Raw genomic sequence first — 72,089 nt, 5'->3', positions numbered from 1 at the left:
GTCTCAAATAGAATCCCGCCATGGTAAATGAAATGGGGTATAGCTGCATTCGCGCGGGCGTCTCGCTCGAACTCATACTTGTGCGGACAAGTGTAGGCGAAATTATTAGAAATCACTTATAAGGAAATGTTTTCTGTAAATAGGTATAATACGAGTTAGTATTCACAAATCTGAGTAAGAATTCGTGGTAAATAATGACGCAAATAGGGTAGGTCCACTTCACATTTTCTGAGAAATGTTTTTGAAAGAAAACGTAATATGCTCAGGGAAGCATTATAAATGGATAATGTATACTTCAAACTGAAATCGACTCATAACGTCACTTTATCGTAAGTTCATACTGACCCAAATGTTCATTTAATCGAGTGTATGAAGGTTTCTTTCATTTCTACGTGTATTCAAAGTGAAATTAGCTCAAGTGGCGTAAACACTCGTGAAATGTCCCTGAAACATTCCTTACGAGCGAACAACTGACCCAAGAAAAGTCGATTAACATACGCTAAGCGATCTTCTATGCGGGGTACAATACGAACTAAAAGCAACATAGAATAAATCATAGATGGACTTTATGCCTTAGCAATAAGGCTTAAGTATTGTCAGTTAATAGTGAGGACAATTTTACGAGTACATTTACTAGCAGAGATTTCGGTGGCCGTTTTTTTGTGGGGTAGTGACTTGCAAATCTTGTGATCGAGTGCGAATAATCTATGTAACGAAATTGGTATTCGGGTGGGTAATTTTATTGTTGTTGTTGTTATTCTGTCCTGTCAGGGGCCATTTCTCGAACGGTATTAGACTAATAATATTAGTCCACGAACTGTCAAGTTGTATGGGTTACCATGGCAACACACTTATAATATTAGTTTAATACCCTTTGAGAAATGCGACAATAGTATTATAATTTGTCATAAGAATAAAACCAAGGGTTTTAAGAGTGACCAAGGCGACCGTAACTATGTCAACGACTATTAAGAAAAGTTGGGTGCGTAGCCAACATGTCATTCATTTACGCTCCGTAGCGATCAAAACGCAACTGTCACTATCGCACGAATATGGAAGAGTGATAGAGAGAGATGACTACGATACGTTACGCAGCGTTAACGATTGTCATGTTGGCTAAGCACCCTGATTCATCCATCTACATTGGCTTATTAAACATTACAAATATTCCGATCTTCAAGTGATCCATCTCCACCTTATAAGTCCCTCCCTAATCCTATAACTCGCATATTTCGCGAAAAGTTTTTTTTAAAAGAATTGTTCATCAATCATAATTGGCATGGTTCATTTATTAAACTTAGATTTGAAACTATCAATTGATTTTTACGCGTTGAAACTGACAAAAATCTGCGTTGTATAAGCAGGCCTTTTCAAATAACGAATTCCCTTTGGTCATATGTTAATTTCACTCAGGCCATGCCATAGGTTAACCCCGGAGTTTCACTTTATAGTAAATCCTAATCGGCAATAGAATGTTGACTAGTCGCTTACCGCGGCCATTTGGGTGGCCGTGCCCCTTGCCTATGTAAATGTTGCGGCCGGGAGCTAGGAGCTATGCCACACGAAATATAGACTTAACAGGGCGGAGATTCCGTTTCAAATATTAGAAATATAAAGAGAAGAAATTTATATATATATAGACTAGGGAGACTGCTTACCATCAGGCGGGCCGTATGCTTGTTTGCCACCAACGTAGTATATACTATGAGCTAGGACTAGTATATACTACGTCGGTGGCAAACAAGCATACGGCCCGCCTGATGGTAAGCAGTCTCCCTAGCCTATGTACGCCTGTAACTTCAGAGGAGTTACATACGCGATACACGTAACTCTGGCAACCTTACTCACCGGCAGGAACACAACACTATGAGTAGGGTCTAAGGTTATTTGGTTGCGGTTTTCTGTATGGCGGAGGTACTTCCCTAGAAAACTGGCGTGAATCCGCGCAGGACTGGGTAAAATGTCGTACTCTTGTGTTGGAGGTCATGACTAATTTTGGGTGAATACGCCAAACTAGGAAAGTAAAGAAAAAAGTGCCAAAACGACCTTACCTCAGCATATCGCTGGCGACTTCCAGCGCTGATCTTCCGATGAGATACTAGGTTACGGTACTTGTATAGATAAATAAAATAACTAGTCATTCTCAACTAGGTATTGTCCACTGAACATAACAGCCGTAACAGCATATGAAAAACCAGGTTTAATATTGAATTTACCACGTGAGCTTTCAATACACTATTAGAAACCGTCAATTTCTTCCCTTCGACGCATATATACCAACATTATTGTATATTATTTTGTACTCGTAACTATGTCATGTACATCAGGTTGTAAAAGTTCATGAAATTCATTGATAAAGTGGGTATGAATTTTTACAGCTGTGTGTACCTACTTATTACAGTTAACATAATTAATTATACGACTTGTCTGGCCTAGTAGGTAGGGACCCTGCCTATGAAGCCGATGGTCCCGGGTTCAAATCCTGGTAAGGGCATGTACCTATGTGTGATAAGCACGAATATTTGTTCCTGAGTCATGACTGTTTTCTATGTATTTAAGTTTTTTTTAATATTCATATAATATATATATCGTTGTCTAAGTACCTACAACACAAGCCTTATTGAGCTTACTGTGGGACTTTGTCAATTTGCGTGATAATGTCCGATAAAGTTTATTTATTTCTAACATTTAGGGTTACCAAAGCAGTTTAAAAACTTTTTATTTACTAGGTAAAGCAACCACTCTTTAAACATTGCCGAAAAACCGAATACACATCATTGTAATTAGGTAAGTATAAAGTTTTTATCACTTATTTATGACACCAAAGCCAGATTGTAAGATCTCTTGATTTATATTATAAAGCATGATTTTAATATATACATATCATCTATATTAAATGTTATGATGTAAGGGAAGACAATCGACGCCGAGCTGAAGACTCGCCTATTGTGTAATATTCACCCTCTTACCCGAGCAGATCAAAGAGCTAGAGTATGTCAGGCCTCCATCAGACTCTTGTATCGTTTGACGTTCCTACTCATACTTAGCCTTGTGACCTAGAAAACTCTAAGGATTTCAACCCTACGTTTTCCAATTATAAAAAAAAAAAAAACAATATTCCGATCAAATTTTATTTAATTGTTCAAGAAAGGATTTTTTTATAAAATGCTTTCTGATAAAGTGCTTAATTCTTTTTTGATATTCGTTTGGCTGTGGCTTTATTTCGTGATGTTGTTAAATGAATTTATCGTTGTTAAACGAATTAATAACTGAAACGAATTTATTGGAAGGTTTTATTTTATTTGTATTTTTTTAATACTACGTACAGTGAAGGTATTAAATACCAACACGGATAAAGTGCCACAAATATGTATACACGAACTTATTGCCTATGCATTCAAGTAATGTTTACATATTTTTGGCACTTTGTCCGTGTCGATATTTAATACCTTGACTAGCCTTAACTATACTTGTGTTGATAAAATACGGAAAGATAAATTTAGAACCATCCTGACGATTGATTAGGCTCAATTTTGGTACGTTTGTCTTGGCTACCATGCTACAGGTAAGGCAAAAAAAAAAAAAAAACGTCCCATTGTACGATTCATATAGATATAGGAGCCAAATGACCCGGGTATGTCCTTGAACTACGTCCAAAAGAGAGATATGGGCACTGTGAATTTCATCTCGCGTTGTGTGGTAGGGCACAGCACAGCGGATGTCATTCCAGATCTAGAGCAGAGCCCAACTGGGGAAGTACCTTACAGAAAACAGCAGCCAAATAACACTAGACCCTACTCATAGTGTTGTGTTCCTGCCAGTGAGCAAGGTTGCCAGAGCTCAACGAGAGTGCGGAGTGTTAGGGTCGGCAACGCGCCTAACACTCCGCACTCTCCGGCCTCTGGAGTTGCAGGCGTCCGGCTACGGAGATTGCTTACCATCAGGTGGGTCGTATGCTTGTTTGCCACCGACGTAGTATTTAAAAAAAATTGCATACGAATAGCCTGATGGTAAGCGATCACCGTCACCCATGGTCACCCGCAAAACCAGAGGGATTGTAAATGCATTGCTGAATTTCAAGATGGGAGTACGCACTTGAAGGTTTGTAGATCTTATTAGTCAGGAAATACTGCAGGCGGCAGTTCATTCCAGTTTAGTTGAGCGAGACAGTAGGTTTCTGGAGAAACGCACAGTTGAGAACTGCCAATCATCTAAATGGTGAAGATGGAAATGTTTCGCTTTAAACCAGTTTAAAAAGTCTTCTTTTCTTCTTTTTATCCTGTTACCTCCACCACTTCCACTGACTCCGGTCCTCTGGTATTTTCTATGTGAAGGCAGTTCTTCGCGCCTATTTTTTTTTAATTACCACATTTTTATACTGACGAGGTCGCTGCATCAGAGTATTTTAAGTATGTATTCAGAAATCATACTTGAAATCAAGTTCGCCATACATTTACTATGGCGTACTTGATCTTAGAAATACGGATAGACTATACACTGGTTGTCGTGAGGCCATATTCCGGTCAGCACCGTGAAATGCAAATATTGCCGTACGTCCAGACGTTCCCTTAAGGACAATTTACCTGGACCCGGAGCCGTAATGCGCGAGGAGCTATTTAAAATTAAGTATTATTTCAAATATTTATGTGCAGCTTTTATTTATGTCACCCGCTGTTTCAAACATTATACTTATATTACTGTGGGTAATATCCCACTTTAGTAATTCGCGTTATTTATCTTGAACCAATATATTTTTAAATGTTGCCTGTAGTAAAACTGAAAACATTCTGATTTCGTATCATCATTCATATCAGCCCTTTATCGCCCACTGTTGATCATAGGCCTCTCTTCCAGTACGCCACTTGTCCCGGTCCTGAGCTAATCTCATCCAGAAGTGACCCGCAATCTTTTATATCGTATAGCTACATAAATCCATTTTCTGTATTTTATATTTTAACTTAAGTTCTTCTTAAAATTTGTTAAGAGTTATTTCGTAGTAATTTGTGTATCGTTTAGCGCAAACTAGTTTTCGCCAAGGCACTTTGCTTCACGAAAAACGGGAGTCTTTACGGCAACATAAATATTGTAGCTATTAAATTTAATATAAGATACCCTTTTAAATATTTCATACATTTTCAGATACCTTTTATTTTCTTGACGCCTCAGCCGCACCTTGGCGTCAAGAAAACACACTGTGGCCACACACTATGTTACGCGACTAGAAGGGACGCGATAAGCGGCTTACTGGTTAGCCGATCAGTTTCGCCAGTAAATACTTGCCTAAGCCTGCATGATACTCGCACTTCTGCGTTTAATTCGCAACAGTACGCTACCCTTACGTAAACTGGTGAGAACTATTTTTTTGTTTTATTATATTACTTTAACAATGAAAGTGTAATAGTTTGTTTTATACTCTTTTCATGCGGCAAATGTAAAGTTTATGTTTTTTACGCGCTATCAAATTTATGAATCTCGTAAAACGTAATTGATACAAAAAAAAAGAAGGTAAAAAATGTGATTCGATTTTATTTAGTTCGTCTATTCCTAACTTCGGCTCGGGGATATTATAAGAGTAACGTATGTTTACATTGATACTTAAACTTAAGTATTTTCTTGTCGCCACATTTTATTTTATGGTCCATTTATAATTGTTTAACCGGGACTTGAAGGGATGCGATAAGCGGCTTACTGGTTTGCCGATCAGTTTGGCCAGTAAATACTTGCCTCTAAACCTTTTGTTTTCTCGTGGAAGCTAGAGGAGCTTATTTTCTATTGTGTATATATTTTGATTACAACTTTAGGTATATAAGATGTCCAAATTGCAAAAAGAGTTCGTAAATAACATTCGGACACGAATCAATTTACGCTTCAGTATTTCAAAATATTTCTTCTTCTTGTTGTTTTCATTTTGTTACCCCCTGCTGGGGTGTAGGGCTCGAACCATTTTCTTCCACTGACTCCGGTCCTGAGCAGCTTGGGTAACCTCCTCCCACCCCATCCACAATACACCCAACTCTTGCTCCACGGAACGGCGCCAAGTAGATTTAGGGCGACCATGTTTCCGTTTTCCCGGCATCTTCCAGGTCAGGGCCACTTTGAATAGGTGGGTGTTAGGCTTCCTGAGTATTCAAAATATTTAACTAAAAAAAATATTGTTCAATGTTTGGACAAATATCCATGCAATGTTGTCTGCCCATACCTGTATTTTTTTATTCCTATCAGCTACAGTACATAATCCAAAAACATTGGTATTTCGCAAAAAAAAACTTGAAATAATATATTTTTTACTTTATGTATCCTTTCAATATTTAACATTTTTCCTTCTATTGTACTCTCCATTTATAATTGTTAAACGCGACTAGAAGGGACGCATTAAGCAGCTTACTGGCTAGACGATCAGTTTCACCAGTAAATACTTGCCTAAGCCTGCATGATACTCGCACTTCTCTGTTTAATTCGCAACAGTACTCCCCATTCGCTACCCTCGTGGAAACTAACTAGTTTGAACTAGAGGAGTTTAATCCTTTTTTATAAAGAAGATCTGCATGAAGAGCACTAATGAATTTAATTCACGCTTAAGCAAACGTACAACATAATACTTGAATGTCTGGGCAAATATCCATGCAATTTTTTATCTGTCCATGCCCGTGATTTAATTTAAAACTTCGCACTTCTCCGTTTAATTTGCAACAGCACTTTCAATTCGCTACCCTAGTGTAAACTGGTGAGAGAAAGCACATACACATTTATAATGATGACCGGTTTGGCCTAGTGGGTAGTGACCCTGCCTACGAAGCTGATGGTCCCGGGTTCAAATCCTGGTAAGGGCATTTATTCGTGTGATGAGCATGGATATTTGTTCCTGAGTCATGGGCGTTTTCTATGTATTTAAGTATTTATAAATATTTATATACCTATTATATATATCGTTGTCTAAGTACCCTCAACACAAGCCTTATTGAGCTTACTGTGGGACTTAGTCAATTTGTGTAATAATGTCCTATAATATAAAAAAAAATGAAGCTTGATTGAGAACTAATGCCATTATTATTGTGGACTAGCTTTTGCCCGCGATTTTGTCTGCGTGGGATTGATAAATACTATCTTAAGAGGGAAGTACACCGCGTGATCGCACCACCATACAAAAAGAGAAAACGTTTTTCCACTTCATAATATTTTCCATTCTCCATAATATTTTAGTATGTTATGGACACAATGAAAAACTTCCTTTTTTACAATTTTGCAATACAACATTTTTATTTTTTAAAGCGAAACCTATTAACCTAGAACTAGAATATATTATGTTGAAGCGATCGACATAAAAATCAAAGTGATTTGTTAAGATTTAGTTGGTGGAACACATTTTCTCCTGAAATGGAATTTTATAGGAAAAGTATAGATTTCACTAGGATCATAAAGTTATTCTTCCCTCTTAAGTTTGTACTTCCTCGGGTTTAAACCCGTTCCGTTTTTTAATCAAACGAAACAAAACAGTAAACTTAAATTTGTTCTAATAACAATTTAAATTTTATTAGAGGTAATTTGTACGCTAGAGGCTATATCAGAAATCCGTCAAAGAAAATGCTCAGCTAAAACGGCTCTCTCAGCCTTCGTGAACTGTATGTAAGGCAAGTGAAACAAATCCGTTCAATACATTTTGTTTAACATAAGCCGCGCGAGGCGCGGACGATACAGGGTGGAGCAGCCGTCGAGTGCACAAATGTGAATATGGAAATGGGCCCGTAATCTGAGTCACCATAGAGAGAGGGAGAGATTATTTATTTGTGAAAACACAGGTACAATGATCGATGTTACATAGGTTTCGTAGTCTCACCATGCTCTGCCAAAAGTGGCGTACAAATACTAACTATACTTAAATATAAAACATGCATCATATTAAAATTTACAATTTGTAAATTAAATATTACATAATCATTTAAAACATAGTCACAAAAAATGGAACATAATTATACTTAAGAAATAAAATTTAAACATTTAATTTTCATCTAAACAATCACTTATTTTATAATAACGTTTTTCAATTAATAGTGCAGTCAGTGTTTTTTTTAAATTTAGATAGTGGTAATTTTTTTAACAAGTAAACATTGTTCATACGTAATATTTATTAACTTGTGTAACTCTACTTATCAAACTTGGCCGGAAATTGCAGGCACGTAGAAGTCGTTACAAACTGTCAATCCTATTTTAACCCCTTTAGGGTTTAAATTGTAAAATTTTATCTTGAAGAGCTTCTCAAAATTAAAAAGTTTTAAGTGTATGTCTCAAATTTCAATAAGGAAGAGTGCTTTCCTCAAGTGGTTAGGCTATGCGTTATCCATGTAACAACACTGTTACAATTATATTTACTACCAAAAACAGTCATAGAAATAAAATGAAAACTAAGAATACTAGTGGCTCTACAAGCTGTAGAACTCGCGTTAAGATTCTAAACTTGAAAAAGGTAAATACTAAAAACACTTACTTCTTTGAGTCATTAACACAGTGTACTCGCAACTCCTTAGACGTTAATGGCACTTAAGTTCTTTATGCCAATCTTCATTTAGATATTTTCCAAAAAGAAACGACTGAAAAATTAAATTTAACTACTGAAGCTGCTCACAAAATTTCACGAGAACCGGTTGAGAATTGCGACTTGTAGAGGAGAACATCCGGACGGGTGCACTACATTTTTTATAATTACTTTTCACATATTATAGTTTGATATATCGTTATTTTGAATAACGTAATAAATAGCATTCTACCGTAATACCTAATTAACGGCAAACATAATGTTATTACTGATATAATGGTCATAAGGTATATTCACACTTCGTCTAATATACTCGTACATTGCCATAATTATTACATACCCTAAAGCATATTATTTGTTCTAACAAGTGACATCACATAATTATGTGCATGACATAAATGGGTTAGGTTAGGTTGGAACTGCGACTCCGCACAAACGAATAACTGGGTTAAAATTCTTTTCGTTGTCTTGTTTGTCCTGAAAAAAAGTGACTGAATGCAGCTTTTTGTATGGGATGAAATTTAGTTTTTATAATTGTTATGTAAATTATAATCTATAGCTAGAAAGACATACAATAGGACTCAAAAATTTTATTTATTTGATAGAAGACATAGATATAAGCGTGACTGAGTGTTCAGAAACAAGACAACGAAATGAATTTGGACCCAACTACCTAGAAAATGGAGGGTTAGGTTGGATTAGAACTCGGACCCCCTCCCCCCTCCTAGAATAAAATACCTCGCAAAAATGTGGTTTAGGTTAGGTTTGAACTGCAGCCCCCGCAAAATAAAAAACCTTGAAAACATAGGTTAGGCTGGTACTTAGTTATACGGCTTGCGTACTACTTGTTATAAAAATTATGTAAAACTTTACGTTATCATTAAATTAAATGTGACAAAATATGTTATACAGCATATGTATTTATACTTGATAAAATTATCAATGATGTCTATATACTACTTAAAAATTATATTACCAAAGGCATTATATCAATGACAGTTTAGATGAAATCACAATATAAACGTATAATAAAAATTACATTATAACATATAATATTATCAAATCAAATGGCATTATAACAAATGTATGATAGTTTTTTTTTTTATAATTATATTAAGTATTACACACCCCATCCGGACATACCAAAGCAGATTGCCCTCGTCTTAACTTCGCTAATGCTTCGATCAATAACTTATGCACCTATTTCAAAAGTCACAAAAAAATGGTTAATATCAAAAATACGAAATAAAATCGTGCCGTACTCATGATCAAAAGGCACGGTCAATTAACAAAGGCCTCTCTCTAAGTCCTTCCTTATCCTCTTCCTTATCTTCTTATCTTATATCCCTTATTTCATTTATTCCAAATCCTGACACTGCATTTCTGATAAATGATCCAAAGCCGACAAAAACCTGACGATATCTGGCAGGCCCGGCAGCCCTGCTCGGTCCCTATCGATTGTCATTGGATCCCCCTTTAATCCGGAACTTCCCCTAATCCATAGGTTTTCGTAGTTATTATGAGGGGTTGGCCCCCTCTAAAATTCTAAATATGAAGTTTTTACGCGTTTTATTGAAAGGCAAATACGATGAAAAAAATCATATGGAAATTAGATTATATTTGAAAGGTCAGGCTTGAATCAAAACCTTATAAGGTTAAAATTGGCTAGATAGAAATAAGTTTTTGGCATAAATTTCATTTTTCGTACAAGCTTTTATCGCTGACTGTACTTTTTCCCACAGGCAACTTACTAATACTCATCAAGACAATTCTAAAAACCCAAAACACAATTAGTTTGCGTTGTTTTATCACAAAGTTCCTATGGCTACCTCCTGTCTCCTTTATCAGATCAGCTTTATGGTAACATAATATTGCATTATCACCCGACTTACATATGTATGCAAATTTTCAGCTTCATTGGAAATCGGGAAGTGGGTCAAATTTAACTTGCAAGATTTGTCCCATACATACTAACAGGGCAAGTTAAATAAAAGCCTATAAAAACAACAAAAACATGTGTAATTTTAATTTATTTTCGATTGTATATCAATACCCTGCGTACCATAGCAGTATTATTTTAGTATAAAATAGCTAGTGATATTGTCGAGGGATCTGTCGAGCAAAATTTTAAACAGAAGTATATTTCCAGTAATGGCCATTTCCTCCATCGCAAGTTTCGTGCGGCGCGCCATATCAATACCCCTAGTGTAAATAAATTCGATTTTGAAACGTGACGTACGCGTTTGCGTTTAGTCTCATTTTGTATTGGATTTAGAAAGAGCGCGCCAAGTGGGACGTTTTGGAAACTCAAAATCCTATACAAAATGAGACTTAACGCAAACGCGTTCGTCACGTTATGATGTCGATAAAATTTACACTAGGGGTACTGATGTCCCCTTCTAATTTCCTGGCGTTACGTCTATAAGTACTCCTAAAGGTTGACCGATGCTGAAGAAAGTAGTAAACCTTTTTTTATATCTACAGGTTACTCTAAAATGAGAGCTCGATAGTCCCAACCAATCTGGCATTTCAATACAACTTTGGTTGATTGCAACAAAAGCAGGATGATTAGATTACGCAATAGAGTTGTCATTTTAGAATCTGCAAAGAGCTTAAAAAAATATTAAGGAATATTTGTATTTAATTGATTCCTTATAAAGGCATGTACTGTATATCTAGGAGTATTATTTGAAAATATATATCTTATGTCACAACTTTTTCTTTTGAAAAAACTTTTACACAGTTACGATGACAAAACTAAGGGAATCTCTCTATATATTTGTAGGGTTCCGTACCTCAAAAGGAAGAAACGGAACCCTTATAAATTCCCTTTGTTGACCGTCTGTCTATCCTTGTCCTTTTATCGCGGAAACGCGTGGAGGTGTGAAGCTATTAAAAAAATCATACTTCTAAGTTGACGTAAAGAAAGATACGGCTGTTTATAACTTATTTCGACACTCTCAAGGGAATCAAAGTTTATAGGGTACATTTTGTTCACCTAGAATTATCGTCTTTTACTACAAGTACAGGGAAATCTGAAAACTATACATTTGTAATTATAATGGTATGAGTGAACAAGTCTCTTTGTAGATTTTCTTAAACTTTTTATAATATATACTACCTACCTACAAATTTATACAGAACCAGATTTCTTTCTGCTTCGATTTTATTAATTTTTAACCCCTCCGGCAACGACGCCATATTTTAAATTTTAACGCAGTGCAGGGTGCCGGCATGACATGGCGGCTGTCACATTGAGATATGAAAATTGTGGTGAATGTTTGACGTTTACTAAATTCATACCTACACTTATAGTATTTTTCAAACAGGAACGCTACGCTGACAGATCTCATGTACACAAAAAAATTAAACACGAATTTATAATTTCTAAAATAAATGATCCAAATCCGGGATGAGCCCTATCCAGCCATCGATTGCCGATGGCTCCCGTTCCAATCCCAAACTTTGCTGTAACCCGTATTCCCTGCATTTGAAACATAAACCCGGCCCCGGACGACCAATAAAATGTGTAACTTTCCCGTTACTTGCTTTAATTGCTATGAAAATTGCACATAATACGATTATTTGGACCAGTAAAGCGGCCGCTGATTAAATATTTTACTATATGGGGATTCCATTCGTGGAAACGTGGGAAAAGAAAGTTTTATTGAATGAATTCAGGTAATTAAAGGTTCCTATTGTTTGATAAATGGGTAGGTAAGCGATTTCCGTTATGTCAAGGTATTTATAAACGTATCATCTTTCTGTTTTTTTTTAATGGTAAGTCTTTTGGGCTTCTTAATTTATAAATAAATAATAGGTGTTATTATAATGATATATAAATCTTACTTAATGCACATCATAGCCTAAATTCGGTAGTCAAAAAATGGGTGTCAAAGCCCAGCAGGGCATGTACCGCACCCTACCGTAGTGGTGCGATTTGGGGGACATTCTAGGGGTCTCATAGCTAGGTTATGTATAGATAGATGTATATGTGCGGGATTTGAAGACAAGTTTCAAGTTATCTTTAAGATGAATGATCAAAAATAGTAGAGAAACGTTTGCGTTAAATTAGATTTTTCATCAAACAATATCTTACATCCCAATCAATATGGTTTTCGAAAAGATCTCAATACAGAGTTTGCATGTTTTAAACTTATGAAATATTTAAAAATGCCATCATTAAGAAATCGCCTGCAATTTCCATATTTCTTGATATCACCAAAGCTTTTAAAATAGTTGATCACTCGAAACTTCTTAAGAAATGGTCAACCAAACATTTGGCTCAGATCTTATTTATTCATAAAATTTTAAAAGCCTCAATTTTAGTTAATTTATCCTTTATCCCGTTCCTACAAATATGGGTAATACAGGCTTAAAGATTTTTATTGAAAATAGTTAAATACATTTTATAACGTTTTGATCGTAAATAGCTTGTAGCGTGTCCATGAATAAGGTCATCAGATAATAGAAGTCAATATAAAGAAATCACAAAATTTGTAAAATTAAATTCATCACTACAAAGCGCCTAGTTACCCATGAAATTTAATTAAAAATAATTCGCAATGTGAAGGCTTTATACCTTGTGTGCGTGAAAGTGCGCATTTGGAGTATTTGGACGCACCTTTTGACGTTTGTACCTATTCTAAGACACACCTTGTGGTGCGTGCCGCCAGCTGATCTTATCGCACGTTACCCTTCCGCCCTTATCTAGGTGCTATTAGCTTGAGAACCGGATCACAGACTAGGGCAATACATACCTATTTAGGTCCTAAATTTAATTGATGTACTACATACTTTCATCCGTAAAATTGCATGGTGATTTTCTTAATTTTGCAGCTGTACATGCATGCATGTATTGCAATTGTCACACATTGTTAAATCAGCGTGTGAATTGCCCATGTCGCAACTCGCGGTGCGTAAGGTAACGGCGGCTATTAACGCGGGTATCAAAATCGACGTCTAACACCGCGGTGTTTAGAAATACGCATTTTGCAAGCAAACAGATCTATTCCCTAAGAAATAAAGCATACACAAAACAAGCTCATTCATTGGTCTATCGTGCCCATTAGTGTGCATTTGTGTGAGTGTAACAAAAAACTCGCAATTCGTCAGTTTGTGCGACGGCGGCGCAGGAACCGGTTGTTCCATACAGACGCGTGACACCACAGGTAAGTGCACTCCAATCTTACTTAGTGTTTTACGTAATAGTTATGGCAAATAAACTAGTGCAATGCCTTTTAAGAGGTTGTGTATTGTTTTCTACACGATTTTAAATTACTTTTAACTTAGTTTTTGACCGGGAAATACGTTTAAAATTGAAAATAAAATACAGCGGTGATAGGCGCCAATTACTTCTGTAGTAAGTAATTCCGTGCCACGGTAATAGAAAAAGTGGTAGTTTTGTTATTTACTCTTTAGTTTTGGTACAAATTATCAATTTTATAATTTCTTTTATTTATTCCAATCTTGATCTATTCACGCTATTAAAGAGCTATTTCCGTGGTATGGAAAGTATTCAACTAACCCTTAATTTTTAACAAAAACTTCAGCACCGATTTCCTTGTTTCTATGGGAACCCTTAATCTGTCAACTTTTTTTTATTTTGAGTTAAAACCTAAAATTTACTTGCCAGTTATGTGATTTTGTCTTTACAAGAAGCTTGTAATATACTTGTTTGATTTGATTTGAAAAACCATCTGTGTTTTATTCTTTTTATGGGTCGGAATTAGGTTTAATTAAACTCCAAATTACCCTCGGTAATAGAATGTATAGAAATCTATTACCGACCCAGAGAAATATCGAATGGGTCGGTAATAGGCTCTTAAAGAGTTATCTATTACCGAGTGACTATTTGGTATTGTATTGAAATATCGCATTTAGGGTACCGCAAGTACAGATTTCCTTGATAAAATTTAGACTTCAGTTATCATTATCAGATTTAAATTCTTCTGTTTTCTGATTCAGTTATTACTCTGACAAGGAAGGTAGATTACAAGTATCATAATCGCCTTTAAAAAATTGAAAACCCGGCGTTCGAGAAATAAACATTTCAAATTTTGGTATAAATCCATAAAACTCCATCACAAGTAGTGGTTATCTATTTATGAGCTACATATTCAATATTTCAGTTCCACGTCATTTTACCGCTTGCTCGGCCCCGGCAAGCCGCTTCTACGTATACTCGTATACGAGCTCCAAATTTAAGCTCGGAGCTAGAACGTAGGGCGTTTTCCATTACCGACCCGCACAAACTCGGTACAGCAAAACCAAAGTATTAATAATTTAGTAACCCGTTCATAGAAACACGAAGATTGCCGAGCACTGTTATCCGAAGGTCTCAAAACACAAGCCGACCGCCATACATTGTTTAAAGGCGTCCGTTAGCTGGCGCGGGTGCACGGAGCGGGCGCACGGATGCTATTGTAGGTATAAAATTCATCGCACGCATCCGTGCCAGTTAGTGTTGCTCATACTATTTTTCGTTAAGAAGAAAGTGGAGAACCAGTGCGAATTCACCTTTTCATACAATCGTAGTCCTCATTTCCCTCTCTGGATAATAACATTCTTAATTTTTTTTAACGCAATTTGACGATTTTTTAATTATTATAAGAGAGAGAATCGGTCTTTTTTTTATATAATTTTATTTATACAGTAGTCCAAAATCTCAGACATGATTTTTTTAGCTATAAGAATCAGCAATAAGAAAAGTACTGTGATTTGTTAATTATAAACGGGTAAATTATAACACATAATATGTGAGAGACTTTATTTAACTTAATTACCTTATCAAAAATATTAGAATTAAAAAAATTCATGTTTTTATATATAGGCGAAATTGTATAAGGTAGTCGTTTACCATTTCACTGTGGTAAACTTTCACTCAGCTTATAAAATTTCGACTATAATTTACGCTGTGCCTTATGAGAAAATGTTACTTACTTGTTTTTTTTTTTGTGCAGCTAATTATGTCAGTAAGACAAATTCTTATCAATCTTTATAGCATTTAAAAATTACTTTATTTAATAACAGGCAGGCCTATTTGTCATATACGTCCTTAGTAAAACTTTACTAACAATAATTTTTGTTGTTTTACATGTAAAACATCCAACTTATAACTTGTTATACAGGTACTCGTGGGTACTTGGTAAGCTAACTATTTAATAGTATTTGATTGTGCCAAAGTGTAATTATAATCTCTTCGAATATATCTCTTATTTTTAAACATACTCCTATAGTTTTATTTTTTATTTTTGTGTCATTATTAAACTTAATGACACAAAAATAATATACAGAACCCACGTCGTTATCATTGTTTTAACCCTCGGTATTGGGTTTCGAATTTTGAGTTTGGTTTCTATTAACGAGTGCAGAAAAATCATGCCAATTGTACCCTCGGTAATGAAAGCTCAATTCGCGATAATAGAATCACAGCCTGTCCCTTGCCACGGTAATAGAAGATTTGGTCATTTTGGCTTCAAAAAATATTTTAATACATATAATAACCCAAAATGAATCCAAAAACGTGTGAAACGCAAAGTTCATTAAATGCTCGGATGAAAAAAAAATATTCCTGGCTGTTAGACAGCATTGATACCCTTAATTTTTGGATCTCTTTTGAAAAGTTCCTTAACTACCACGGTAATAGGTGCCTTTACCTTACACCCAGCACCTTTACTATATGTAAATTTTGGGCGATCCTATTCGCTAATCAACAGCATACGTTCTCAAAAAATGCATCTTGCTCATACAAACGAGATGTGACGAGTAAGCTTTCGCCAGTTTCGACCCGGTCACGGTAAACTCGTAGTAAAAATAAAAATACAGGTGACTGAGGTGTTATCGCACATTGCCCTCCACTTCCGCCCTTATCAAGTTTGCTTTTAGCCTGGGAACCGCCGGCTTGCGGACTGAGGCAATATGTATCCGGTACGGTATTTGAACAGCTTCATTTCTATGTGGAACATGAGAAAATAAAATAGCGAACTAGCTTATTAACTTAACGGCCACATAGTATAATATCACACACCGTGGGCTGGAGTAACCCGACAGATTTTAACCTTTCTGCCGTCACTGACTTGATATAAAGTCAGTACATTTCGTGCCCCACACGCCACGACTGCATATCAAGTCGTGGTTTGGTTGTGCAATTTTTGACGTGGCGTTGATGACACTTTATTACTTCATTGACATGGCGTCGAAATGGTTAAAGGTGTAGTCTTGATATTGACCGCATTTATAGACTAAAATGTCACGCAAAGTTTCTTGGAATCGGTTTTTTTTAGAGATGATGACAATTCCTGTGAAAACTTGTTTCTGTAATTATAACTCCATGAAAAATGCCTTTTTGGCTGCAACTCTGCCACTGCTTACTGACAAAACATTTTCAAGAAAAAACTTTAAATGGCGAAATGTTTTTTTTGCCAAGATGTAAAAATAAATAGCGTGTCGTGTGCAGAAAACACATACGATCACGTCTAAAAATATGTATACACGACTTTATTGCCCATATATTAAGGTAGTGTATACATATTTTTGGCACATTTTTCGTATCGATATTTTCAGATGTGACTGTACCTAAACTCCAAAAAAATTTGTTTTCTTTCGAATTAGACCAAAAGTTTTGTCATTTTTTTTATCCTTATGACCTCAGGAAGTTTCAGTGAAAATCTGGCGGGTTACTCGAGCGCACGGTGTAAAAATATATCAGCCGTAAAAATGCATGGCGATTTTATCAATGAAAGTTCACTGTACAGTCAACCAATTAGAATCCTAGGCCACTATAGAACCTTGTCGCTTTAACTACTAGATACTTGACACCCATCACTCAATAAGCACTGTCGTAGAAGTCATTATGGCATGGTTCTATAGTGGCCTAGGAATCAAATTGGTTGACTCTGCATATGTGGTATAGGTAGGGTTTATCTGCTGAATCTTTTATTTCGCATATGTCCTATTAATAAATACCAAGGCAAGAGGCGTTAACAACACAAGACGCCACAATAGATTTAACTTTGAAAATTATTTCTAGGTTTGGGGATGGGGCCTTCCGACTCGCAAAGAAGAATGGCCTCATAATTTAGCGCGGTACTCCATTAACGAACCAGAAGAGGCATTCAGTTTTATAAAATCTGTTATTAATTCGATACCGTTATGCCGTTACTGGTTAGATATGCGTTAAGCAAAGTATAAATCTTACTAGCTTGACCAATAATATATGATCTTGCGCCATATTGCGGGATTGCATTGGAACAAAAATTTTCATAGGTACTAAACTGAACTGTAATCCTATACATGAGAAAAAAAGCGCCCTCTTGACAATGATCATAATAAATCTGGTCGGGCTTTAATATATTATTGAATGTATAAATTTCAAATCAATGACATATTTCAGAAATGTAAACGCCGGCGCAGCTCAAATGCTTGTCTTCGGGCAATTTGCACTATTTGCAGTGACAGCACTTAGATAACGTCACACTAGATTTTGCAAGCAATAAATAAATAAATAAAATAAATAAATATTATTGGATATTATCACACAAATTGACTAAGTCCCACAGTAAGCTCAATAAGGCTTGTGTTGAGGGTACTTAGACAACGATATATATAATATATAAATATTTATAAATTCTTAAATACATAGAACACACCCATGACTCAGGAACAAATATCCATGCTCATCACACGAATAAATGCCCTTACCAGGATTTGAACCCGGGACCATCAGCTTCGTAGGCAGGGTCACTACCAACTAGGCCAAACCGGTCGTCTAATCGCAATGGCCTAATCAACTTCATCTTGTTTTTATATTGGTTTTTAGACATTTTATATATATATATATATATTTTTATATTTCGGTAGATTTTATTAAAATATCGTAAGTTTCAAGAGGTATTCAATGGCCTTATTCTGGACAGAATGAATAGGTATAAAATCCTGGAATTAAAAAAAAATGTATATAAATTTCCGATATGTTATGGAAATACCATTTATTTCGGAACTCGGAGGAAGGTTTTGTAAATCATACGGTGAAAGTGCACTTATTATGTACAAAATACAATAACTATCCACCAAATTTGATCAAAATCTGATGAAAAAGGAAATTTGAGAATAAGTAAAAAACTGGTCCTTTAGTCGTATTCGATGCTAGGCTAGCGTACGGCCCGTCTCTTGGAAAGACATCGCTGTACAGTCTGTGGTTATAGTCTATAGGTTATTGTATGGAGTGTGGAATTAAGAGGAGTGACATCTCTTATGGTAGAACTGTTGCAAAAGTGTCCAGCTGTCAGCTATAAATAATAGTTCCAAATCTCTCCAGAGTAGCGCTAGAGTAGCTACGAACCTAGGCGTTATTGACGGAGAGAAGTGCGCTGTCTATGATTTGATTTTTTGTTCAAGTATTCTAGGTATTGTAGCGCCACCTATTTATGGTTTTTTGATGACACTTTTGGGTACATGAAGATTTATTTCCTTACCTCCACCTTCCGTAGGTTATTGGTTACTACGTTTATAATATGAGCAGCGCTTGTTGCCATAGTAACGTCAAATTACATCACTCCGTAAACGTATCAAATATCAAATCATTTATTTGATAGAATACAGTCAAGTGGATGTTGTCAAATACATTTCAAATGACAGTGTATTCAGCCAGCTAATGAGCATGCAAACCTTATTCATAAATAAATGTAATCTTATGTATACTACTCGTACATTATACTAAATTTGATAAATATGCGGCGTATGGCGTATTAAAGAGTAAAAATTCCAATAAATGTTTCCTAAATACAGGCATTTCAGATTTTCTTATTGAATTGGGTAATTCATTATACAATTTGGGTGCCATGCCATAAACACTTTTTGCACGCAGGGCTGTTTTTAATTGCCGATATGAGATTTAGTGTCGCTGCCGTGCACTACTAAACACGAAATTGATTAATATTAAACGTTTGATTGAATCGAAATTTTGGAAGAAATCAATTCAATTGAAAATTATATTTTATGACAAATCAGAAGCTTATTAATTGAGAAGTTTATACCCTAGAATCGCAATAGCTATATATTCTTATAATATACATTTTGGAAATAATGTCTGCGTTCGGGGTCCTTCCGACTCGCAGAGAAGAATGGCCTCATATTTTAGCGCGCTACTCCATTAGCGAACCAGCCCCACGCGGCGGGGATCTGCAGTGACAGGAGCATGCAGATTACCACACACTAGATCCATTGTTGTCAGGGCAACGCGAGATCCACCTCGTTAAACTCTTTAAATAAACCGTAATTTACAACCTACTTATATATATTTATGATCGTTATAACAGTAACAAATAATCGGGACCTGAAGTTAAACGATGTATTTTACCAGATTATCTATTACGGCGACGAATTAGACTGAAATATTTTGTTTGAATGAAAATATATCTGTAATCTTTGACTTAAATCTACGACGTATTTATAAATCACCAATTTAAAAGTAAGTCCATCTAAAAAATAAGTAATATACAAATCTTCAATAGTGAAATTAGTAAATAGTTTTTTATACTACGTCGGTGGCGAACAAGCATACGGCCCGCGTGATGGTAAGCAGTCTCCGTAGCCTATGTACGCCTCCAACTCCAGAGTGAAAGTGAGTGGTTTTTAAGTAATTTACCTTTTCTTCTTTAATAATATTTAAGAACAATTGATTCAGTTCCGTAAAACCACCCATCTATATCTATAATCCAAAAGCTCTAAAATTAACTCGAATGTCTTCGTTTAGGTGGGACTGTTTTCCAAATGTAGTAGTTCTATGGCTAAAAATTCATATAAATGGAAGATTTGTATAACGTATTTGTTTAAATAGGTAAATAAGAGGATATGTAGGTAAATTAATTATTTAAGCAATGAGCGCAAGTGCACTATCTAGCCACGAGCAGTGATCTGTGCAGGGGCATTAACCCCTGCAACCCTCGTTTTTGTTATAAAATCGATATATTTGGAGCAGGGTTTCCTAGTTGCAACAAAACTCGTGTAGAATCGTATCCATATTTGTTGCGATTCAGTGCACAAGCCCGGAAGCCAATTCGTACGTACATTTTTAATATCAAAATATATCATTTAGTTACAATCGCGCGTGCATTTCACTCGTACTTATCCGTAACTGCATTGGCGCGGGCGAGATGCACGAGTGAATGATAAAAAAATTACTTTATTTTGATGTAAAATTGTAAGTTTGAATTGACCTCCCGGCTTCCTTCAAATTTCCGTACAGTCATGCGCGAAGTATCCTGTTAGTCGAAACTTAGGTTGTATTTTGCTACTATTATATAAATTATCAAGAAAAATCAAACGGGACTTCATCTGCCCAATATTCTCAATAAAGAATACCTACTCACTTCATTTTATGTGTTCCCTGCCCAGAAATTCCGAAATCGGTAAAAGAATGTCCTTAATTGAGATCACTGGGCAGAATCCTGAAGTTCTTTAAGAGTCCCCGGCAAGCTCGCGTCACCTTTCCATACAAACGAAGTTCGTTGTAATTTTAAAACTACGTGTTGGATTGTAATGAAACTTTGCACATGCAATGACATGAGGTACTTGTATATCCAATCCTGTAATTAGTTTATTTAGCTCCAGTTTATAAAACAAACTAAATAGAGCTTAAACAAGGTTTGTATGAAAAACTTAAATTCGCTGCATTTTTTTAACTATGGTATATGAAACTACATAAACTAATTACAGGACTAGATATACCTAATCCTATTGTAAGTACAAAGTTTCAGAGCAATCTAGCTATAATAGTAATATTAGTAATAATAGTCGTTTTAAAATGACCTTTAATTGATTCGGCAGAACATTTTTTTTTATACTACGTCGGTGGCAAACAAGCATACGGCCCGCCTGAGCTGGGTAAGCAGTCTCCGTAGCCTATGTACACCTGCAACTCCAGAGGAGTTACATGCGCGTTACCGACCCAAACCCCCCTCCCCCTCGTTGAGCTCTGGCAACCTTACTCACCGACAGGAACACAACACTATGAGTAGGGTAGGGTAACACATACATTTGTATAATTGTCATTTGTTGATTGAAGGTTATATATTTTCGGCCGGTACTGTATAATCTGTATATTTTCTATAGTCCGCGTTCAAAAAAGTTTTTTCCACACTATTGTTTCAAAATATAGATATATTTTTTGTGAAATCAAGAGAGATATTTAAGTCCGCTATTTGTATAATTTAAGTAATAAATATTATAGGGACATTCTTAGGGCCTCCGCTAACTGACGTGGACGCCCGCCGCGTGCGCACGCACGCGGGTGCTATTTGTAGGTTAAATCCGCCGCACGCGTCCGCTTGTTAGCGTTGCTCATACTATTTTTCGTTAACCCGCTCGTCCGCTCCGTGCACCCGCGCCAGCTAGCGGAGGCCCTTACAGAAATTGACTAAGTCCCACGGTAAGCTCAGGAAGGGTTATGTCCTGGGTACTCAGACAACGATATATATAATATACAAATAATTAAATACATAGAAAACATCCATGACTCAGAAACAAATAATTGTGCTCATCACACAAATATATGCTCTTACCGGGATTTGAACCCATGACCATCAGCTTCATAGGCCACTACCCACTAGGCCAAACCTGTCGTCGTTTTTTATTTTTATTTAATTTATTTAGAAACCATACAGTCGTATAAACATATTAACAATGCAATACAAACGATGTACCACAACAAAAGGAAAATACAACAAAAAGACCTGGAGGTTCATAAATTATAAATTATGTTAACTGAAATATAATATAATTAAATAATATAATATAATATAATTTAATATCGTGCAGTAAAGTTTTAAATAAATAAATATCTATGACGCATAGCCCCATCGTGGTTGTCCTACTTCGCATATGTACATAAGTGAAGCCCATAGCGCCCTCACATCTGTGGAAGCAAGAAGTAGTTGTGACTAATTTATATTAAGGCCGAGGCTCTCCAGGATAAGAAGGATTCGCACTATTAGCCAAGCTTCACGTTTAATCTCTACTTAGAAGGCCTGTCTGGATACGAGGACGTAAAATAATCTATTTAAGTACGTACTCGTGTATAAAAATCCTCGTAGATGAGACGTCTGTGCAAAAGGGGCATTCAGACTTCAAATATGTGCTACTGATTTGATGATACCATATACAGGATGATTTTTAAGTCGTGATCAGAAATATGTGTTTCTTACTCTGTACGTAAACGTTCACTTGTACGTAAGAATTTTGAAAAATCTGTAAAGAGCGTACTCCCATCTTAAAGGCCGGCAACGCACTTACAACCCCTCTGGTATTGCAGGTGTCCATGGGCGGCGGTAATTGCTTACCATCAGGTGATCCGTCTGCTCGTTTGCCTCCTTTATCATAAAAAAAAAAAAAAAACGTATTTTGTTATAATTAATAATTTTTTAACTTACATTTACCGAGTCTCATGGCTACCCTCCTTGGTACATAGAACTCTCTGTGTTTGCTGCCTGGACACGTGAAAAAAAATTATATAGACAATTACAAATTTCATAAGTCAACAAAATTAATTGTTATTTGAATTAGCGCTCCGCGTTAGTTTAACGTAGCTTTATCGGGAAATGTGGTCACTGTTGACGACTAAGGCCTATCTAAAATCGGCCTGTATATAGTGTATATATAAGTGCTTCTAGCTTTACGCTATTTAACAACAAATAACATAAACCAACAAAAACCAACATCGGTAATATTCCAACATCGGTGAGTTGTGGCATTTAGGTAGCATTTGATGTTTCTGACAGGGTAGTGACGTGACAATGTTTTTTTGTACAAGTCGAGCAATGGAAACCAATTAGAAAAAATATTTTCAATCATTTAAAACACGAGATTCGTGATAGACAATTAAAATTAGTTCTAAATTTATATTATGTTATAATATCTTGCATACTACATATTGTTGAGAATGCCAAATCCGTTAAGTGCTCGATTTTTGATTAACAAATAGTTACCTAGCAACAAAATACATAAGGTATTATTTAATTTCATTAAAATCCCGCACATTTCGGATTTGGTTTCTCAACGACGATATGCAACGGGTGCATTTTACCTTTTCACCTTGTAGCAGGAGTGTCTGAATGTTTCCTATTGACTTCCACCACTATTTGTAAAAAAAAATCGTGACAATTACGACACGCCTCGTAATAATGATTGAATTTATGTCAATATTATTACATTACATTGATCTTTTTTAGCGAATAAACCTAATTCGTCACAGGTACTATGTTAACACTATGTTCATAACAGGTATTAATTTACAAAGTAGTCTCACCCAAGACAGTAATTTTTCCACTTTAAAATTTATTCTAACCTTAATAGTATCGTTCGCAGACGTTATGGGTAGCATATCGTTACTGGTGAATTTCCAATATGACTTGGAACTCCGGTAGCCGTCTAAGAAGTGTAAAGTTCTTACGGTAGATGTCGCTGGGGTCCCCTAGACCCATATGGTCGAAAATTTGCTGCCTATGGATGAGGTCTTGGTGGCTCAGGTGGCAGAGCGCTGGAGTATCGATCCAGAGGCCGTGAGTTCAAGTCTCACCTAAGACAGTAATTTTTCCACTTTTTAAATTTATTCTAAGCTTAATAGCATCGTTCGCAGAAGTTTTTGCTTGATAAAAATTAATTTATGTATTAATTTGTTATTTTATCTTATCTGTACCCCTAGTGTAAATTTATTCGTTAGCGAAACGTGACGTACGCGTTTGCGTTAAGTCTCATTTTGTATGGCATTTTGAGTTTCCAAAACGTCCCGCTTGGCGCGCTGTTTCTAAATCCCATACAAAATGAGATTTAACGCAAACGCGTACGTCACGTCACGCTATCGAATAAATTTATACTAAGGGTTCTGAAAAGACACTTGCAAAACGTGTCTCATCACTAGTCCTACTTAATTGACGCGAGTCACCGAAGTTTGAAATTGAATTCATATTAGTCCAACATAGAGACACACAGTCTGGGTATAGATCGTGTCATTCACGACGACGCGTGCCTTGACTCGTAATGTCATGTTATTAAAGGTTAGATTTGACAAATCTGCGCGCTATCGTGGATGACACGAACAAAGGATGACTCACGCTAGACGCCGTGCCCGGGTCGAGGCATCTGACGCGTCATTTTCTATGACGGCTGATCGGTAATCACGTGGTGCTTTCCATAGAAAACAAAGCGCTGGAAGCTCCAGCCCGGCTCCGGCCCGGTCTAGCGTGAGTCATTCTTAAGTAGGTATTGGACTACTTCTAAAATAAATCCCGCTCCAGGAAAATCTCCGATCGTGACTTTTACTGTTTTCTCAGTTATCTTGGCGTTTGTGTAAACACAATCAAAAGAACGCAGTAATACGTTTGCTTTTAAATGAAAAGAAGCAATTTATAATCGAAAATACTTGACAAATTACATATAAGTACGTACAGCGTGTATTTTTGATATGACCGTATTACCAAGGGGCAGTTTAGGCTTTAATGAACACACTTTCATAGGTTTTATAAAAAATAGACGACTTTTATTTTTACTTTGTTTTAACTCAAAAGTGACGAGACGTCACAACTGTCACAAGTTCCTATGATGTACGACTAGGGTATTGTATTGTATTGTATTGTAGTTCGGGCGATTTTCCGCAACTCGACGACTGGCGCCTATTTTGCGTGACAAGGGGGGGTGGAGGGTTGGCTACTCTTGCCAGCCCAACTCCTCGAGGAATCCTATCAAACCTTTGATGTTGAGTAGGACCTCAGGGAGGTCTCTCCGGGATCCGAGATGTTTTGCCCTGTATGGGGCCACTCCGCTGCATTCCAGCACCACGTGAGAGGCTGTTTCCTCTGTCTCCATGCATCCTCGGCATAAGGGACTGTCTGTGACACCTGTTATGAAAAGATGTTTGTTAAATAGTCCATGACCTGTTATGACACTGGTTACCATACTCAGTCGGACCTTAGTTACGACTATGGTTTACACAACGGATCTCAAATGTACGGGAAGATCCGTGGATCCGGATCCAGATCCGAATAATTTCATATATTTCGGATCCAGCTTGCAAACCCATTGTACGACATGAAAAATTTTCAAAAATTAATTATTCTCTGGTAGTCGAGACTAAATTTAAAAAAAAACTTACAGAATCGTTTAATAGCACTAAAACCTACGTCTAGTTTACGTTTATATCAAAAATACATACTGTGACATAAGTTTACAGAATAATTACTTAACTAGATAATGTGCCACGTTAGCCACGTACCTATATACTCGTACAATACAATACAAATTATCTTTATTGTACACCTCAATAAAAGAAAACAATAGAGAATAAGTACCTACGCAATTTAAGTGGAGGCAAACAAAATGCCGTTACAGAGGGCCTACCGCGAACCACGTTCGACGTGTTGCCTCTCTATTGCACTTGTAAATTCGTAGCTAAGTGTGACAGGGAGGCAACACGTCGAACGTGGTTCGCGGTAGGCCCTCTGATTGCTTAGTCTTAAGACGATGTTTTTACCTAATGTTAAGTAGAAATTATCTTGATATAGACTGATTTTTATTTTTTTTATTTCACGTGTCAGTTTAAAGGTGACGTTCGGACGTCAACTGCAGCTGCATTGCTGTTGCGCTTTATCTGTAAATTCCTTGTTAAAATGATTGACTGAATTAGCGTCATAATCGCGACAGAAGTGCGGTGGCGAACGTCACTTCTTTGGCAACAACAATAACGCAGCTACAGTTAACATCCGAACGTCACCTTAACAATACGTATTATAGGTTGCAACAGAAAATCGCAGTAGCCACGCCGCAGTGTGACATTGTCTAAATTTGATCACAGAAAATGCACATTTCCCGAACACCACGAAATGATGCAGTAAAAATAGTGTCAGCTGTCATGTCTGCATGACAGCTGGTGCGAGCTTGGTTGCATACAAATAGCAAATATGCGTAGGTATGTATATTTTTTACTGTTACAGCGTGCCTTTCCGTATCAAATAGGGTAAGGTGACGTGGTTTGTTACAGTGGCTGTTATTCCTCAACCCACCAATAGCCGCTCCGTTCTCCGTCAACTGATGTTCACGAGCCTTCATTATATATCTTCCTAGACCACTTTGGTTATTGGACCCGGTAAATTTATGTGATTGATGCTCCCGTCTCGCTTTTGCGTTACGATCTTTAGGGTGTCAGCTGACGGTATTTCCGCGATACAGCCGGCTGGCGGTATTATTTAATCACTTATAGCATCTATACTTTACTATCATCCGACAAAGTTCCAATTGCGATTACTAATATTTTTAAGTGTTTGCCTGTCTAGGTGGCGGTCGTCCCTCAATCCACCAACGGAGCGACAGCTGACGTCCACGAGGGTTCGTTCTTAACCACTTTACGAGTTTTCGTCTGGGATGCTATTGGTCATGGAAATCTGTTCCTGGTCAGCAGTCTATTAGCACCGTCGCCATGGTATTCCCAAGCCTTTTTCAAAAATCTTACTATTATGTAAACAAAATAGTTTATACTGTATGGATGTTTGTAAGTGAATAAAGTCGACCAAGCTAACTCTGCAATGACAAAGTGCGGCAGTGCCATTATTAATGTCAAATGTCTATGAAAATATGACATTTGTAATGATACGTCTTTCTCACTTTGTTCTATTCAAATCAGTACTTTAGCCTACACTGACTAGCCCCAGTTTTTATATAGTTTCCAATGTTGTATGACATTTGTTTATTTTTATAAATATCCCACCCTTTAAAAGTCACGGCTTTTGTATGAATCACTGCTTAAGGCTCAGTGTTGAATGCTCATTTTAATGAGTAACGTATTTAGATCAGAATATACGGAGCTCCGACATAAGCGCCTATTCTCCCGTAACATATTTACTAGGAATAGTTCACATTAAATTACGTTTTCTTTATGAAAAATAATAGGACATTATTACAATGACCGAGACTTTGGGGATTTCCTTGTAATATAACCAGTGTAGGTAACAAGGCTCGGAAATCGGTTAAATTTCCAAACCGTCTATCATGTACTTGGCGCAAAAACTTTTAATTTCGGCTCAGTTTTTAGAAGAACATTTCAGTAAAGTTCTTGTCAGGTTAACCGGTTTAGAACAATGAAAACCGGTTAATTCCTTTCTCAGTGTCTATGTAAACGTGGCACACCGCCAGGCCGGCTGGGCTATGGTCGCTTGTCGAATAAACCGGTTTATTTAGGTTAGAATAAGGTTTTTAAAACGTTCGTGTTCTTATAAAAGTTCGTAGGGAAATCGAAATACACAGGTAAATACTGGTATTTTATACACCAGTTCCGAGCCCTGGTAGGTAATATAAAGGCGAGCAAACGAGGCCCTTTTACGAAAACGAGGCTGGCAGTTCCAATCCAGGATGACGTATGCCGTATGTATACGTATAGTGTTTTTTTTTTTCAAAAAAAAATGCATAGAAATATATCCCACGAACCAATAACAACATAAAAGTATATACGGCGCGTCACGTGACGCGCGTTGCAAGATTATTTTACCGGCCTAGTCTGGTAATTTTGTATGAACTTCCGTTGCCAGCGCGTCTCTCTCAAACGCTCACAATATTATGTTTCGCAGCCTATTATTACTATTGTCATAAATATTTGAGAAAATGTATTTCACCAAAGAATTTGGCTAAGTTTTATTTGTGACTTTGTTTAGTTTAGTTTTAATTTGATTTAGTTTAAAGATAACTTTTTAAGTTTAAGGATAACCTTTGGTCCGCGACTTCGTCTATGTGGAATTAGTAATTTAAGTAGCTTTTATTCTAGATATAATACATGTATAAAGTATATAGAGAAAAATGGAATTTAACTGGTACTTATAGCACAGGTTTATACCTATTTTAAGTATCAGCGAAAGACTCTTGGACAATGAATCCTACGTAATACTCATATATTATAAGAAATTATGTAGGTATACTTAAGGTGTAAACTTTTAAGCTTAATAAACTTATCTTATCTTATCTTAATTATCATATCTGCTTTAGATTTTTCCCCATACAAACTTCCACCCCTTTTTCATCCCCTAGAGGAAGCTTTTTTGTCAAAAAGTTTAATGATAAAAATAAAAATATGAATGAAGTTATCCTTTATTGGATAATTTTGAGGATAAAAGCTAGTTTGCACCCTTTCCCATAACTAAAACAATCTCCATACCAAATTTCATCTAAGTTGGTTCAGCGGTTATTAATTCCCTATACAAACTTCGATCCCCTTTTCAGTCCCCTTAAGTGATAATTATTGGCATAAAAACTATAATTATGTCCTTCCCCGGGACTCAAACCAAACCATATTACGTACCAAACCAAATCAGTTCAGTAGTTATTCATTCCCCATACAAACTTCCGCACCTCTTTTCGCCCCTTTAAGGGATGATTTCCAGGATAAAAAGTATCCTATATCGTTCCCCGGGAATCAAAATACATCTATACCAAATTTGAACTAAATCGGTTCTGCGGTTTAAGCCTGAAGAGGCAACAGACTCTTTTTTTATAGTATATGGATTTTAAGATATTTTGTATGATGACTTGAATAGAGATATTTGAATTTAGTATAAGTATATATATTTGGCACGTTGTTTTAACATTAACAAAAAAAAACCGGACAAGTGCGAGTCGGACTCGCCCACCGAGGGTGCCGTACTTATTAGTATTTGTTGTTATAGCGGCAACAGAAATACATCATCTGTGAAAATTTCAACTGTCTAGCTATCACGGTTCATGAGATACAGCCTAGTGACAGACGGACGGACAGCAGTCTTAGTAATAGGGTCTCGTTTTACTCTTTGGGTACGAAACCCTAAAAACGGACTAAATAACAATTGAAAAAATGATTTCCACGATCCCAGGCACGCACAGCCGTCTCGCTCACGCTTGCGCTCAGTGAGAGTGAGAGAAAAACCTGAACCCACGATGCATTAGACTCAGTCCAAGCTAAGTCGGCAGCGAGTTTGATAGTAATGTCGCTATTGGCATCATTCCTGGAATGGGAATATAGGCAACTCGCTACGCGCGACAATAAAGAGGGAATGGATTGATTGATTGATTCGATGTGCTGCCATCCATTACTCGGCACATACGTCATTACCGTACAGATTACAGACAAATGAATGATAAAGTCTGTCAATACATAACAAGATGCGTAATGTAATCCTCGCTTTGTAATATAACCCTTACCTAATGTTATGGTTTAACTCTCGTATTTTAGTCACTCGCGCGATGTTTCGGAGAGTATAGGTCTTCATTTTCAATCACTAACAGTGCATGAGCAGCGGTCACGATAGTACCTACTATAATTCCGTTTTTCGGTAAAAGTTACGGGTAAAAGGTACAGAGAGCTGCAAAAGTGTAGACACCATGCACCCACTGCCCACTGGGTGTACATTAATATGAATGAATGGATGAAATGAATGAAAATATTTATTTTCAGGCAACTATTGGCCCATAGATAAATACCTTGAAACTAGCATACATAGGTATTATTATAAAACATATCTTAACACCAAAATCATCTCATCATGTGATATTTACCAGTCGCTTTTCCGTGAAGGAAAACATCGTCAGGAAACCGGATTAATCCCAACAAGGCCTAGTTTACCCTCTGGGTTGGAAGGTCAAATGGCAGTCGCTTTCGTAAAAACTAGTGCTTACGCCAAATCTTGGGATTAATTGTAAAGCGGACCCCAGGCTCCCATAAGCCGTGGCAAATGCCGGGACAACTTGAGGAAGAAGAAGAAGGAGATCTTAACACCAGAAACACACAATTATGGCTGCAATGCAGTTCGCAACCCCGAAATATCCGGGAGCCCCCCCCCCCCCCCCGTTAGAGAGGGGAAACGAGCGGCGAGTCCCACACGCCGCGCGTAAATGCATTCCTACTCCGTCAAAAAAAGTGTCCGAGAGCCGGCCGCGGAACCGCCGGAACTTGACACCCTTCGGCCAAAACTCCTCCTTGGTGAAGGTCGCTAAATGTTCAGTCGGAACGATCACCACAAAATAATTAAAATTCACATATCCAATTAAAATCCAAGAGATAGCGCGAATTTTGTATCTAACTGGTAAATTCTCATTTAAAACTCACACTGGCTTATGTAAATGCTATTTATAAATATATACTTTACCTTATTACATATATCAAAAGTTTGAGAGAGTTGAGGTTACCCGCACACATAAAATTTGAGAGTTACCGGTATGAGCCTGAATTCTTCATAAACATTCGTCATATTTATACATATTTATTATTTACTTTTCCATACCATATTATATTTGTAGAGACAATATAGAATACGTTCCTAGCAAACAAAATAAAAAGTGAATCTCCACACAGAGACGCGTTACTCATCATTATTGCAAACCAAAAGTTCCCAGCCGGAGGGGCGCACCCTCTCCCCTCTAAAATCTTGAAATAAAGAAAACCCGTATTTTCTCCACCAAAGGTTGTGAACCCCTGTTGTAACCGCCGTCGTTTGTCTCATATCGTAGGTCCTCCGCTGTAACACCTTTTATTCATAAATACCTGTCTAAGGGCATAAATAGATGACATCATATCAGAGTAGCCAATGGGAAAAAATGTTCCAGGAAACGGACGTATTTCTATGAACATTGTAAAAATTAACAATTTGGGTACCTATAGGTGTATATTTTTTTTTTATTAATTTTGAAGTTGTTGTGGAAACTTTTCTGTAGCATTATGTATGACGTTTATGCCCAAATTCATAAAAACCGATATGCTTTTACACATGTAAAAGAGATGTTTGTTTTAATGTAATAGCACATGTGTGCTAGTGATTTTTTTTATACTACGTCGGTGGCAAAAAAGCATACTGTTCGCTTGGTGGTAAGCAGTCTCCGTAGCCTAAGACGCCTGCAATTCCAAAGGTGTTGGATAAGATAAGGTAAGATAAGATAATGATTTCTCTGGTAACCTTACTCACCGGCAGGAAAAAAACACTATGCTATGACGAGTAGGGTCTAGTGTTATTTGGGTGCGATTTTCTGTAAGGTGGAGGTAACTTCCTCAGTTGGGCTCTGCTCTAGATCTGGAACAACCATACAAAGCGTCATGACATTCACAGTGCTCTCTTTTGGCCGCAGTTAAAGGACATACTCGGGTCAATCATTTCATCATTCCTGATTCTTTTTCGGGTCATTCATTTGGTTAGATTTTATGGTTAATTTGAAAAATGCATCCGTATTTGGTGCTATAAAATTTTAAAAGGGTGCAATTTAAAAATGGTTGATAAAACACAAAGGTGTAGGGAGTATTTTATCACTTAATTTCATCGTACTTTACATGATTGACATAACTGCTCCAGCAAAGCTGTAAATTCTCTGTATAAACTATCGAAAAACATGAAACACATTTTACGTTTAACTCATAATTAGGGTCCGTCTGTTAAAATATTGAGTAAACCAAATTTAATATTCACGTCAGCCGCAATTACTTTCTTAAATACGTAATTTATGGTTATTATTTCTACTGGTTAAATATCACTTTCAACGTGCTTTCAGTCAATAAATGGGAAATATTTCGAAAATAATTCAGGACGGTCTAATTACGATTTATGTAGAAACACGATGGCTCATCATTTTCTCGATAGATTATTGCTTTGAAAATATGCTTAAAATTGTGTTTCTTTTGATATTTTAGAAGTACTATGACGAATATCAATATGAAATTTACTTCAGTCGATAGCTTTTAAGTAACTTTAAGAATTTGCTTGTCATTTTATCGATGCGTTAAATTTTTCATTCATAATTATGAATTCATCATTTTGTCTACTACACGTTACCCTGCGCGGCAATACCGTCAGTACGCCAGTACGCCCGTGACCACTGTCAGCGTCGGATCTGTGCTAGTTTAGCGGACGTTACATAAAATGGTTAATCACACTATAAATACACAAATATGTTATACACACAATGTTTCCATCACACTTACGAAGAAAAAACTAAATTTTGAGTTGCTTGGTTCTTAAATACGGTGACATTTCAGACATCCGTCCGTCATATTATCTTTTTTGACAAGTTTTACACACGCACCCGCCCGGCATTCAGCCACGATTAACCAAAGTAAGGAGTAATTTTTGGGATAAAAACTATCCTATCTTCTTTCCTTAAAAACTATCCTATTTTAACCAAATTGGTTCAGTGGTTGTGTTGATGAGGATTATTTTTCCATAGGTACTTATTATAAGGTTTTTTGCTTAAGAAATCTTGTCGGTGTGATACCATAAATTAATTCGGCATCCCTGATGAATACGGAAACGATTCCAAATTGCCTAGTAGCTTAAATAATAGACTTCCCCACCTAAAAATGTACATCTAAAATCTTGGTGGCTCTCCACTTCTTAAATCCATGAATTCTAAGGACCAATCTTGTCAAAGCAAATCTTTTTGGCTTGACGGTGCACAACCAGCATCAAAAGTAGCTGATCTAACAACGCTTCAAAAGTATCTACCATTCTGTAACAACTAACGTGGATTTTAGAGATTAATCTATATTTGAAAAAGTTATCCGGAATATCAGGTACCTACTTTTGGCGCGTTATTTCATCCGCTACTATTGATGCTGACTGTACTTTCAAGGCACGTATAGAGTCACAAAAAAATCAGCTAACATAAGTAAGATTTTATTTGTTAGGTGCTATGGACATCAGACATATCTGATACAAATACATTGAATTGAATCAAGCTAAAAAAACATACATCTTTAACGTGAACCACAATCTTTTTCAACAAAAATAAAGTCCGTTTATTTTGTCACATTTAGCTGCATTTTATCACCGAATTCATAAATCCAGTTTCGTAATGAAAACCATTTCCAATAGTCGGGCTTAATCGAGGCGGACTTTTGTACGCCGCAGCGGACTGCACGAATATAAAGTGACATTACAGTATTATGTTAGAATATTCATGGCGGTAAAAAGAGGAAACCATTTCCTGGCCTTTTTTTGTGTTGAAATGCTTTTTTATTACATATGGTGCTACTTTATTGCACTAGAGCGATAATTAGCTCATTACGTAACTATGTCGAAAATTTAAAGGACATATATACTGTAAAATGTTGTACGATACATGTGCGAATAGGTAATTCGCAACTCGTGTCCATTTAAAACACTCCTTTCGATCGTGTTTTAATTTATTGCCCCTCTTTTGTTAATATCCCACTTGTATTGTAATGTACTTTTACAGTACATATGGTGCTACTTTACCGCACTAGTGCGAAAATTAGCATATTACGTTACTGTGTCGCGTTGTACGATACATGTGCGAATAGGTAATTCGCAACTCGTGTCGATTTAAAACACTCCTTTCGGTCGTGTTTTAATTTATAGCCCCTCGTTTGTAATATCCTATTTTTCGCACTTGTATTGTAATGTACTTTTACAGCTACCATAAAAATTGATCATATTGCATATACTTACTAGGTAGGGACTCTAAAACGAGCAAATAATTAAAACAAAGATTGTACTCCTCAAACGACGATACCCTTATGTTCAACAACTTTCAAAAATTATGAAGTTTTTTAGACTTCCTACTGTTATACAAATTAATACAATGTAATTGACGTTGCTTGTAGGTAAGCCTACTTTACCTAAAGTGTACTAAAAATCAAAACTCAAGTTATTTTTAAAAGTCGCTGAACAAATGTCGGTTAGTTTGAAGTTGAATTTTTTGTTTCTATTACAGGCCCCAACCGGTATAACTTCTTATAAAGTTATCGGATGTTAATGTCCGTGAGTGTATTATGGGTTTTACGAGATCTGTGTGGCTACCACCAGTTCGGCACTGACATAAACGCTATCGAGAACGTAACTTACTTTCTATGCATCTCGCTCGTACTCGCATATAAGTGCGAGCGAGATGTATAGAAAGTAAATTACGTTCTCGGTAGCGTATATGTCAGTTTTGATAATGTCAGTGACTCATGGTACGGGTACTTAAGTGTTGCAAATAAGCAACACCTGTAAGTATTTCGTCTAAACCGGAAGAAGTTCTATTATTGTTCATGAGTAGGAGCAAGTATTCCAGTGGGTTTAAAACGACCCAATGAGCCTATGGGTTAAGGAGCTCCCTAGCGCCAATGACCTTCGATCTGAATCCCTCAGTTTTCCAATGTTTTTGTAGCTTATCATATTAACAGCAACGGCTTTAAGCAATATAGTATTCCATATTTACTTCAAAGTCAGATTTTTAAAGGGTCGGCAACGCGCATGTAACACCTCTGGAGTTGCAGGCGTCCATAGGCTACGGTGACTGCTTACCAAAGACAAATGTCTTCGAGATATTTGGCATTGAAGTCAAAAAAATGTAGGCCAAAAAACTGGTTTATAATAATTTTTATATTAATTAGTTTAAAATTAAAATCTCTGACCAGCCTTTAGAGAAGTCAAAGACGATCCCAAATGTGTAGATTTTATTTTTATACCACGACGGTGGCAAGCAAGCATACGGCCCGCCTGATGGTAAGCAGTCACCGTAGCGTATGGACGCCTGCAACTCCAGAGGTGTTACATGCGCGTTGCCGACCCTTTAAAAATCTGTACACTCGTACAGATTTCGTACATGTAAAATCCTTCACAACAATCGAGTTACAAAAAGTGTTTTTTAGACAATTTAAAAAAATATATAAGTGTTCATTATATTCGAAATCCGGAAAACCAGAATAAAGATAAAACATTGAAGCACTGATAGCCGTTTGTCTTATAATTCTGTCTATAGTGCAAATATAAGGGTAACGACTCAAACCTTGTCAAAAATCAATGTAAACCGCGGGGAGCCCCTTAATAAAAAATAATTAACTTTGTTCCTAAGTTGCAATTAATAATATGAATTCCCGGGTCGTCAACCAACTGGATAATGTATACCCAATATTGGTCAACTAGTCTGGTTGGCCAAGGGAGCAGTTACCGTTAACCAATGTTTGACCACGCGTCCCCTGGGTCACAATTATAGCTGGAATCACAGTATAATCGATTGTTAATCGGTACAGAGATATATTGCACCTAATTGGCATTAAATTATTAGTTTCGCACGTGTGCCACATCTGGGTATTATTAATGCTGTGTTATTGTTTAAGGCGAGGTTTTCCCGGGACGATTTATGTTTTTTTAAACGCTTTTATTAGGTTGATCTGTATGTAACTATGTAATGGAATCTAAGGTAACTAATTTAACCATCTTCCAAGGATCGTAGCGTCATGAAAATAGGCAGCTATATGTAGTTCTGATGACAATACAATAATATGGTACTGCCTAACTGATCTGATGATGGAGCTGGAAGATATGAACTGGAACTTCATGATGGAACATCGTATCATAGCTGTGAATGGATTTGTTAGAATAGTCTTGTAATGAACTTTGACCACGATTAGGTTTCAAGGCCTGATGATGAAGCCGGAAGATAGGCACTGGCATTCCATGATGGAATATCATATAATCGTGTTTGCACTTGTGAGAAAGGTCACGTAATGGATTTTGAACACGATCGAGTTTCAAGGTCAAAAAGCGTGTTTTTTAGTGTTTTTTAAACTATTCATTTATTTTATCAAAAGCTATTTATACAAGTGTCTAAATATTTGTGTGTTAACGATGCTAATTGAAGTCTTGAACTCTATTAAAGCGGCATAACTACATATATTATAAATTATTACACTTTTATATTATTATAACATATATCGCAAAAATGTTCGGTGGTGTTGATTTTGTGTTTGATCAAGTCTTAAACTAATTTAACTGTCTTCATTACATTAGATGCCTATAACCAGAGCTCCGAGGTGGAAGGCGTGCAAAGCTCTACTATTAAATATACAACGAAAACGTTGGCATTCACTGCCAACGTTTTCGTAGCACTACGCTCGTAGCCGAACACAGCGTTTTCCCGCTTTGTAGAGGAACGCGATTACGAACCCGAGCGGGTTCCCGGCACTCAATATGTTAAAGTTGTAAGGTTTTCAGTTTTATATCACCCCAAAATTTTATAGTAAGCGATACTATCGACAACTTTTTGATGAATCTTGATACAAAAAAAGCTGGGAAAAGCTCTGAATAATGTGGCGACTTTTAGAATTTCGACTGAGTGATTATAAGAACTTCATTTTTTTAAGTATTTTTTTTACGCAAAACGTTTAACATACAATAGGAATAGGAACACACTGTATATTTTTTTTTACTGTTACATATTTATTTTGTTACTGTTACATATTTATTTTGTTATATTTGAACAAAGTGATGCAATGTTTGCTGCTGAAAACGTCGCAAATAATATTCAAATTCACCCTATTACATAAACTGTCGTCCACACCGTTCTCAACGATTTATTTCTGGTACTTATTCGTCATGATAAATTCATCCGCACAGACAAAACCGTCTTCACCAAAGAGGTCGCCGAAGCGTGACCAGTTCAGCGACGCGAGCCGGACGGTAAAGCCCATCTTACTAGTATGACTGACTTTTAGTAGACCTTAACTAGTTGTAATAAGGTTTAGGATGGTGAGACGACTTTGACGATTATGGAAGCAGACGTCAAAGATATGTTAACAGCTCCGGACCTTATATAATTGGAATAAGGGCGAGAAATGTATCTTTGCTACATCGATCCTTATAACAAATTCATCTTCACGGTTCGAAGCATTGTGACGCGGGATTTTAAACCACAAACGGCAATATTAGCCTCTGCCCACGGCTCCGTCCGGCAAAGTATGAATTAGATGAGTCGATGAGTATTATAATTGTAGCTCCAGTTTAAATGCTGTAATATTAGACCATTGTATGTAACATGTATTCTATGTAAATCTTGGACCCGGAGTCGCCTTTAAGAGCTTATCCCTCTGTCAAAAAATTCGCCCAATGGTCATATTTATTGTATAGACTGGTATTTATCTGACATGGCTATTTAACGTGCCCCGCCCCCGCAACAATCAACAGACTGTTTTATGCAGAATATTACAGACAAGACGTCTCCAGTTCTTAAATCCACCAAGATGTAAATGGTCAAGTCCGGCTAACTCCTCCTGGTGTCTCCACAGGCATCCCGAAGTAACCTAAATTCGTCGAGGATTTGAGTTTGTCCTGTCCTCCATTTTATTTCAGTTTGACGTGGGGAGTTGTTTCATCGGCTGATAGATAGTTTAATTGCGAATAATATAGTCATACCTGCCTACCTATATTGTTCGCAATCAAACCAAGCTGACGATCATCAGTAAAATCTAGCCAAAAATACCCACACGCCAAAGTTATTACTACAAGATAACAAACGTATGTACCGTACGTTACGCCATAACAAATATTTATAATCGTTCTTAAGTGCTTTGGGTATAGTCAGCATCAATACTAGCAACTGAAACAACTCACCAAATACTTTTCCAATTAGAAATAAGTTTACATTCAAAAGAATTCGCTACCGTCTAATAAATAAAGAGACATGTCACTTTTTGTTCAGTTATTAGATAATGGATTATTGCAAGAATGGAAAATAGTCGCTGGACAAGACGAGTCTTTGAATGGAGGCCCAGAGCGGACACCAAAGGGAGCAGTAGACCACCGCAGCGCTGGGTGGACGACATCCGGCGTCACGGAAGTCAGGACTGTATGAATCGGGCACAAGTTCGACAGAAGAGGCTTACATCCAAAATTGGATCACCAAAAGGCCACCATAATCATGATTATGATTAGATAATGGTAAACACTTTTGACGCGTCTGATCCCCTACTTTTGATGCTGTATGTACGAGAACTCACGACATTTTTAAGGCTTGGAAACGATCAAAAAGGTTACTTGCCGTTGAACTCCTATCTCCGGTCTCCGGGCATCCCGAAGTAACCTAAATTCGTCGAGGATTTGAGTTTGTCCTGTCCTCCATTTTATTTCTGTTTGACGTGGGGAGTTATTTCATCGGCTGATAGATAGTTTAATTGCGAATAATATAGTCATACCTGCCTACCTATATTGTTCGCAATCAAACCAAGCTGACGATCATCAGTAAAATCTAGCCAAAAATACCCACACGCCAAAGTTATTACTACAAGATAACAAACGTATGTACCGTACGTTACGCCATAACAAATATTTATAATCGTTCTTAAGTGCTTTGGGTATAGTCAGCATCAATACTAGCAACTGAAACAACTCACCAAATACTTTTCCAATTAGAAATAAGTCTACATTCAAAAGAATTCGCTACCGTCTAATAAATAAAGAGACATGTCACTTTTTGTTCAGTTATTAGATAATAGATTATTGCAAGAATGGAAAATAGTCGCTGGACAAGACGAGTCTTTGAATGGAGGCCCAGAGCGGACACCCCAGGGAGCAGTAGACCACCGCAGCGCTGGGTGGACGACATCCGACGTCACGGAGGCCAGGACTGTATGAATCGGGCACAAGATCGACAGAAGAGGCTTACATCCAAAATTGGATCACCAAAAGGCCACCATAATCATGATGATGATTAGATAATGGTAAACTACTTTTGATGCTGTCTGTACGAGAACTCACGACATTTTTAAGGCTTGGAAACGATCAAAAAGGTTACTTGCCGTTGAACTCCTATCTCCGGTCTCCGGGCCTTACTAAACTAAGTTCGGACACGGAAGATTTTCCACTTGAATTCTGTCCGTTCAAGAGTAATAAAGGGTTCGAAAAACATAGTTGTTTTGTTGAACCATAAATTAAAGTATTCGCTTATCCAGCGGGCTTCCAGAATGGTTTATATTTTATCAAATTATCAAAACAAAAAACAACCAGCAGCGGTTAAATTACGATGGAGAGAGCCTTATACGCAGATATCTCTACGGCTATTAATTCCATGGCGTCTAGCGTAAGCGAAAGTTTGTCTCAAACAAAGCAAAAGTTAGATCTCCAATTACGCATATTTGCGATGAATCTAGGGATGAAGTAAGTTGGTTTACCTAAGAAACCTCGGTTAGTAATAGGAATACAGAGCTTATTGACTACCCACCACAAACTCCGCATAACGCGCGTTAAACGAAATTAACCAAATTGTAGGTTCTCTTTTACATGAAAATCTAGTAAACATCACATTTCATTACCCCTAAAATTCAATTTATGCTAATTATTTTTCGATTAGTTTACGTCTGTACGAGTGTTAATGTGAAGGCAACTGAGTTGGACAGACGCGCGGAATTGAAATAATTTGTTTTCAGACAGCTGTTTGCTAAGACTCACAGACAATACTACCGTACAATAACAATTAACACGCATACTAAACTACATATTCTTAGATATGTACTTATTGCTTTCCGAGGCGTAGTTTAATCAAGCGAAGGGGTCAGCAGGATGTCCCGGAACCGTCGAAACTGGATAGGTACCTTTCAGCCCGAAATCTTACAGGCATTTTGCTCTTACATGTATTGGCGGGAGCGAGACGCAGGATAACTAAATGACATAATTAAAATATCATTCTGACGTCGGTGTACGTTAGAATTAGCCTGTTTTTGTACTATTCGAATGGGTAAGTGGTCTGTAACAAAGCCAGAATGGCTTTACGCTTTCTTGTCGTAACGTTCGCTCTGTAACGGACTTTCGCTGACGAAGTAATGTTTCCCCTAACAATGGGCCCTCGAGTAGCGATCTTGATAGTTAAAATAAATATTTGAATTGTATTTAGCTCTTCCATAAGCTCGCGATAAGTTTGTTCTGAAGAGCATCTTTATCTTCGCTGGCATTTATTCAATGGCTTCAGTAAGAGCCTCACACAATCTTCAAGAGTTTTCTTGCTTATTGGAAAGATGTCGCTTATATTGACTGTAATTTTAATTCAATGCGATATCTAGAACAATTTCAAACATAGTAGGCGCTCGGTAATCCGGCACATGATTTTTTCCCTCTATGCCGGATTGTTGGAGCTTCCGGATGGTTTTATATGGAAAATAAAAGCTTTGTATAGAAAATATTCTACATATCAAATGCAACCGCTCTGTAATCCGGCATTCGGCTGTAAACTTCCGGATTACAGAAAGGGTCATCTCAGTTGCCAATTGCCGGATTACCGGGCGTACCGGATTGGCGAGCGTTGAAATACCGAACGCCTACTGTACAAATTGTTACTGTTAAAAAATACTCAGGAAAATAATTGTATCGCCCACAAAACGAAATGTTAATATTATAAATTAGTTCTGTGAGGCACAAAAGTAGTTGGTAAGTAAGTTAGAGTATACAGTACCTCTATTGTAAATTTATTCGATAGCGAAACGTGACGTTCGCGTTAAGTCTCATTTCATTTTTCAGCACGCCAAGCGGGACGTTTTGGAAACTCAAAATCCCATACAAAATGATAGTTAACGCAAACGCGTACGTCAAGTTTCTCTGTCGAATAAATTTACACTAGGGGTACTGTTAGCCAAACCAGTTTGAAGTTAAAGTTAATGAAAAGTGCCCAGTTTTGAATATTTCGCGTTTAGTTAACTAGCGACGAAACTTGCAGATATTGTAAGATCTGAGACTTTGTTTGTTCTTTCTGTGCTCAGTTCACTACGAGTAATTTAATAGTGTATTCCCATTTTTCCCCCGCCGGGCACAGATGGGAGTAGGTGTTTTCATTGATATAAATACATATCATTCATTACCATTTGTCCCTGCCTCATGGTAGTCATGAATGGCGCGGTCAGGTGGGAATACAACAAATAGATGGCCACAGATTCAGGGTAGCTACAGTAGGCGCTCGGTAACCCGGCACATAAAAATTTTCCCCCTATGCCGGATTCTTGAGACTGACGGATTGTGGAATTTGTACGAGTATTGTAATGGTGACGGTAGCGCTGAGCGAGAGCGAAATTACACAAACAATTCCTACCGCTCTTTAATCCGGCGTTCGGTTGTGCAAACTGCCGGAAGATAGAGAGGATCACTTGAGCCGCTAATTCTCCTAGCTAACTTCTACTACAGACAGCGTAGCACCTTTGTACAAACTCATTGAATTAAAGTGTAATCTCGATAAACCGGTAATTCGACACTAAAATAGAGGTACAAGTGATCATTGTATGTCCAAGTTTACTAACTTTTTAATTTAAGATTAGTAGTTAAACTTGTAGAAATTCAAGTTTTTTTTTTAACATTAAATATTGTTTTTACTATCTACCCTTACAATATCACACTGCCTTCTTTTTAAAAGTGGCTTAACACCGGATAACGGTCAAATTTTCTTTTAACTTATTATTTTAGTATGGCTTATTATTTATACGACAGTATCTACTACTTAAAAACATGAAAATATCTGCAGATTTGCTCTAATTTCCAGTAATCCGAATTTTTCACTAAAACGGCTTTCTTGGGTTAGCGTACATCGTTGATTGTACTGTATTAGAAGTGCCAAACTAGCTCCTGCTTGCCTAATCTAATAGCACTGTAGAAGATTAAATTCATCGTGATTGAAAAAAAAAAACAGATTCATCGAGTGTCGTTTTACATAATGGGCTTTAATTGTTACTTTTTTACGGTCAGTTAGTACTCTTTTAGTCGAAAATATAATTACGCCAAGATTAAGGAGCCATAAAAAGTACACAGGCTTAAACTATGGTTAGAGAGAATACTTAAAAACTATTTAAAAAAAAAACATTAGTTTTCATTAAATTCTAAACTGAAATCCGACCTTCCGACTCGAATGAATCCGGCCTTCACCACTGGAGGGCTTTGTCGCTTTTTGTGTAAAATATGACATCTATTTCAGTTAGTATAATTTATATATATGTCTCATCGGAAGATCAGCGCTGGAAGCCACCAGCAACATGCTGAGAAGAGGCCACTTCGTGGCACTTTATACTTTCTATGTTTTTGTTATATTATGTAATTTGTCTTAGTTGTGTTTACGAATAAAATAATTATATTCTATTCTATATAGTAGTGTGACCACTTATCAATTATCATAAAAAAAAAAAAAAACAAAATTCAAAATATTTGTTAAAAATAATTTTGATTTGTTCCAAAGTTGCGTTAATAAATTCTATTAATTTAAAGCGTTAAGTAATAAAGATTTAAGTGGGCTACAATTGTTTTTTCCTACTCCTCTACTGTTATCTGTCATTTATGCATTCATTAACACGAATATAAGAACATACATAAAAGGTTTCAAGAAAAGTCTATATTGTCTATTCCTCATAAAAGCTCTTGTGCTTTTAATCGCTATAACGTTACTGCGATTAATGGCTACCAACCTAACAAAACCAAAACGAATAGTTTTAAACTAAGTGCATTGCTGCCAACTTACAAAATATTCATTTGGTTGCATAGTAAAAATAATTACTTCATAAGTCAGAAACACGCATGTGACACCCGTAATATAGCAACACCCATAGACTACGAAGACCGCTTAGCGTTGCTTGTTAGTCTCCGTAGGCTACGGTGGCCAAAATTGAGAACTGTCCAAAAATTCAATTTAGCAAGTAGCAAGTACCAGGGCCTCATTAGTTACGAGGTGTCGCTGACCGGCCGGCCGCGGCCCGGGGCGGGCTGGGCGCGTAACAAGGTATGCTCGCACGTCTTGGCTATATACTTTTGCTTTGTTTACCTAAATTAAGATGTATTTTTGTTGACTCGTAGGAAAAATATTGTATGCAACGTTGTATAAGTAGGTCAAAAAATGCTCGTGGCGTATTCCTTTTATACAACTGTTGCATAAAATACTATAATCGCTAAGCGATTGTAGGAATTGATTGGTTTCTCATGTTTCTGTTTTTATGTACAATAAACCATATCCATAAATAGATACATAAAATCCGTTCGAATAACTAGTTCATAAATAATTGATCAATCGCATCAAACAACATTCTCCCACGATTATTATCGCAGCGGAAGGAAAAGTTGCTATCAACTTTTTATCAAATAAGACTGTCTGTCGATATAAAGTTAAGGAGTAAACCGAGGACGATACGTCATGAGTACTATTAGATTTTCTCACTAGTTTTATATACGAATAGGTTATTCGTGTAACAGAACTATGTCATCAGATTTAAATTACACTGATAAAAAAAAACATTTAAAACAATGTAAATTGCATTAACGTTAAATGCTTTAAACAGTTTCATACGAGCTTATCGAATGAAACAGTAAAATTTACTGTTCCGAAAAGACAGAAAATTTTACTGTTTTGAGTAGTTACTTAGAAATGTTCAAGCAGTTAACGTTAATGTTGTGATTTTACTGTTTTTCAAACATGTGTTGATATTGTAAAAAGCAGTTAATCTTAATGAAAATTACTTTAATGTGTTCTCGATAGATCATATGTTTTTCATTGTAGTAATACCTGTAATTTGAAACTACTGGATCCGAACCCGGCTTCGTAGGCAGGGTCACAACGACTAGGCTATGAAGGCATTGTGCATATTGCAATTAACATAAAATTCACCACATATAAAATCAGTGTTTAAATCAAATAAGGCCGCCTGTTGTTTACGTCTATCTTCATGTATTATATGTGTTTCCATGTACATTTGTTCTGAGGTTGTGCAATAAAGAGGATTTGTATTGTATTGTATTGTTTCTAAATTAACCACAGCCGTTTTTACAATATCGACCCGATTCGAACTTTAAGATACGTCAAACATTTGATAAAGATACGATATAGATTAAATGTGTCAGTGTCAAAAAAGGGGCTTCCCTCAAACAAAAACGTCACTTTTGATGAATCTATATCCTATCTTTAGGAAAATTTTTACGTATCTTAAAGTTTGAATCGGGTCATATAATATAATAAAGTATAACTACACGAAACGAGCCTACATCGCCTTGCGCGTACAGTACAACAATGCCTTTAGAGTGCTGATGGGGCTGCCTAGCAGGTGCTCTGCATCGGGTATGTTTGTGGCAGCTCGCACGGATAGTTTTCAGAGTATATTACGGAAAAATATAGTCTCATTACTAAGTCGTGTGAAATGTAGTCCCAACAGCATTCTAAAGGAAATTGCTAATAGGTTCGATTGTCCGATATTAAAGCACTGGACCGAGCAAATTAAAAGTATTGTGTAGGTATATATATTATAAATTAGCTCATCGTGTTTAAATTCTATTTATAAGTAAATACTAACACTAGGTTAAGATATTTTCTTGTTGTACTAACACTCTATGGATACATTGTTTGTCCGAAATAAAGAATTTTTTTTAAATTTATTTTATAAATGCGAAACAATGCTGAGCAACTCCACAAGTTCCTGTGAATTCTACGAAACACTAGACCATCTCTGCGAACTAAATAAGTCCGGCTTATTGCCCCTCCAATCTGACTTTGTATTGATTGAGACCGCTTAAGCTCTGCTCCATTCAATACGGGCCAGGTTCTCATAAAAAAATGAATTGAACGGAAATGAAATAAAGCTAACCGGTTTTCTTCCAAGAGCTCGGTGTGTTCGCGCCGCCCGCCGCTGCGAGCTTGAATATTTTATTTTTGTCTCTTAGTCGCCGGGTGGGTTCCTATTTATTACTGAATTATTTATCACATTAAAAATAAACTAGCTAGTAAACTATTTAAATGTAGTTTTTATACACTATAGTGTATGTACTAGCTTTTGCCCTCGAAATCGTCTGTGTGGAATTCTGTCCTGTTTATCGCAGTACTTGCATGAAAAACATCGTTTAAATAAAGACCTTATTAAACGAGAACAAGATAAAGAATTCCATGAGTTTTCCAACGTGATTACGGTAGTAGATTTTTAACCAATCTACTTTTTATTGATTCTCATTACAAACCTCCACCCCCCTTTCACCCCGAAAGGGATGAAATCTCATCTTAACTAACCTCATCTCGCTCGACTCGGCTCAGCTTTCTGTATAGGAAAATGATTTTTCTTTCATTTTTATTTTCGTAATTTTTTCAATATTACCCGACCTTGTTTTATATATACGTAAGTAATAAAATTTAGATTTCACTGTTTACGATCATATCACAGGTTGCTTTTATAACTGCGAAAAAATGCGAATAGGAATGTAGTCATTCGAAACTTAAATATTGAGGTCAACCAAGCCAAAATTACGCAAAAAAGGTAATTTAAGTACTTAGTACTTTTCATAAATTATAGCTGAATTGCTGTCGATGACTACATGGTAGCCCATTCTACACATAAAATTAGGCCAAACGTTGAATATACGTCCTGTATTTACTTCGCCTGCATGTAAAAAAGTCGTTATTTACGTAATTTAATCTTGCAAGTCGATTCTCATCCACTTCGGTGCCCGGAATGATGTAAAATATGGTATAAGGAAAAATAAACGCCTGCCTTTTGTGAACAACCGTTATGGAATTTGGGCCAAAATCCAAATATGAAACTTGAACTCATGTTCGTATACAAATTCTTTACTTCATGTAAATATTATTCCTGTGAATATGTTAATTACTACAAAAGTTACTTTAGGGGTGGTATTCTGTAACATTAATAACTGAAGATTAGAATATTTAGCAAATATCAAAATGTTATGTTATGTGGCAAACCATTTGATAGGTATTTAATTGATTTATTTCATAACTGTTTTTTTTTTTAAAATAGATAACATGGAATATTTGATAAATGTAGTCTCCACTCTAACATTAAAAAAGCGTGTGCCTTGAAATAACGCCTAACTGAATACTTTACAAGCTTCGATCAGGTAGTGATTTATTATTTAGGTGTATTTCCGGTTCACTACGTATGTAATCACAAAAGATATGAGCATATAAAATATACAACCACTAACTCTCAAAGGGAAGCACAAGAACTTGGTTTCAAAGCTTGCAGTAAACAAGAGGAAGGTAAAGATGCCATAACTGCTGTTAGTTACCCCCCCCCCCCCTCCCCCTCCCTCCTCTAAGTGTTACCCCTGCCCCCTAAGGAGACCGCCATGTTTACACAAACATGTCTACTTGCACTAAATAAATAGAAAATAGCCACGTTTCTCGCTAGCTTCAATTATGCTAACAAATCTAGATCAAAGACAATGGAAGTAGGCTTTCTATGAGGGGAAAATGTGTTTCGCCGTCTTGCCAATATCACACATTCGCACTCGTTCCATAGATCTTCAAAGAGAGAGCTTGGGAATATTATTTAATAATAATATAAACTATAAATAGCTCTATAAAAGTTTAGATACTTACTTTTGTTGGTACCTTCCTTTCCTCTCCTCCTCCCTCCTTTGCAAATATAACAAAACAACCCTTATAACTTGGTCATGTCCGTCTGTCCATCCGTCGGAAAATTAACATTATGTCTCGAAAACTATTATGCCGGAGTAGATATTTTTTGTGTCAATTACATTCAAATTCATTGGCTTATAGAGCTAAAATACCAATTTATTTATTTAAGTTTAATGGTGCCATTTACTGGGATAGTAGTCAGCGCTTGAATGTTGTCCTTCTTTCAATTTCATCTTCTTATAGTTAAGTTAATTCAGGTCCATTGCAACAAAATTAATAACTATAATCTATAACGTTTTCGGCACTGTATTGTCAATATTATATGTAATATTTTCTAATGTCACTCTTCTGTATGACTGTTTGTACCAAAATAAAGAGATAAAAAGTTAAATGTATCTTTTACAGCTGTTGGAATTCCTTGTATAAATAAATAAATCTTTATTTTTGCCTATACTTAGCCCCTTATTAGTAGACACATGACAAGATAGTTTTGTGGTTGTTTTTATTACTGAATCATATTCATCTTCTTCTCCGTTAAACCAACCTGGCAAATATGGTTGCCTTTTTGTTTTAAATTTTATTTATGTAATGTTTTTGTTTGTTTGTTGTTAATACTATTCAAATTATGAACGTTACTTATGAACGTTATGATACCTACTTGAAATAAGTAAATGAATTCTATTTAAAATTTAAATGTAATCATTCCTCTTGAATGGTGGCCGCTTCTCCTTTTGCTGCCCCTAGGGAACCTCTCAGTTATTTGATTGCTTCTCATCTCCACTAGCCAGGTGACCAGATTATTTCAATTTTGAACTTTTTATTATTATATCTTGTATTTTGGTTTTGGTTCTTATTTCTTATCCTGTCAGCTTTCCGCAAAATACAAATACAGAAGTTATAAGAATCACATTTTTTTTATTATTAACTCGTACCTAAGTAATGTTTGTTAGAAAGGAATATTTGAGTAAATGGTGTCATTAAAAATTATGTATAATAATACATGGAGCTCTACTGGGCGTAATTTATGAGCAGATCTGTAATTTACCGTAAAAGCCCAATTTGATAATAACACAAGTTAACTATTGTAGTCAATTCGAATCGAACAACTCTTTGTGTACTCAACGGCATTTGTACAAACATAAAACACCCCCTAAAAGTAAGTTTAAATAATATATGTTTTTTTTTTCTAACAGAAGCCTTACACGTCATGCTCGTCTTTCAATTGTATTTGACCAGGCACTAGAAATTACTTAAAATCAATTCACATAATTTTATTATTATACTACAGATTTTTATGTGGAAATAACCTACAAAATAAATGTGCCAATATAATTCCTTTTTTTAATTATTTACAGACCCGAATACGTAAAAGCAAAATACGAAAAATAATCAAAATAAATATACAGACATTTTAATTATGTAGAAAAGTACTATTAAGTACGTCTGGGCAGAAATAGATTCTGAGAAATTAAGAAATATAATACCTATATTATGTAATTATTATCGAAAATTAGCATTAACTTAGGATCCTTGACATAATATAATTATATGTACCTATATAAACATAACTGTTGAATGAATACAAAATATATACCTACAATTTGTGAATGTTTCCCCCGGATTGATTGACCTAGAAAAGTTTTGATAAAATCGTGCCACCTACCTCCAATCTCCATGTACGACGTATATTTCATTGGATCTGTAAATTTTACTGAATTTGCATAAGTCAGTTTATTATTAAATAAACCTAACCTGTCTTAATCATTTTAAAACAAAAATTAAGACATGGGTTTCCATCGAGAGAAAATATACAATATCTACCGTGGGAATAAAAGTACGACGTGACAAGAATATTTAAAAAGTGGTTAACAAATAGGAGAGCCTCGAGATTTAATTAAGATAACTTTGACTTAACTTGAAAATTAAATTAAATAAATTATAAATAAACAAAAATGAGAGCCTATTAAGTAATTGTAGTTAACTGTTTAAGTGTTCAACAATCCAAACCGTATATTGTATTTATAAACTGTTGAAGGTGCGTAATAAAACAAAAAATAGTTTGACAGTCGCCCTGTTTATTATTTCCAGTTAGTATTTTTATTCTTTTCAACAAAAAATACACATATAATTATTATCGTACATCGAACAACATTCATCGTGTAATAACATTATTTTTACATTTATCTTGACAGGAGTTCAACATCTTTGGATAATAATAATAATATCTGTGTGTTACTTACACATATATTATACTGTTTTATGCGACTTCATCGGGCTTCGACTCAACAACGAAGAAATTTAATATTTAAACGTTATTTAATTATTTGGCGATCATAGTCAATACCATTCCATATCACGTTAATAATATATTACACTTAGATTCATCCTTCAACTAATCAGTCGCGGATCCTACATCGGGACCCAAAGTAACTTTCCAAATACTTATCTATCTATATAAATAAGTTATATCATACAAAAAATATTACACTAAGGCCTATTTAGGTACAGTTAATACATACCATTCTTAATTTACGTATGAATTTACAATTCTGTCGTCTCTTCACTTATACCGTAGATATGTAACATTGCAATATTTATAAAATCTATACATCAGTGGCACAGCCATCCTGAAAGCTCTCCTCTGACGAGGGCCGCGTGATGGTGAGCACCCTCTTGAGGACCGGCGGCAGCACGGGCGGCGCGCGCTGCCAGACGCGCAGCGTGCGCGCGCCCGCCGCGCCCGTGCCCGCCACCGGCAGCCCGTAGTCCGCCGGGTACGGCGCGTCGCCCGCTGCCGCCGGCGCCGTCGTCGTCGCCGTTGCCGCGTGCGAACGCGGGAACGTCCGACTCATATACCCCAGCTCCTCCTGGGACCCGTTCACGCTGCAGTTCTCGATTATAGGCGTCCGGTCGTTGTAGTACGCCGGAATCGCTGAGCTCACCGCCCGAGCTAGATTGCTGGCTTGCGCCATTTTCATTTGATCCCAAAGACCAGACGGGTATAAGGAGTCGGAACCTTCGCGTGCGTACTCGCCACTCCCCGGTCGAGTGGCACTGTCCGGCCTCGTGCCGTTGATAAGATCGGGATCGATACCGGCTGAAGCTGTCGGTGAGACCACTACCGGCCCGCCGGCGGTCACGAGACTCCCTCTGCCTTCGTAGTGATTAGTGGTGTAAGGTATATCGCTCACTCTAGGAGGTTTCAGCACCGGGTTACATTTGGGGTCATTGTAATTCATAGTTTCTTGCCTATTAACTAACACCGCACCGTGCGGCCTGTCGGCCACGGCCGGATGCACTTCATTACCCGACACCACTCTGTCCAGTGTGTTAGGCGTTTTGCTTTCGCACGCGGGTGGTGGACGAAATCGTACAAATGTAATTAATAATCCTAATGAAATTATAACAATAAGTATGAATAATGCAGCGCCAAGACTCGCAATTTGAGCGCTTCCCAGGGTTGTTTGTAAACTGCTCTGACTGATATGCAGTGTAAAATTGGCTTCCGCATTTCCACCGTTATTAGTAGCGACGCAGTAGAACTCGATAGGCTCGGAGACTTGTATATTAGTTAATACTAACATAGATTTCTTTTTCGCGTCACCTTCCTCGAAGATGTATGTTTTTTGGTGAGAGTTAAAATGACTTCCGTTTTGGAGTAAGCGGCCATTCCAATACCAGTTAATGTTAGCGCTCGGCACAGCTTCCGTCTTGCATGTTATAGTGGCGTTTCCTCCGGCGTCCGCCATGACATGTCGACTGACAGGCAATATTTCCGGCTTGCAGGCGAACTCTTCGATGGCTAGCTCCGAAAAGGGCCGATTTGCGAGCCTGGTCGGCGCGGAGCAACTCGGCGTTGAGAGGAGCTTCCGCTTGCCTAGCCAAAGCTTAAGCTCGCGGAGCCGACAGTCGCACGTCCAATGGTTATCTGACAGATCTATTGCTCTTAATTTTTCCAGTCTTTCTAAGGAAGTGAGTGGTAACTCTCTCAATTTGTTCATGTTTAGTTTTAACGACTCCAAAGATCTTAGATTTCTAAATGAATCGGGAGCTATTTCTCTTATATCACACTTTGACAAATCGAGCTTCACGACACTTCCCAAATTACTTAATGACTCAGAATGAACTTTTAAGATTGGGTTTTGAGCTATCGTAAGATCTCTAAGGAACGGGGCGTCCCTGAAGCTATTAGAAGGTATTTGAGTGAGTAGATTATGAGAAAGATCTAATTCAACTAAGTTAGTTAGGCCTTTGAAAGCTCGGTCGTGTATTTGGCCGATACTGCAGCTGCGGAGGTAGATCCGCTGCAGGTTGACGAGGCCGGTGCGTGCGAACGCGTCCTGCGGCAGGATCTGCAGGTTATTACCCGACAGGTCCAGCACCTGCGTCGCCGGGTCCACGGGCTGCGGCACCGTGATGAGCGCGCGGTCCACACACTCAACCGTCTGTTTGCCACCCTTCCACTTGCACTCGCACACCGCGGGACACGACCCGGCGGGCGCGATGCCGGCTAATACAGTTTTCCACATCACTACATTCACTGTCACTATAAACCACCTCATTTTCATATTTATCCAATTTACCGCTAATTGTCACTTTCACTGCATTTCCTCCAATCAAAGTTCCGCGATATCGTGTGCACAATATCCTCTCGAGTCAGTCGAACCGAACGTACTTCATCACTGGGTTCGTATATCGTATCACGTCACTACTCGAAAAAGTTGGCGAGGGAAACATGACGGCACGGCACGCATCCGCGGCGGCTGTAAATCAACTGAGGGAGAGAGGGATCGTCTGTGTAAAAAGAACGCAACGCATGCGCCGCAGCGCCCCCGCGCCCCGCGCTGCGGCTTCGCGGCCCAGAGCGTCGAGTAGCTCCGCAACAGCAGTGTTGAAAGAATTCCAAAAGTGTAATTTTCTACCTGAGAGTGGCCGCGGCCGAGCGGTCCCCTGCGCCAGCCCGTCACGTTCATTCACAAATACCTGAGCGGTGGTGGGGCGGTGCATTCAGTGCCCCTCGCCGCCGCCGCGCCGCCAAACCGCTTCAATTGTTATAGAATTCTAAACTATTTGTTGAGATCACGTCGGGACAGGCCAGGTAGACGACTAATTATAAATAGCCACGCCGGGGACCGTCGCAGGTATCCCAAACAATATAACAGGATGTGGCGTTTAAGCGCATTTTCATTCATAAAAATGAATGGATATTCGTAATAGTCGGAATCACGTTTTGCGTAAAAAAATAAACCGCTCTACTTCGTAAAAGCACGTAGCTTGTTTAAACAAGTAACTTATGAATAGGACACCCGTACCGTGCTTATGTTATCAATGGCCAGAAACATAGCATATGGGTAGATTTGACGGTCGACGATATGTAGAGCGGTTATTAGTGGACTACTGAGACGCTTGGTTAACCACAGGCTCGGGCACGGCCGCCTGGAATCCGTGATAGTACCTAGTACCATGGCCCGATGCTCTCAGCCCTGAATAGTGGCCAATCAAGTGTCATTGATAACAAGATTACGCCTCCTTGCTTCTACGCTGTTGAACTCAGTTATATAATATAGGTAGAGCGCTTCCACTAGGGAAATATACATTAAATTGGTTTATTTATATCAACATTCGTTACTTACGTGAACCAGTGTAGTGTAAATTGTTATTAGGAAACGACCGTCCGATTCCTAATAATAACGGGGTTGTTGACACGTGTTGAACTTTATAATTATATCTCGTTAAATAGATAGAAAACTTTAAAATAGAAACTTAAATAAATATGGGAATAATAACAAAAAATACCTCCAAGTATCAAAAAAAGGAAAAAATAATGGCACCTACAATGGTATTCGATACCTTACATTTTATTTATAAAAATGTATAACAATTACATATATGCATAAACGCAATATTTCACATACAAAATCGCAATTTCCTTGTGTTGCATATATCGAAACGGCTTCTAAGCAATAGTGATGTTACATCGTGACGTGACGATGATGTACCTATTACTATTTTGTTTGAAGCGTTTCGTCAGTAAAGTCCGATTGTCAGACTTTGACTATCATTTGTGACTTTTGTACGAGTATTGCTTTAAGGCAATGGGTCCCATGTAGACATTTAGATCCTCAAAACAAACCTGATTACTATCAAGCGGGCCGTATGCTTGTTTGCCACCGACGTGGTATGAAAAAACCTGATCGATTGATACCATTAATGAAAAAAATGTCAACTAGCCCATTAACAGGTGTTAGGAAACAAATACAATACTAGGCATCGAAATGTACATAAAAATACACCGTATTGTATTTCCGTACTTATGTGTTGTATATAAGCTCTCCCCAGGCCAATAGGTGATTATCATGCGTCGGATTTTCATACATTTAGGCCTTTGAATAATTGACAATATAAAACCTACCTAGCTACCTACCTACATACCGAGTAAAAATACCTACCTACCTAGCTAGTAAAAATGATATTTTAAATATATCAAAAGTAATATGATACCTAGGTATACCTACTACCTACTTAACTAATTACTTAATTAGGCAATTTATGCATGTGATAGCAAAAAATTCGTTACTTAAATATTTGCATATTCTCGAGGCCAAACACAGTTCTGTCTGCACCTGTTATCTAACTGCTTACGTACCTTTACTGATAGGTATGGCGTCGGAAAATGTATAAAATTTCGAAATTTCCACATGGAATAAATCGGCAATTTCTCATATTTTTGTAAAGGAATCCAAATTTTCTATTTCCAAAATGAAAGTTTCCCTTGGTTCCTGTGAATTTTTCCTGGAATTTTCTAGATCTCTGGCATCTTTTTGCAAACTTCTAGTAACTTGCACATTTGTTTTGGTCATACACATTTTATAGTATGGTTAACTCGTTCGCATCTTTCTTGTAGACATAGCAAAGTTAGGGAAATCTAAAGCTAATTTTTACGCTGCATTCTTACGGACGGGATACTAATTTTTTTAGCAAGTACTGCAGGAAATAAGAAAAACGGGATACATAAATATTATGTATGTATATGTAGCAGCGAAGTGACCTTTTTCTAAAATGTGTTTGATCCGTATTCACCATGCATCGTCTGATTAATGTGTGCTTTGGAAGTTGGGACTTTCTTTCATTTATCCATGCACATTATTTTTTCAAAACTCGAATTGAATTTGTACTTGTGTACGCAGGGACATAATTACTATACGTATGCAGGCTATAAATAATTATTATACATATGCACTCAATATCTGAAATTGTTGTATATTTGAAATTTGATTTGCGATAATATCTTGTATATTATGTTGCTGTCCACTTCGCTTTTTTTGTCCAAAATATTAGTATTGCATATCTTTCTCCATATACACAACTAAATAAGATTCAGAGCCATATTTTGCGCAAATAAGCCGAAATGAATTACCGGTAAGAAACAACGCGTAATTCCCCTCTGACAATATGCAAACAACTTTGTTTTCGCGGCTCAAACCGCGATTTTAATTCCGCGCTCAACCCCGATAATGCTGAACCCTGTCAGGAACAAAGGGCTTCATAATGAGTAAATAATTAGCAAACGGTAGCAGCCGGCGGGCGGCTGCGTCGGCAGCCGCCAGGCACGCGGCCCGCACGCTCGCGACGTTTTTTGGCGCCGTCATCTGCCAACACACCTGGCTTAGCTATAACACACAGTTGCCCCAGCTTAGAGCTTGAAACTAGTATAATTTGACCTCAGTACATACTATCTATATCTACAAATTTATTAGCACACCTCAGCAAAATATACAAATAATATAGATAAGATAGAGACAGACAACAAGCGGTCCTCTTGCAAGAGCGATCTCTTCTCAGAAATCAGTAGGTGCTATTTGTTTAGATTAGGAAATTTCATTTATTATACTCAGAATCATGATTCTGATCCTGATCTGACACCAGTTGAGGCACGCGTCTTCGTAAATGACACGATCTATAATTGAACAGAAATCCTTAGAGACTTATTTTCTACCCACAATGGAACGGTTACGGCATATAGTATCTCTATTACCTTTATTGTTTTTTTTTAAATGAATGCGATTGATTCATTACCGATCTTTATCTCTCTAACACAGATGACTTGTTATAATTGAATTGGACGTTTTAAAGATCTAAAGAGCTTGAGAATGAAAAGAAAATCCCAAATAAAAAAGTGGGTGGGCTCACGGTTTCTTTCGAAAGCCCTTTATCTAATATCACACTTTACTGGTTGAGTGGGGCGATAAACGTTGTGAATCACCCAGGGCCCGTGCATGCACGACTGCCGCCCATATGTTCCCCGCTAATAAGGTTTCCAAGGCTTTCTAATACAGTAAAACATTTCACTTTCGCGGTAAACGATAGAAAGCCTCGCACGGAAGAAAGAACACTAAAATTTGGACGGATGCTTCACGGTCATTAAATACAAACAGAATTGTTTGATGTCCGTTCGTGCGTCTAGTACGAACGTGACATGTGTGCGAGTCGTCCAAGCCGTGTTGGTCTGATGTTCGCGTTAAATTCTTCCAAGCGCATCGTCTCACAATAAAGTACATGCCTTTATAGTATACCTATGTTTTTTTATACCAACAGCGCTGCGATTTGATAATTTAATGACTGGCTGCAGTATTAACATGACAACTGATTGCTTACTTACCTACTTTCCTTACGTCGCTGTATCAGCGCTTACCCGCCAGTATCAGAAATGAAACCTCTGACGACATGTTTGATCGCAGATTTAAATAAAATAACTGTTATTTTAGTATCGATATCGCCGTATTCAGTTAAAGAGTATAGTGAACAAAACAAATATTACTATTTTATTTATAGCATTTACATTAAAAATAATTTCTATTGAATTACATATTATATACAGCATATTGACATTTTAGATTTTAGCTAAGTAAATTTAGGGCATCTTAATTATTTTTATTTTTATTGCTTATCTTTCCCATCACAGAACATTGGTGTTCCAGACCTTTGGGAGGCATGCGCGGAGCCGAAACCAACACATAGAGGCCCGTTAGACACTAATGAAATGTAAGGGATAAGTACACCGAACGGATGCTGTCCTTGTCCGTGTACCCGCCAGGGTGTAAGGACTATTGAAAGTTGATGGAATCTAAAATGAACTAGGTTATTGGGTGAAAGCAATGGACTAAGTCTCAGTACTCGGAAGATAGGCCCCCACAAAATGATTGCTTATTATTTTTATTTTCTGTATAAGTACACTTGACGGACTTTTTTCTGGATTTGTGCTTTTTTAAGTAAAAACATTTAATTTTCAACTATAACTAACTTTATCTAATCTAATCCACTAATACAATATCGTGAACTGCTAGCAGCGCAGCGTCAAGTCGAAAAACGGAAATCGTTTATCAGCCACTCGGACCTTGTTTACTCAATAAATGCACCATCCATTATAAATGAAGACGAAACATCTTAAGCACACATTCAACATTCTTAGAATCTCAAAACTGGCTCGATTGTTATGACAACATCAGATGAGCGCACGCAAACGTACGGAAGAAGGCCGGCCCGATATTTGTCAGTGGTATTGTAATGTAATCACCCTTTGTATTCGGAATTTTAATTTCTAAATATTATTACAGTTGAAAAGCTTTGTTTTAAGAACTCCGATATTGTATTAGGGATCGCTTGTTAAAGTTTATTGTTGTACAATTTGCTCAACAATTGAGCGTCGGTCTCTATATTTTTGTTGAATAGGCAACAATTCTAAAATAGGATTATATAATAAATAGGCTTTAGAAACAAAGTTTTTCGTACAGCTGCTGTCTCAGGTGAGAGGTTTCTATTTAGCGAGTGTATTAGGTATGTTTAATGAAATACGCGTATTTTCATTATTGCGTGACGTGTATTAGGTATCTAAACAAAGTAAGTCTCTGAAGTAATTAAACAACGAGGCATAAGTTACAAGCACCTGTGTGCCTAAAATAATTAAATGAAAATAACTTTTGTGTTAAAATATACAATGTGTGTCATTTCTAAGTATTTTCAAATTTCAAGTGTAATACCTCTGAAAAGTTGCCTAATTAAGTATGATTACAATCTGTATATTTAAAACATGCTGTACCGAAGATGTCGCTCAACGGTCTCGAAGTTTTTAAAGAAACTTCATAATTACCTATATTTTCGAAAGTGTGTTTTGCTTAATCTGATATTTTCATATGTTCAAAATAAATCCAAAATCATTATATTTTAACCCGATAATTAATTTAAGCCTATGAAACGGCTGACGACTAACAATAAAATTATTTTTCTGTGCTTTATTTACATTTCTATGTATAAAGTCATTATTCGTTGACAAATAAAACTTATCAATGACTTAAAAATTAAGTATTTGTATGGAGTTAACTATGTATTTTGTACCTCGTTAGATCATGCTAAATTATATAAAACCGCGGGTACTTTTTTAAACATATTTTGTTATTTTAGACCTAAACCTAACTTTTTGTAACTTTAAAAAAATAAGTTTTTTTTTCTTCATACAAAAGTGTCACATTCTAAATGAATCTCTGTGAAAGTCATGCAATCTGTAATCGACGTAGTGGCACCGTTTTTGGCCGATATATTTAATGCTTGTGTTAGAGAATGTGTATTTCCCGATCTGATGAAGTACAGTAAGGTCATTCCTCTATTTAAAGCGTACAGCACACTTCTACACAAGCTGAAGCACTACGGTCTGTCAACGGAAGCTCTAAGCCTTGTTAAGTCTTACTTAAACCAAAGAACCCAGAAAGTGGTTGTAAATGGAACGGAGTCTACTGGAATGACTGTAAAGCTCGGAGTTCCACAGGGTTCAATTTTGGGTCCTTTTCTCTTCCTTGTATATATAAATGATCTGCCGAACCTTGTAAAACATAAATGTGAGATAGTCTTATTTGCTGATGACACCTCACTAATTTTCAAAGTTGACAGGAAACTGAGCGATTATAGCCAAGTCAATGAAACTTTGGAAAAGGTACTAGAATGGTTCACAGCAAATAACTTACTTCTTAATGCGAAAAAGACGAAATGTGTCAAATTTTCGCAATCAGATCTATTTATAACATGGCTTCTCGTGACTCACTGAGAGAACGATTCAAGGAAATAGATATTCTCACAGTAGCTTCACAATACATACTAGATGTGATAATGTATACGCATAAGAATATAAAGTCCTTTAAGAAACTGTCTGCTATCCATAGTTATAATACCAAGTTTATATCCAAGTTTCGTCTACAGAAAGTTAAAAAATCGATCATGGGAAACTGTGTAACATTTTATAACAAAGTACTCTTAGAGGCATGGAACCTGCCCTATACTTCATTCAAGCAATACGTCAAAAATGCACTTCTCAAAAAGGGATACTATAAAATAGATGACTACTTGGGAGACACGGAATCATGGCCAAGTATCCAGTCTCAAAAGCTGTAATAGTTTTGCGTGCAGTGTCCCGGAGAGGCATATGGCGCTGTTGTTTCTAGCTGTTCAACCTTATGTATTAATGTTTGTTATGTTTTAGTTATTTTGATGATGACATTGACATATTAAATACATAGTAGTTATGTATTCTGTAGAACTAGTTTTAAGATTGTTAGCTTAACAGTCTCTTGACGTGAAATATGTATTTCATACAATTTTTTATTTTTTTTATTCTTTGACATTTGGAGAACCTTTACACCTCCAAATCTTATTATTGTGTATTATTATTTTTCTCAGACCGTGGGGACCTTATACATATCCAAACTTAATGTATTAACCGTGGAGACTATACTTCTCTGTCATATTGTATAATATACTTGACTTGGTACATACTAGTTATGTACAGAATGTAGCATTAGTTTATGAGACTGCTAGTTTAACAGTCCAGACGCGGTTTATTTATTTAGTATAAATTTTATTTTGACACTTGGAGAGACTTTACACCTCCAAATTTTATTAGTATTAGTACTCTGACATTGGGGACCTTTTACATCTCCAGATTTAATGTTTTTTTAACCATAGAGACTATACATCTCTATTGTATTGTATTAATTATTTATTTTAAGATTATTATAATGTAATGTTTACCCAGGTATTGGCTGTTGTATTTATAAATGTTGTTATGTATTTTTCATGTCACTATATGATGTTACTATAAATGTTGTATTGACTTGTAAAAGAGCCCTTGAGGCCTACTTGCAGAATAAATTTTTGAATTTTGAACTTTAAATTTTGAAATTTGGAATTATAAATAAAATAAATAAATATTATAGGACATTATTACACAAATTGACTAAGTCCCACTGTAAGCTCAATAAGGCTTGTGTTGAGGGTACTTAGACAACGATATATATAATATATAAATATTTATAAATACATAGAAAACATCCATGACTCAGGAACATGCTGATGACTGCTGAACTTAAGATAATATGCAACACTTTGACATTTAAAAATAAATTGAATGCTTTTTTGACAGAGAAGAGAAGTGTGTACACGGTAGAGGAATTTTTTAATGTAGGTAACTAATAGGTATGAATTGACTTTTTTTTTCACATTTATTTATTGTATTTCCGGTTATTTTAATTATTCCACTAGGCACTTATACATATTTTATTCAAGGTTTTTGACATGTTGTATAATATTAATGATTGTTGTAAATATTTTTTTCTGTTTATTTTTAAGTTTTTTTTTGTAATGTTAAGTAATGTGTATATTGATTATTGATTGATTGTATAATTATGTTTCATACACACTTAATGGTGTTACTGAATAAATAACTGAACTGAACTGAACAAATATCCATGGTCATCACACAAATACATGCCCTTACCAGGATTTGAACCCGGGACCATTAGCTTCGTAGGCAGGGTCACTACCCACTAGGCCAAACCGGTCGTCAAATAATATAATCGGAATTATATAATTTCAATGTGTGTGTCAAAGTATCGCACGCGTTTGCAGTTCCACCCCACCACGCATATTCACTCGCAAGATTTAAATTTTTAAAAAGATGCCCTGAATATATCAGCTGTAACCGATATAGAAAAACCACAATAATTGTGTAAGGTCAGTCAGGGCAATTGCAACTATGGGGCAAATGCAACTACTCTAAAAATGTTAATAACAAAGCTTCCTTGAGAGACATCCGACCGGTCTGACCTAGTGTGTAGTGACAGTGACCCTGCCTATGAAGCCGATGGTCCCGGGTTCAATTCCCGGTAAGAGTATTGATTTATTCCTGAGTAATGCGTGTTTTCTATGTGTATAAGTGTGTATATATATACGTATGTATATCGTCGCCTAGTACCCAAAGTACAAGCTTTGCTTAGGTTTAAAAGAAAATATATATTAAAACAGGCCACTCGTGTATTTTAAGTCGAAAAACGCTCGACATGTTTCACTCCGCACCGAGGAGCTTCATTGAAAGCTCGCGTTGGCGGACTGACGCAGAAAATACATAAAAAATACGTTAATAAACGTGAGTGACCGTTACGTAAATGTATACGTTAATATACGTTTTAATATATTGAACACTAAAAATACAAGAAGTCTAGAGCCACTTGTATTCATGGCAGCATGGCACCCATGGTATAAGTGGCTCTAGCTCTAGACTACCGTAAATTTACAGCAGGTAAGTAATTGCATTTGTCCCATAGTTGCAATTATCCCAGCTAACAGCAACTTATAACGAGTTACGGGTGCGCAGAGAGCTATGCCTGGCAACATACATTTTTAAACTGCTCAGAGGAAAACTGCACAACAGTCAGGTATTGAGGTATGTGAGCGTGTACGTGCCCGACGGGTATGTGTGGCGCCGGCGTCGGCCGCGATTGCTGGCCGAGCCGCGCGGGCGCACAAATCTGCTGGGTCTGGCGCCGCTGACGCGCGCTGTGCGGACCCTCAACGTAATAGCGGAGAATATTGACATATTCTCATGTTCTCTGAATGAATTCACAAAGTCAGCATTGTATATATTATGTTATAGATTTAATGATATATTTTAAATTGTATTTTTATATATAAGTAGTTACACTATTGTCTTAGGTTTAGTACCTGTAAAAATAGTTGTAAGTGTGGGAAATAAAAATAAAATAAAATAAAAACATTAATTAGTTGCGCGAGAATGCAGTATACAATAATTGAATGAATACTCCAATCGGCTGTTACGGCTGTTGATGGACGGTCTTATGCAATAAATGAGACTTCGGTGTCATCTTTACCCGAGCGAAAACCAGATTACATTTTTGACGCGTACCCAACTACTTTTACAAGTAGGTATAGGTACTGGGTGGGTTTGATGTTTGATGTATCTATCGATACCGCCAGAACGTGTAGACATCCTTAAAGACTTACATTGAAATAATAATTTAAATAAAATATTATCCTTTTTTAAGTATATGCTTTACCAGCTGATATGTTTGAAGTCGGTGCCAAGCCAAATTTTGAAGTATAAGTACCATGATTTTGGCGTGATGCGATATATAAGTATGTACAATACGTTGGATTGCCTTACACGACAGCAATGAACATAGTACATACTACATACTCATATACTCGAAAAATTGGGACGGGTACCACTGTGACTGGGTACCATAGAGGCCCAGGGCGGTAGCCACGTAAGCTGAGCCGCCGGTTCGAATCCGGCCTCAGTCACTGGAGGGCTTAGTCACTTTTTTTAGCATATTACATTTATTTCAGTTAATAATCAGCCAGCTAAAATGTATTGTACTTCATATGCACATTTGAGAATAAGGCCCGTGAGCATTGGTGTGGGATAATTCACACGATTTCGAATTGTGCAAGTGTGACTACATGAGCTAACGGTGACTCGCCTCTCTTACACAATTCATGTTTCGTGGATTAATGCGTCATACACGACATAGTGAGTAATTGTTGTGCAAATATATATTAAATATATATTAAATTTAAAATTAATTTAATATTAATTTGTAATAAGTTAAATATATATTAAGTATTAACGCATGTTGTGTTTACCTATTATTGGATAGACACTTACTCATGTATTTTTGGGTTTTTATCTGTATTTTTTGTAGTGTTGTATCTGTTGGTAAACCTTAAATAAATAAAATAAAATAAAATAAAAATAAATTTCAAATTACATCTACAATTTAACCTCTATAAAGATCTTGCTTATTGATGACTTAGTCATCGGCTTGGAAATATGACCATATCAACATTCCTTATCCGAACTACCAAGGAGTGGAATGCCCTGCCCGAGTCTGTGTTTCCGCATGAGTACAATCTGAATCTCTTCAAGGCTAGAGTAAATAGGTATCTCATAGGTAAGCATGCTCCACCGTAGACCGCATCATCACTTACCATCAGGTGTGATCGTGGTCAAACGCCTGCCTATCCTCCATAAAAAAAACAGTCAATACAAAATTCTAAACAACAAAACCACCGCTTAATAACTGCTGTAAAAAAAAAAACACATCCAATTCGGTCCACGAGTTTAAGTGTGAAACTTGTAATATCGGAAAACAATTTAATGAGTATAAACATTTTATTTACAATAACAATATACATCATGGATATATACAGAGGTATTACTATAACTAGCTTAAATCCAAAATAGAGCTTTGAGGCATTGTAAAAAGGAGGCAAGGATGCTGGCGACATTCCCTCGTTGCATCGCAAATATCGCAGTGCTCACACATGCGTTGTGCGGGGAAGCTGCCACCTCTTCGGCCACCAGTTACGTCAACCAAACGCTTCGCAATTTCTGAAAAGATCATGAATTGGATTATATTTAGCAATAAAATATTACAGTGAAAATAGATACCTTTCTGATATTTTAATTAGGGTGTTAATCGAAATGAAAACAAAACAATTAAACAAATGAGAACCTCTCACACGATTCCTCATTAGGCCAACCATAATTGCTCCCGAAACATTCGAACTAAACTAGTTTATCCATTATTCAAGAGTATGTATAACTGTCCGAATTGAAACTTTAGGTATTCGCATCGCTGGCCGCCGGAACTACTAATAACAGTTATAATTAGGGTGTCCGTTTAATTGAAGATTATTACCGAACCGTCTACGTTCGTTAAAGAGTCTGGGAAAAACACTAGAGCAAGTGCCTCGTTTGGACACTTCAAATTAAGTGCCTAATAAATAAGCGACCTTGAAGACTGTTATGGACTAAAAATATCATATATCAAACGAAAATTGCAAGATGATGGCCATAACAGGAGATAAATTGTCATGGCTCTCGGGCGTTCATGGCTTTGCTGCGGCTGGCATATCGTGTCGATAAAGGGGTTATTATATTTTTCAAGACACTTTCTACTACACAGAAAAAAAAAAATTGTTTCAAGATCTTTTCAAATTTTGATATAAGCAAAGTCGAAATTGTCTTCGTCCAAGAAATAAAATGTGTTGTACTGTATGTCTTTGGGCTAAGAACTATTTGATATACAAATCCTAATGAAATTAATTAATGTAAAAAGTCATTTTTGATCAATTATATATTTAGGCCAAGTAATAAAATTCTCGTCTCAAGACTTTCAATCTTGAATTTAATTTTCTCAAACAGTTAGTGAGATAATCGTAGTCCAAGCTATATATATTATTAATCTTAGATGAAAATACGTATATCAGTTGAGAAATGTAGTCTTGTTTTTTTTTTCTGTGAAGACCGGAGAAAAGTTGTTATATGTTGTTTCCCTGTCCCTCTTAACAGAAAGTGTCCTGCGTAAAATATTGATGTACCGTGGATTGGGGTTACTTTGATCAATTTCAAAATTAATATGTATTTGTCTCCCCGGATATGGAATCTAAAAAAAATGGCAGTATCGGTTTTTGCTCCTCGATCGATTTCCCTAATAATATATTTTTAATTTTTAATGTATCTCCTGAAATAAAATATAAAAGTGGTGATCAACTTTAAACTGAATTTGGGGTTACTTTGATACTCCCGTTTTTTTCGACGGAATCCGATAGTAACCCCTATAGAGAGTCAAACTTCAAAACATAAAAAAATCTGTTCGCAGGTTTAGGATTTATAAGGATTTTTCTGCATTTGGGGTTACTTTAACAAAAAAAAAACAAGGATAATTTAATAAAAATCTAGTTTATTTCACAACAGTCTCATATTTTAGTTATTTATGTTTAGAAGCATAACTGAACTCTTTAGCTATCAAACTTACAATACCATACAATACCAACAATACCATGATATTCGGATGTATGGCGTATCGACAGCCTGCCTTCGACCACTTCTGTCACAATCACAACCCGATTTAAAACTTTTTCAGAGTAGTTCCGATATGCTCGGGAATCTAATCGTTTTTTATATGTTAGAGGCATTATTCTAAAACAATACGACAAAAACCTGTTAAGATACCATTAATTATCTAGATAATCTAAAAAAACTATAATTTGCGGGGTGTCATTGATCCGTGATCAAAGTAAATCCTTATAGGCGATCAATACAAATGGCCGTCATTCATGATTATGATTTGCATCATGAGATTCATGAGTCTATGTCATAGGCCGATACATGCCTGATTCAATGAATAACATCAAATTTATGTATTTACTATATAGAACATTGTACATTAGAAGTTATATAGGCTATTAAAAGTACAGAAAACTAATACTTAAATTTTTTTTTTCATAAATCGACGTGGTTTATCCCTCGGACACAAATCACAAACTGCCAGTGACTTTCAATCTTGCCAATCGTAAAAAAAATATCTAAAGGATGCGTTCAGAAAGCGTAATATTCGAGTTTGAACCTGAGGTAAAGTTTTTATCAAAGTAAACCCAGGAATCAAAGTAACCCCAATCCACGGTACTTAATGTTAAATAAACTATAAAGATGGTTGCGGCCAGTCCATATCCATCTATATGTGGCGTCTATGAATAAATTACTATAATTAATTGGTTCCGAGCTTTGGCGGACATTAATAGCTTACCTGCTTATGGCAGCAGTAATTCATGAATTGTTAATAGTAAAAATAATGTGTCTGCGTAATCCTAACTAAACTTTAGCAGCTTCCCGTTTACTTTGGACGATCGCTTTCCTAAAAATCTCGTGTCTACGACACTTAATAGCATTAGGTAGCTTAGCGAGCTCCTTCAGACGCGATTAAGAAAACGTTAAGATAAGAAGAAGCACTAAGAAAACTGGTTGCTAGTACCTACCTAATTCTTGTAATGCATGATCAGACATCGGATTCTAGGGGGCAAAATGTAATGACAGATAGGGAGCCGCTACCTATAGTTAGTTCTGCTGGGAATTTTCCGTAAATCGACAACCATTGTGCCTATTTTGCGTGAAAAACAAGGTAACGCTACACTAACCACTGCAACTCCTCCACGAAACCTAGCAATGTTTTCTGGTTGCTAACTGCCCCCTTTTTCGGAGTTCCTATACCGATAAACTCAATTATTGATGCTTTTCCGATAATACATAAGTACCTGGGCGACCGAGCTTTGCTCGGTTATAACTATTTATTGTAATATGGTGGTGTATAGGTGATAATCTTAACTACATTTTTTTACTAAATTAAACTTGTCTAAAACAATAAAAATTAAAAAATTATATATAAACTTGAACATATAAAAAAAAAAACAAAAGTTAGTCATCGGGCGAGAGTCGAACCCGTAACACTCGTTTAGCAGTCCGAGTCTTAACCCGCTGGACCAGACGGACAGTGGCCGGCAACACGAAATTAGCGACCATATTCTGCGTCGTAAGAAAAACGCATGAAAACTCGAAAACACGCGTTTTCCCAAACATAAGACTAATCTAGATAGATTGTATACCCCCAAAAAGCCCTATATACCAAATTTCAGCGAAATCGTTAGAGCCGTTTCCGAGATCACAGAAATATATATATATATATACAAGAATTGCTCGTTTAAAGGTATAAGATATATACTAGCAATCGCTCCAAATTTTGATTGCGTAGGTATATTACAATATTATTTTGGAGACGACGACAAACTTTACCTATAATAGTTATGAACGTCTCATGTGTCGTTATTGATTTATGACGCCACTATAACTGTAAGTAGTGACGTGACGTCGTCGCAATAGACGTCACTACGATAACGAATCAAAGCGACGCCGAACACTGATATTGACATCAAACATAACTTTAGATGTATTATGGCTATGTTATTGAATCTACTTTTCAATATCACAGTAAGCTTATTGCGGATAATGTAGCGAGGCCATTTCAGGGCGTATTTAAGATCTGGGAGCAACCGGCGCGATAACGGCGTAATGGCATAGGTCGCTTGGTAAATTAAAAAGCACGGACTAACTTCGCTCGCCTCGCCGCCTGCCCCGCCCCATGGCTATTTGAGGTTACTCCCAATACTTACTAACAGGGCACGGAACCGGTATTCAAATACCTGTTATTATCTTTCCAAAACGTATATTATTTCGTTCTTTTATAAACCGGTTATTTAATTGCACGAGTACTGATATATTTTAATCTCCTACCGGTAAGAAGAGAACGAACATTTTTGGTTCGCGGAGAACTATATTATAATACCGGTTACTCTCGGCTCTCGGATAGTCTCTGGGTCTCGGTTAAACTTGTTTTCATGCGTAAAATATACAGCAATACTTATTGGTTTTGTCATGCTCTGATATTTTTAATTTAACCGTTTAATTTTATTCCACAAATAGCGAAGGTCAACGAATTTGGCATAAACTCGTATATCAACACAGTTCTTTAACCGGTAACCGGAAACGGAAACGAATTCCTTTTTATTCCTGGGTGAATAAACAAAAACGATTGGAAAATCAAAAGTTTCCGAAACCTGCTTTTTTTTTATACTATATCGGTGGCAAACAAGTATACGGTCCGCCTGATGGTAAGCAGTCTCCGTAGCCTATGGGCGCCTGCAACTCCAGAGGAGTTACATGCGCGTTGCCGACCCTAAACCCGCCCCCCCCCCCCCTCGTTGAGCTCTACCAAGCTGTTACTACGGACAAGTACTGCTGGTACGTGGTAACTAACTATCGGTAATGAAATAGTAATTACCGATAATGAATTGGTCCCTAACTTATATGAAAAGTTTACGGACAAGGAACTGCAAAAGTGCATAACTTTATGAATGAATTTCATTCGTGTTTATTTTTTTGCTTAATTTCAGCTGTTTATCTTTACTTTGCGTACCATAGCAGTATGTACATAATATAATTTGTTATAATTTAAAACGGAAGTAGGTATGCTTGTATTTTCAGATTAATTGCGATAAAAGGTAAAAATCCGTACGATGGCCATATCGACCGTCACAACTTTCGCACAGCGCGCCATATCTATTGTTCCCTTCTAACTTCCTGGCGTTACGCCCCCTTTAAATCCCTGCATACAAAACCTTATAATAATGTTTCTGTGCTTTCAAAATTAAAGTATTTGCAGAAAATGCAGAAGTTTAAAATAAATGTTCTTCAAAAACTGGAAAAAAACCGGTAACTCAACTCTGTGGCAACTATCGGGAACAACCCATAGACCGCGAGCCAGGAACAATTTCTATGACCAATCGCCTCCCGGCTGTAAACTCGTGTAGTGGTTAACGGCTAGGTATGATGAGCCCTCGTGGACGTCAGTTGCCGCTCCGTTGGTGGATTGAGGAATGGCAGCCACCAAAACACGTAAAACAAAAAAAAATTGTTATCGCCTCCCGTTTGATACTTTGTCAAATGATAGTTTAGATCCTGTTGTTAATTTAAAAAATCGTCAGCCGGTTATACCGTGGTGGTAAAAAAATCAGCTGGTCGCATGAACATGTAAAAAATAAGCGCTATACCTTATAGTGTAGCAAAAACAAATCGTGAAACGTTGCATGTAGCATTTCATCAGGCGTAATAGCCTAAAAAGCCATCAACGGATTACGCAATTTACACATTACGCATACTTTGCCGCACATAAAGTGGTAGGCGCATATTTTTTACATGTTCATTTTACAGCTGACGGTCATTCCACCGCGATAGAACCGGCTGACGGTTTTTTTAAGTTTAAAACGGCATCTAAACTATCATCTGACAAAGTATCAGCCGGGAGGCGATGACTGACGAAATATGCTCCTGGCCCGCGGTCTACCACAATTTGCATTCTCCTACATGGGATGGGAAACTTTTTTTTTCAATTCTGAATTAAGCTAGTCTAGTGTCGTTCCCTTGTGCGCCCACCCCAGATATAATTGGCGGGTTCAAAGCGCTTTCCGCTTTGACGGGTTTAACAAGACGAGTGCGATGAACCTTTTAAAGTTCAATGTGTCTTCTTATCACCGAATTATACATAACTGGGTACATATGATTAATATAATTTCCGGTTATATATAAATATGAAGATAAGCATTAGGTACCTATATATACAGATACTGGTCAATATTAAACGAAGTTTTATCAGTATTTAAAAAAAATACAGCATTTTCGACTAAATCCAAAACAAAAGTTGTCCAATGTATATATAATAAAATCACGATTTGTGGTTATTGTGGCTTAAAACCGGCACCGTCGTAGTTTTGGGATGTACTTACCAAAATTTTGTTTAAAAATGGTTTATAACTTTAGGGAATTTATAAATAATGTAATTAATATTGGCACATTGGGGCCGACCAAAACCACGAATTTTAAGACGAAAGTGGACGACCGCCCCGAATCCGTCTTCCCATACAAACGTAGTCCCCATTTTCCTCACACTGGCACAATTTGATCTATATCCTTTCGTTTGATTTTTTTGAATTGTTAATTATTGCAAAACTTAGGAGCATTTTAAAGTTTATATGTAATTTGTTTTGTTCGTATAGTCGTTCGATTTGAAGCTGGCTCGACGCGGCTTATCTTTTGTCTATTGTTAACTAAAACCGCGCGTGCCACTACCTTCAAAAAAGGGTCGTATAATTCTAATTGGCACCTGAGCGCGGGCTAGTCCAACGCTCAAAAAACCAGTGTAGGTGTGCTCTCCGATAACGCGCCTTTGTTACGCATATCGAGGACACATTTTAGACTGGTTCGGTAACGTTCGACTCGCCGGCACTCAGTAACCGTGTAGGGACCACATAAGAAATCGCAAATTATTTTTCCATTTGTTCATTTTGAATCTTATTTCAATTACCATAGGAGTTGTAATTAGGGATTGCAAATCCGAATCTATTTCACCAAATCCGGATTTTCGGATAATTTTTACGCAGAAATCCGAACTTCGGATAAAATCCGGATTTAGGGAATTTTTTCTTGGTACTAGGAATAAATTGAAATATCATATATTTATATCATATCTTATGATCATTAACACGTTATATTCATTACACAGTTATATTAATAACAAAAGTATCTTGGGAACAAAAAAATATCTTCTTTAATAATTTTAATTAAGAATTCGACAACCTCACAACACTGAAATCAAAATTTATTGAGGGTTTTATCACATCTCCGCTACGGAACCTATACCGCAGTACCCCGTTACATATTTCGCTGCGAAACATGACAGCATCGAGAGCTAATCAAGAAAAAAAAACAACCAGAACCGCACCTCACAGATTTGCCATTGTTTCACTCTCGGTCCGCCCAGGTATCGCGGAGAAACATGTAATACGGTACGCGGTGTCGTTTTAGTGGCAGTGGCAGAGATGTGTTAAAGTCCTAATCCCAAGAAGGGGGTAAGGCCTAAGGCCAGTGAGCGAGCGCTCGGGCAGCAGTGGCAGCACGGCCAGACAACTCGCTTGACGCGTATTTTCAGTAATCAGAACATTTTAATGGTGCAAAAAGCAATTGTATCATAGTTTGACAAAAATCCAAAAATTCGGATTTTGGTTTAAAAATCCGGATTTTGAAAAGGCTTGAAAAATTGGCGGATAATCCGGATTTTCGAAGTTCGAATAATCCGGATTGCAATCCCTAGTTGTAATTAAATGACCGGTTAAAGTGGCCGAGCCCTTTTTTTTGCAGGTAGTGGCACGCGCCGTTTTAGTTAACAATAGACAAAGGATGCGCTGTTAGGGGCCAGCTACAAATCTAACGACTATAACTCTTATAATAATCAATCGAAAAAAGTCAAGGTCAATACATAAAACTGTGTAAATATACTTTCTTTTTTGTTAATATCTAAAGAAGAAAATGGAGGCTGAAAATGAAGTAAATGGATGGGGAGGAAGAAAATGGATTTATATGGAGAAGCGTCCGTCCCCTTTCCTCTTAACACGTAAATAATAACAGAATTTGTCAATTGACAGAATGTCACTGAAGTTCTCTATTTACGAATAGAATAGAAAATATTTTTTTTATTTATTGTACAATAACAGTATCTAAATATTTCCTCCAATTTCATTGTCTGAATACAAACACCCAACCCCGTTCGTTATTTTTGACCTAAAAATGCGGACACGCGTCGGCATGAATGGCAATACAGATATCCGCGTTTGTAACAAATACATTTCGTGAACAGTGGTAGGAATCCGTTACAAAGACGCGAACTGTTATCTATTCCCTTTTTAATCAAACGGGCGTAAGTATTTTTAATATAATAAAAATATGGTGGTCTAAGTAAGTATTTAGGAATTATGTCACTAAGCTGGAGGCTGCCGTGCTTCACCCTACAGATCATGCACGCTCCCTTAGGTTCTACCATCATATTGGTTAGACCGGCGACTTGCCACCTTTTCAAATGTCGGGTGTTTTTAATCTTTTCCCAGTTGCCATCTTTCTCGACTTCATTCTACCACTAATTTTGTGTCTCATACTTGCCTTCATTTTGTACTTAGGTTTTTGGTGTAGCTACTATAATGTGCTCATAAATAAGTACGCTTTATATTTTAAATAAGTTTTTAGCAAAATTTTCATTTTTCGCTGACTGTACTTTTCTTACCGCAGGCAACTAATACTCATCGAGACAATTCTAAAAACCTCAAACACAATTAGGTTGCGTTGTTTCATCACAGAGTTCCTATGGCCACCTTCTGTCTCCGTCATCAGATCAGCTCGAAGGTGCCATAATATTGTGTTGTCCCCGACTTACATATGAATGCGGATTTCAGGAAAATCTGGAAATAGGTTAAATTTAGATTCCGAGATTTGACCCACACCCACACTAGCACACTAACTATAACCAACGAACATACATACTAACAGGGCAAGTTAAATAAAAACTTGTAAAAAAACCTTTACTGACGGAACGTTAGTTACATAATAAATCATCCAAAGCTGCCACAATCCAGAACCCAGAAATCCAGAATCCAGAGCTGTCGACACGGCTATTCCTTGATTGTGGACGGCTACCGGCAAAGTGCCACTTCAAACGTTTGTCGTTCCTGTCGGTTTCCCCGTGGAACTGTGGAACCAATGCGCTCGGACTGCGCAAACAGTTGTCGAAAACCGCAACAAAGCTATATTTTTAATTCAGTCATGCTTTTAACCTTTGCCGATATTTAGCCGAAGTGGATTAAATACTATCTTTAGCTTATTTTGGCTTAAATACTACCTGGTGTCAAGATATAGCGGTGAGAGGCCTATTAAAATGTTAACCAACTTGATGCGTTAGATGATGATACCATATGATCGACCAACAAGCGCCAATAAATTAATTTAAGATTTTAAATGATTAAAATCTGAATACTGATACCACTACTCAGCTACGTAGTATAAAACTAACTTTACTCGTTCATTCGCTTTCAGATTGTCCGATGAGTAAGCGCCCTATATCGGGGGCAGATAAAGTGCATTAAAATACGTATATCTGCCGTTCATTTGATATTAATGTATATCGGAACGATCTCTGATGGGGCTTTCCAATGCGATGGTATCGCTTACATTAGCGTTACGTACCTAAGTCACAACATAGTGGAAAGCTCCAACCTTTGAAATGTCAGGAAGCCTACTTTTTTTTGTCTGGTATATTTATGTCTTTAACAGCGTCTTGTCTGACCAATTTACTCTGAATTCATTTATGTCAATATATTAATACAAGCGCAATGCATAAAGCGAAACTAATATTTTGTTAAGAAGTTCATGAAATATAGCGGATAAAGGATACTCGGATGTATTTTCAGCAGCAACTTGAAATAAATCTTATTCTGAAAGCATACCACTGTACCTTTAAAATAAGCTCAACACGAAAGACTATAAAGTACTCATTCATCTAAAATTAAAATACACGCACAGTCGCACACTTCCCAAAATTAAAAGAAATTATGGAAATAAAACTTTGAGCAGCAGTTGAGGTAAAAGTGGAAATTGCTATTCCTCTTAATTTAATAGAGGAAATTTAAGGCATGAGGTTAGTCGCAATTTTAATTAAAATGGTGTAATAATTACATGGCTGGAGTCGGTCCGGCGCACTGCCAAGGAGCTGTTCAGCTTATTTCTTGCGGTGTTTACACCTTTATTATTTTAGAAAGATCTTAGTTTATATATGTTACATTATGCGCTAAAGCT

The 72,089-nt window shown here is 36.8% G+C and overlaps 1 protein-coding gene and 1 long non-coding RNA gene across 2 annotated transcripts; both read right to left on the bottom strand.

Moving 5' to 3' along the window:
- Positions 1-31,428: 31,428 nt before the first annotated feature.
- LOC133515399 (uncharacterized) lies at positions 31,429-32,515 on the bottom strand. Its single transcript, XR_009799018.1, has 3 exons — positions 32,505-32,515; positions 32,356-32,413; positions 31,429-31,602 (listed from the first exon to the last, which is right to left on the bottom strand). It is a non-coding gene; the product is annotated as an uncharacterized LOC133515399 (long non-coding RNA).
- A 16,218-nt stretch (positions 32,516-48,733) lies between these two features.
- Positions 48,734-51,672, bottom strand: LOC133515398 (leucine-rich repeat-containing protein 24-like). Its single transcript, XM_061847936.1, has one exon. It carries the CDS (start codon positions 51,244-51,246, stop codon positions 49,282-49,284), a length of 1,965 nt encoding a protein of 654 aa, XP_061703920.1. The 5' UTR covers positions 51,247-51,672; the 3' UTR covers positions 48,734-49,281.
- Positions 51,673-72,089: the final 20,417 nt, after the last annotated feature.

Source organism: Cydia pomonella, chromosome 2, assembly GCF_033807575.1.
Source record: "Cydia pomonella isolate Wapato2018A chromosome 2, ilCydPomo1, whole genome shotgun sequence".
NCBI classification, from domain to species: domain Eukaryota; kingdom Metazoa; phylum Arthropoda; class Insecta; order Lepidoptera; family Tortricidae; genus Cydia; species Cydia pomonella.
Note: the sequence above shows the minus strand (reverse complement) of the source record. Positions and strands in the feature narration are given on the sequence as shown.

Bases quoted from the DNA above. Each gene is read 5' to 3' on its own strand.
- LOC133515398 (XM_061847936.1), bottom strand. From the start codon at position 51,246: ATGAAAATGAGGTGGTTTATAGTGACAGTGAATGTAGTGATGTGGAAA.